The sequence below is a fragment of the Cucumis melo genome, chromosome 4, assembly GCF_025177605.1.
Source record: "Cucumis melo cultivar AY chromosome 4, USDA_Cmelo_AY_1.0, whole genome shotgun sequence".
NCBI lineage: Eukaryota > Viridiplantae > Streptophyta > Magnoliopsida > Cucurbitales > Cucurbitaceae > Cucumis > Cucumis melo.
In genome coordinates this window covers 12,506,429-12,578,517 of record NC_066860.1, presented here as the reverse complement: position 1 = coordinate 12,578,517, position 72,089 = coordinate 12,506,429, and the positions used below count along the sequence as shown (strand labels likewise).

General features: G+C 32.9%; 2 protein-coding genes across 5 annotated transcripts; one reads left to right on the top strand and one right to left on the bottom strand.

Moving 5' to 3' along the window:
• The first annotated feature begins 22,540 nt into the window (after positions 1 to 22,540).
• Positions 22,541 to 28,545, top strand: LOC103489819 (uncharacterized). 4 transcript variants are annotated; one of them, XM_051083119.1, is made up of 6 exons: positions 22,541 to 23,704; positions 24,533 to 24,609; positions 24,763 to 25,480; positions 25,562 to 26,616; positions 27,114 to 27,264; positions 27,746 to 28,545. In XM_051083119.1, exons 1-6 carry the CDS (start codon positions 23,566 to 23,568, stop codon positions 28,438 to 28,440), a joined length of 2,835 nt encoding a protein of 944 aa, XP_050939076.1. In that variant the 5' UTR covers positions 22,541 to 23,565; the 3' UTR covers positions 28,441 to 28,545. The 4 variants fall into 4 exon arrangements, with proteins under 4 accessions (XP_050939076.1, XP_008447348.2, XP_008447347.2 ...); XM_008449126.3 differs by having other exon boundaries at positions 22,542 to 23,410; positions 23,533 to 23,704; positions 24,763 to 26,616; XM_008449125.3 differs by having other exon boundaries at positions 22,542 to 23,410; positions 23,527 to 23,704; positions 24,763 to 26,616.
• A 1,422-nt stretch (positions 28,546 to 29,967) lies between these two features.
• LOC103489821 (tetraspanin-18) lies at positions 29,968 to 33,254 on the bottom strand. Its single transcript, XM_008449127.3, has 6 exons — positions 32,531 to 33,254; positions 31,866 to 31,965; positions 31,371 to 31,451; positions 31,186 to 31,290; positions 30,411 to 30,590; positions 29,968 to 30,315 (listed from the first exon to the last, which is right to left on the bottom strand). The coding sequence occupies exons 1-6, from the start codon at positions 32,854 to 32,856 to the stop codon at positions 30,265 to 30,267; spliced, it is 843 nt and encodes a 280-aa protein (XP_008447349.2). The 5' UTR covers positions 32,857 to 33,254; the 3' UTR covers positions 29,968 to 30,264.
• Between the last annotated feature and the right edge of the window lie 38,835 nt (positions 33,255 to 72,089).

The window sequence follows — 72,089 nt, the reverse complement described above, 5'->3', positions numbered from 1 at the left end:
TATAGAAAGTGACCTTTACAGAAAAAAACAATTTTAGATGTCGTCAGACATCGTCTTTGTGATTGCGAGAGAATGTTTACCGTTGCTAAATCTGATTGTTTATTAATTTATTTAAAATTGCTTGTATTTTCCAAAATTATAACTTTTAATTCAATTTTCTTACTAATCAGCATCTTACTAGTTTTTAGAAAATTACATATATTTTCTTCTTTTCTTATATATCTATTCCTTCTCAATTTCTAATAACAAATTCTTTCTTTAACTTTTATTAAATAATTTACATCAAAATAATAGGAACTTTTCTTTAAAAAAAAATATAATAAACCGATAAAACCTTTATATTGTATAGAACAATTTTGAAACTAAAAAAGCTCACAGACACACTATGAGAAATACCAAAAATGCTTCAGTGAAGATGCATGCAGTTATTATGCAACACGCGTGCTTGTAATTCTTCTTCTAAACAATCATGATATGCGATCGTGTAGGAAAAGATACACGATCATGTAGGTAGTATCAACACCAACCACACGTGTGCATGTAATTTTTCTTCTAAATGATCATAATACGTGATCGTTTAGGAAATGATATACGACCATGTAGTTTTTTTGCGATAGTAAAAATGCTTCGTGTAATTCTTATTCTAAACGATCATGATACACGATCGTATAAGAAATTATACTCAATTGTGTAGTTCTTCTTAACAATGAAAAAAATGTTTCATGTGATTCTTCCTCTAAACGATTATGATACACGATCGTGTAAGAAATTATACGCGATCGTGTAGTTCTTTTTAACGATAGAAAAAATGTTTCAAATCTAAACGATTAGATCATATCGAAGTGATATTTAAACAATCTTGATATTCTAGAGAAGAAGTTGTCAGAAAGAAAGAAATTAAAAATAAGATGAATAAAAATAGAAGAAAGAAAATCTTAATAGAAATCTATATTTTATTTAGCCAAAAAAAGATGGATGGAGAAGCCGAAGAAATCTAGAATAAAAATAAAAATAGAAGAAGAAAGAGCTCAAGAAATATGGAGGAGAAGATAAACATTAAATTACAATAAAAAAAATAAAAAAGAGAAGTGACGAATCGGCCGTAAGATCAAAAACAAATATGATATTTAAAAAAAAAAAATTCTACCGACCCCATAGCTTTCTTAATTTTGTTACGAGAGATAAAAAAAATTGATGTTTTATTATATCTATGAAAATTAACCAAAATAAAAGTTTGTTTGAAATTGTTGCAATAGATTTGATTTAAAATATCAATATATAATTGAAATCATATGTACAGTTTAGTCATATGTGGTGATTGATTGGATATTAAAAGAAAAAAACGATAATAATAGTAATGTAATGAAAAGAATTAGCAAGAAAATCTTTGATCTAGACTCTGTACCATAGGGTCAATCAAATAGGGCGCACATGGAAATGAAGGGACCCCTCTCCTTTTTTGTGGTCATTTCATTTTGAACACTATTGTACCAACTACTATATAATATAATTGGAAAATTATTTTATATATATATATATATATATATATATATATATATATATATATATAAAGAAAAAGAAATAAAAAAAATAAAAAGAAAAAATCAATTGACCAATTTCAAATTTTTGAGAATGTTTGAATGCCCATTGACAAGTTCAATTTTTGCTATAAACTATGTGTCACTATGATTTGCTGCATTATAGCTCCAAGTCTGTGTGTTCGTATTTATTGTAAATATGATTAAATATTTATATGATAAAAATGCTACAATTGAATCCGTACTTGGTTTGGTATATTAATTTATTAAAATATTTTTGTATATAGTAAAATAAATTAAAATATTTATAAAATATACTAAAATTTGAAATTATGTAAAAATCTATTCGAATCTATTGTTCATGTAAGAGTAATTAGAATGGATAGCAATTTTTAGAATAATTATTAACTATGTAGCAATATTTTAAAAAAATTGTAAATATAGCAAATTCTATCGGTGATAGATTTCTATCGTTGATAGACTTTTATGATTTATCAGTGATATACCAACATTTGCTACATGGTCTATCAATGATAGACTTTTATCATTGATAGATTTTGACAAATTTTGCTATATTTGCAATTTTTTTAAAATGTTGTTATATACTTGATTATTTTGAATATAATTATTACATTTGCAACTATTCCAGAGGTCCATGTTAGAAAATGTATCGTCTTTTAATGCCTTTGTTTTATATATATATTTATTCCAATCGTTACGGCATACAACTATCATTCAAGCATTCTGAAAATTATTTATACAATTTTCATGCCTCTGTTTCATAAATGGGAAGATTTATATTTTTAACATCCATTTTTTTATTTGATACTCATGGTCAGTCATATATGTTAAAGTTTATTAAGTAATTTGAAAGAATTATAATCAAATAACATTTCACTCTCTTTTAATTATTGTTTAAACTAATTTTAAATTTTCTCATAATTTTTTAAAATTGATCGATAGACATAAACACCAACGACTAGTAAGTACTTACTGTTTAGTGGAAAATCGGAGTTAAAATGTAAATTTTGAAACTCAATTAAATGCTAAATTAAAACAAAAGCTTAAAAATTAAGTGTGAAATTACAATATTTTGAGATATAATGACTATGTTAAAATTTAAGATACAAAAGACACAACCTTTTGACAATCTAATCACCGAATGGAATCTAGATTCAAAATTTATGGGCGTTTGGGGCAACAATCATATTTAGATGATAATATCCATCTTATTGCTATAGTAAATACTATTTTGTACTTTCCAATTAGTTACGGTCAACACTATTTCAAAACTTCAATTTACTACGGTATTTACTAATTGCTACTGTATTTACTATTTACATTCGTTATTATTTTATTCTTTACTATAGTAGTTGTTGACAATGACTTTGTTATTTTAGTGATTTATACAATGTTAATTTACCTATATCGTAACCCTTTGATGGTTAATGAATCTCATATTATGTTGTGAATATGAACTGTAATTAAATAGAGTAAGATTGCAACTAAGGTAGATTCAGAACAATGATAATGAAGAAGAAGAAGGGAGAGGATAGAGCACAATAATTTTACGTGGAAAACTCTTAAACAAGTTAGGGTAAAAACCACAAGCATAGATAGAAGAATTCATTATATAAAATAAGGGTTACAAACTTTTTTTGTTATTGAGGAATACAAAGATCTCTTATAAGAAGAAACTCTCTTTATTTATACCTCATTCAATTTGTTGGAGATTTTGGGATGGTTTGGCAATCATGGGTCTGAAAGGATAAAAGGCCTATACAGTAGAATAATTTAACAAAACCCTGTACTCAATTTAATTGAGAACTTAAAAATATGATTACATTGGAAAAAGAATTAGATAAACTAACTTACTATAACTTACATCGTTGACAACTCTGTATCGCTACTAAAACTCCAAAATTGGGGTACTACCACTTGGAAACCTTCATATTCTTTGAGTTTGAGATTTTGGTTTATGAGAACCAAAATTGAAAAACGGAATTTTGAGAGAAGATTTTTATTAAGAGAAAACGCAAAGTATCAAAGTCTTTTCAAAAGAATCTCATTCATTTTCTGTCATACGCTTACCTCCCTCACATAATTTCTTCTTCATCACTTTCAAATGATGTTTCACGTTCTTCATCTTTAGCTACTTCTTCTTGTCCATCTTTATCTTCATCTCTCCGAATGTAACGAAGAAAATGTTGTCGAAATGATTGTGCAAGAAAAATGTAAACCATCATAATATCAAATTTTAAAACCCCCAATTCAATTTGACATTAATCCAAAGGGAAAAACTAGAATTGAATTACCTTTTGATCGAAGACCAAGAGATAAGACTCAAGATTTAAACACTCTACAAACAAGATGATCAAACTTACTTGAATGCTCAAGCATGCAACCCTCTAGATCAAGAATTACAAAATTTGGTGATGAATCTTTGTCATGAACATAGAGGAAAATCTCATTGCAAGTTCAATATGTGAAAAAACTTTTTAAACAACCTAAAGACAAGACTTAAATAGTCTCCCAATAAAAACGATAAAATTAACCCCATTAGTAAAATGAAAAAAATAGAAAATATTATTATCACATCACAATTATTAAATACCTTGAAATTCAAAACTCCTTCTATGAAGAAACATGACTTTGAGGTAACTATTATGTTATAAATTTCAGCATCTTAAAACCTATAAAAATAAAGCAGCTTAACTGACCGGATTCCAATTTCTTTCACATCTCTAAAATTTCACCACACGCGACTTCTCTCTCTTTCTCTCGTTTTTATTTTGTTGTAACTCAAAACATTCGCGACAATCATTCTTTTATTTCAAATCACTTTTGAATCTCAACTTGTTTTATTTGAATTTTTTTTTATTCAATATGAAACTTCTTCTTCTTCTTTTTTTTTTTTTTTCAAATCTAACCTTCAAGTAGCACGATCAATTTTTTTTCAAGAAAGAAAACAAAACCTAATTAAAAACTAAACTCAATCTAGAAAGCAATTAAATATATACTCAATGTAAAATGATATGAAAACCCTAGGATTTGAAAATTAGGAACCCAATTGGTGAATCCCTAATATCATATGCTAAAAACCCTAGGTAATCAATTTGGCATCAATCCAAAGAAAATGACTAAAATTGAATTAGAAATAAAACTTAAGTTTTGAACACTCCACACGCAAGATGATCAAACTTACCTTAAATTTTTGAATACTCAAGTATGAAACCTATAGATCAATAATTGCAAAGGTTGGTGATGAATCTCCATCAACACATTCCAAATTCAATATGCCAAAAATCTTTTTAAACAACCTAAAGACAAGCCTTAAATAGTCTCCTAGTAAAAGCTCCAATGCATTGTAAAAGGACTAAATTAACCCTGATTAAATGTTATTAAAAAGATAAAAATAGAAAATATTAAAATTATATCATAATTATTAAATAAAATCTAATTGATAATTTGATTTTTGATCGATTCATATCACTAGCCAACTCCCATTTGTCCAAAACGAGTGAGATGTACGATATCAAAATACAATACAATATGTAGAAATGAGTGGGATGCAAAATATTAATATACATCTTAAAAAGTGTTGTCACACCTCCCACCCGAATTTCCCTTGCAAAACCAACGAAGGATGTGGTATGGGCTATATTAACATTCTGAAAATGAATATTAATAACACCCAGTAACTTAGCTTACTTAAACTTAGTATGTGACAAAACAAGAACCACGCGACAAAAAGAATAAGGTAGACAAAGCACATTAAACTTAAGCTTGCTTGAACATTAAAACATATTGTAACAATGCTCTTTGTAATATGATATTGTATTATGCGACGAGGATCATAGCAAGCAAAATTCAGCTTTAGTGCAGAACGCCATTACAAAATATACATGCTTTACAAGTGGACATTTAACAAACTTTAACATAACAATGTAACATAAAAACTTAAAGATGATACGCAAAAGAACAAGATCTTAAGGACACTACACGACAAGGGAACATCAGCTTGGTGGAACACCTGAAGAACCTCTTAGTATTGAGAAAGGGGAACACTTAAGACATAAGCCAAATGCTTAGTGAGTGATATACTTTTAGAAAAAAAAATTGGAAACACAATGTCAACGCATAGAATTAAAAATTTAATTTTTTCCGTAGGCACTCACTTGTTTATGACTCCTTACTAAGTGCTACATGCCAAAAGCCACATTAGCCTTGGCGAACTCATACTGTCACGCCCCACCCCAAAAGTCACTTTTTACAACCAAGTGGAGGCGTGTCGCCTAGAGCCTCAACGCATTCCACACCGCTTAGTAAACGTCGAACACCTAGTAAGTGGAACAACTTCTTTCTTTTACAATCCTCAATGCAGAGCTTAAACGTCAAGCCTTCTTAACATAGCATCGGAATACATAAACTTGAATTTTATTAACTTAGCCTTATCGTCGAGCCTTTAATACTTAGCTTAACAATACCTTTCAACTACTTATGCAACATACACAAGATAATGCAACGGAATGAGTACAAAACTTTTATTTATTAACTTAACACTTTTACAATATTCAAACAAGACTTAGACTTTTCCTTACAACAAGTCTTAGACATAATCTTTAGGCCTGATTTGCTCGCCTCATTGTTTAGCAATGTGCCTTATTCTCTCCTAGCTACCATGGTGCAGCTCTTTGTGCTACGGTGGAAGAGGCTTGGTGGAACTCTCTTGGTACTAGTACTCAACCTTCGTTCTAGTTACTACCCCTTTCTCTCATGTGCCTCTTCAATTGCCTCCTCGAGGTGTGAAGCTTCTCTTTCTCTTCCTTCCCTCATTCACCCCGTAACCTTGGACTAAACGATAATCACTAGGGCTTCCTTACCCTACCTCAACTATTTAGAATTCTCAAGCCTCTCTTCTCTATTTAACTGAGGTTTGGGCATTAAGGAGCGGCAACCTTACCAATCGGCTCCTTAGACGCGAGATAAGATGACACAGTTGTCATGTCACATAAGACTACAAAGTAACTCCTTCTTTCCTTCTTTACTAGGCTACAACACCTAAGATCCATTCTTTGCTTGACTTCAATGCTTAACAACCTAGGAAGGGAAAACTTAAAACATAAGTCAAACGGACTTTATGAGTGATGAGTTTGGAAAAATCTTTATGAGGAAAACAACAAGATTCAGTTAATAAATAATAACAATATCATATCTCTGATATATAATTCTTTTCATACCCAACCACAACAACCATCACCATAAGTACAAATAAGTTCCATGTGTTCAAGCCAATATGCGTTCTGACTCATCATTGGGACCTAGGATTCTCCCTTGGCCTGGACTTGGGATTCACATTCAACCAGTGTCATGCGAGTTACCTGGGATTTACACCAGTGCCTCGTCACATTCATTATTTCTCAATTTAGGATTTTCATTCAACTAAGGTCTCATTGCAACCTGCCTAGATTTGGGATTCTCCCCTCACCTAGACTTGGAATTCATAGGGTCTTTCTTCCATAGGTGGAAAATTCACAGATATTCTACTTATGAGAGATGCTAAAAAACAATCACTATTACAAAGGTACTCGTTTGTTTAGAACGAACTACTCGCAACGTTCATCCATAACTCGTAACCAACATAGAAAATAATCAGCAATAACAATTTAACAATCACGTTGAATCTAGGTTTATCAGTCACGAATATACAAATGTGACATTTTATCATTGTTCATGTACAAATCAACTCATTCTTTTTATTGATTACAATAGTAATGCCTCTCCTCATTGGTATGCACTAGACTAGATTGACCCATGAACTAGATTCACCCATGAGCTATTTGCAATAGAATAGATCATGCCAACATCGAATCATTTGACGATTTATTTTATGCACAACCTCTTTCATGTTGAGATTTAGAAGACGTTGATTCTCAATGGGTTCTTTGCATTTTTCTCTAAGTTAATGGGATGCAAATAGAAGGCAAAGTCGATGCCTATATTGTCGGCAATTGTCCATCCAATGGTCTTCTTTTGTTTTTTCAAAATTTGAAGAAATGACCATTCATGTTGCTTAGATAAATTTGTTGGGATAATTACTAGTAGAGTGTTATCTTGCCCAAGATGAGTGTACTTCAGATGTGAAGGCTAAAGGGATAAAAGCCCTAGCCTTCAGCGGAATAATTTAAACATAATCATTAACTCAAATTAATTAGAAATTTAAAAATACCATTACATTGAAAAAAGAATTCAAACCAAGGCTAAGCATGCTTTCTAAATTATATAGTAATTACAAAAAAGAGTAAAGGACACTTACTACGTTGTCGACTTTGTATATGCTAAAACATCAAATGGAGGCATCATCACTTAAAGACCTCCCTATTCTCTAAGCTTGAGATTTTGGTTTTTAGTAACCAAAATTAGAGTAGAAAAAATTGCAAAGAAATAATTTTTTTTTTTCTTTTAAGAGAATTGCGAGTATGCTTCTGTCTATTGTTGTACCCCTACCTCCAAAGTTGGAGAGATTTTGGGATACGCAGAAGAACCACCCACATTCCCTATTAATTTAATTTAAATTAAATTAAATATTTTATTTAAATCATATTTAAATGAATATCTCTCACATAACTTATAGTTTTTATTTAATTAATTTAATTAATTAAAATTAAACTAAACTATATTGAAAAATTAAAAAGGGACATTTTTAAACATAGTAAAATAAAATAAAAATAAAATATTTACAACTAGTTGTTTGTGTTGTGGTGTGTGCATTTGTTCATAGATATATCGCGTTAGGCTCTAATTGGTTGACTTAGTAGGCGATTAGGTTAGGAGTATGTGATAAAAGGGGCTTCCTATCCATGTGTTACTAATTTTGAAATATTAAACATGTCGTACAAATATTCCAATCGCTTGTCCAAGTGTAAACGAAATGATAGGTTTCCTGGGAAGAACTGGGTCGAACTCAAGGAATTTCTATCAAGTCTTAGTTATAAAGCTTACTTCTCATCTAAGCGGTATACAAATTCTATACAATATAGAATAGGTATGCATATGTACTAAATCTACTATCTACACTAGAGATTCTGTAAAGATGAAAAGAAGTGGGATAAGTGTAGAAAGTGAACTAACTTGTGTTAAGAAAGTATGGAGGAAGGTCTCTGTGTTATACGCAGTTAAGCTATGTGGTAGGCCTTGATGTGATAGCGAGCAGTTAACTATCTTTTAATTAAGGCGAACACCTTTCAGTGCCTTAAACGCGACACTTGCTCGCCTCTCAGGATGCAAATGATAAAGCTTAGTTAATCAATAACTATCTAGAAGTTGTTACTTATTAGGCTCATATTGCCTCTCTTTTAATGGTGGCAGTCTCTCGCTGCCAAGTGACCACATTTGTACTCTTTTCGAGACAAATGACAAAGGTCTAATCGCCAAGGTGGAGTTTGTCTTTAAACTCCCTCTTGTGCATGTTAGCTATGTCCTTGCTACTTACTCTCTTGAGTAGTTAGTGATAAACGTTGGCCAAGCGGTGGAGTATAGCTCACCTAACGCGATAAACCTTATAAGTTAAACTTCTTATCAAGAACTTATCACAAGCCTAAACTACTTATAACACTTTGACATATGAATAGTAAAGACATAATGGGTAGAAAAGGAATAAATTCGTAATGTATTAAAGAATGCAGTTCTTCGCTACTGAACAATATAAACTCACACATTACAATGAAATACAAAAGTGGAAAGTAAGAAAGGGGGATGACCCGAGCCGCAGAATGCCTAAGCATTCCTTGACCCTTTTATAAGTTAGAGGGAAGAAGATGTTGGAATCTCTTTCTAATCTATCTCTAAGCTTTCATTTATACGATTTTTCGAAGAAAATGATGAACTTTTTTACAGAAGGTGAAAAGGCTAGCCCTTTTTGCCAGCTCCAATGGAGCTCTGTAGGTTTTGGTCCATCAGACTAGACAAGGTTACTTGAGGTGGAAGAAGACTTTATATAAACTACTTTCAGCGAGAAACTTTTATTCTTCTGATCACGTCAGCGCCGATTGCAGCCTTTGTCAACTCACATCAACTCCAACTACCATTCTTATCTTATAATCAATCTTCATCGAGTGCTGATGTGGTTCCTCGCCAAGGGATGTTTAGTTGCCAGACAAGCTTCTTGTTGCGTAAAAGCCCTCCTATGGGATTCACTGTTTTTCTTCTTTTCTTTATAAATCAACACTGAAAATAGGGTAAAACAGACATGGAAACTAGCTTATACTAGTTGTATTCTCTTACATTTATGAAATTGCGATATAAGTACGTGTTTGGCACTTTTATTCTACGTTTTGGCTCATTGTTTCTATAATAACTTGTATTTCTACAAATTATCAGCAACATATAGAAAAATTTTGTATTTTATCAATGATAGACACTAATAGACTTCTATTATTGTTTATCAATATGACTAATAAAAGCATATCAATGTTTATCAATGTCTATCATTGATAGAATCTGAAATTCTATTTTGTAGATATTTTGTCAAATTTGCCATTTTTGACAATTCTCCAATTAAATATCTTATATTTAATTTAATCCAAATTTGAGTCATATTCAAATATAAATTTCTCATAACCTATAGTTTTAATGTGTATCTTATAGATATTAAATTTTAACCTATAGTTTTAATATAAATCTAATTCATATTAAATTAATATTTGAACTCATTCAAATATTTTATTCTTTTATAAATTAATTTTGAATCATATCCAAAATTAAATTTACATAATAAAATTTAAATAAACATAAACTTTATATTATAATGTATCACCATACATTATATTAATTCCCAAAGTAAGTTTGAACAGTTTAAATTACAACCAATATATATTAATCTCATTACCCTTTACGAGCTAGGAAGGGGACCTAATGGACCTACAGATCAGAAGCTACAACAATATGAGATTAATTGAACCTACAGATCACTAGCTGGGTCAAATTACCGTTTTACCCCTTGGTCATTTCTAGCCCTTAACTACTAGTGCTCCTCTCCTGAACAACTTGTTTATGGTCCAACCAATAAATAGTTCTTCTTGTGCCATAGAGAGGGTATAGTCCTCTGTGAAAATTCCGAAGACACCATTTAAAAGAACACTCATCTACTTACCCTAAAGTCGAGAAGGAGTAAATTTCATCCTATGTGATTATGTTTTCAACTCCCTACTTGATCTTGTCCCCAAAATGATAAGCGTATTGAATCGACAATCTAACTACTCTCACCCGTACAAATCAAAAGACAGTCCCTTGTGAACAAGAATTCATAATACACTCAGGATTAAGACTAAGTTACCTAGGTCATCCTAATGAAATTGAAACATAAATAGTTAACGGAGTTACATCTAGTGGTTACTATTTCATGGTCCAGTTTTATGCAAACTCATTGCATATGATACCCTCACTCGCATGTCACCTATCGAACGTGTTGGATCATTGTGTTTGTATCAAATACAAAGTGAGTTGTATCCATAGTTTTACTAGGATAATTAAGGTACCTATCCTTATCCCTATATGATAGACCAACCTTTAAGTTGTATCTCAAGCATTGATCCATGTATATCTCTACATATTGTTCAAGACTCATCAAACAACTTAGGATGTTAGTTTATTGGATTTAGTTTATTAAGACAAAACAAATAATATAATTAATAACACTTTATTGATATTGTAATAATAACACCTTATTAATAACAAGTAATAAATTACATTTACTATCTACTAGTTTTAGGACATAAAACCCAATAAAGGCAATGACGAATTAGAGCTCGAGTGGCTTCTCAAATGAAGACTTAAGTGGCTTTTCTTTCTCGAGTGTGGACTTGAGTTATTCTGTGACTTCTATTAAGGTAGATTTTTTTTAATTTCCTCTCTTTCCCTTCTCTTTTGAGAGTGTGATCAATTATAACAATGTAGTTTTTCAAATTTGTTTTGTAATTTCGTTAATTAATTTTAAGGTAACTTTAATTTTGCTAGGGTTAGGCCTAGGCTTATACCAATTGTGTTTACTGTGCTTTTATTGTTACTTCAAATTTAGGTCAATTGAATTTATTGTTTAGGTGAATTAAATTTATTGTTGCATCAAATTTAGCAGCCAATTAATTTCAATGTGCTTCGAATTTGTTAGATTTAGGTCATTTGAGCTTTTAATTTTGTTAGGTTTAGACCAATTGAATCTATGGTTGTTTCAAATTTAGCAGATTTAGGCCATTTTATTCTATATTCTTTAAATTTGTTATGTTTAAGCCAATTGATTTAATTTGGTTGTTGCTAATTTTTTGATTTACTAATTGATTAGACTTGCAAAACACATAATAGTTTGTTAGGTTTGATATTTATTTTACAAACCTGTATTATTTCCCAACTTGTATATTATATTTGATATATTATTTTATATTATATCCGATATATTATTTTATATTATTCTCAATATATTATTTTATATTATTTTATATTATTTTCAATATATTTATTCTCAATCTGTATATTATTTCCAATATAGTATTTCTCAACTTGTATATTATATTATTTCTCAACCTATATTATTTGTCAACTATATTGTTTATGTATTATTTGCCAAATCATTTGCCAACCTGTATTATTTCCCAACTTATATTTGTCATATTTCACATTGTTTTGCTATTATTATTATTATTATTTATTTTCAATTTCTATAATTGCAAAATGTATGAAAAATTCATTTGTTTTTTGCCATATGGATATAAAAAATTTGAGACGGAAAAGAATAATGTTCATTTATGGATTTTATGGTTCTTGGCTTGCAACTAGTATATTACATTTTCCAATTAGTAAAAAAAATTCATTTTTCCTCACTTAGATGACTTTTTTTGCTTTTTCGAACTTCTGCCAATCTATGAAGTATCATGCTGTGTAAGTTTCATTATCATCTAATTTTAACCTTTACAAATAGTGATAGACTAAATTAAAAACTATAAGAGGATAAGATATAAAACTAGGACTTCTCAATTTAATCCATTAAAGATTTGCTTATGTGTTGTATGTCAATGATGATGTTTTCTTGTGCTATGATTCCCAAGAAAAAACAAGGATTATTTAGATCAATATATTGCATACTCGATTTTTTGGGTTGAATTTGATAGAAGAGAAACTATAAGAGATCTTTGATAGCAACACTTCCCAATCTTCATGGTAAGAAAGTTTTGAAACTTACTTATTTTTGCAATTGGATTTTATATATTATTTGGATTTTTGGAGTATGTAAAATTTTAAAGTGTTTGTTATTTGTTACATTGTTTGTTGTTTTCTCATAACATTGGTTGCAACTTTTGTTCTTGGAATAATTTTGAGAATGATGTTAACTTAATTTATCATGAACTCCATTAAAGATCAAATAATGAGAGTTAATATATTGCATATGAAATAATAATTGTATAACTTATGTAGTTTGTTATTCATTATTAGGGCTTCCGAACTTGCAAGAAAGAAGAAGCCTCTGTGGAGGGTAATCAAGATATGAGGGTGGGGATTTAGTAAAAGAAAGAGGTAAGCGTGTAACGACCCAACTTTCTGGACTAAGCTGAGGTCACTACTCAGTACTAAAACTCGACCACAAAACACAAAAATTCATAACGGACTGGTTACGATTCATCAAAATGTTAGAAATATTACAAAAACAGTTTCGGGCCCTATTTTAAATCACAATCACGAAAGTTTCAAATAAAATACTCAAGTCATCAACTCAAAATCACAAAATCAAATATTCTAACAAAATACATCAGTGGAAGCATAAAGAAAATCAGACGCGTCCATATGGCCTTCACGCATCCTTCTTGCCCCTCGTCGGTCTGCCCCTCGCTGTACCCTTACCTGCAAAGTTAAAGAAGAAAAAGGGTGAGTATAAAATATACCCAGTAAGGGACCCACTACTGAGCTCGTTAGGGAACAACAGTTAACTTCCTATTCAGGGGTACCCTACATAGCAGTCTAGTGGTTCCGTAGAACGCACTTATCAGTCTCGTGATCCCGAAGGATGCACGTATCAGTCTAGTGATCCCGAAAGATACACCTATCAGTCTAGTGATCCCGAGGGATGCACATATTAGTCTGGTGCTCCCGAAGGATGCACGTATCAGTCTAGTGCTCCCGAAGGATACACATATCAGTCTAGTGCTCCCGAAGGATGCACATATCCGTAAGGTACACTACCCCAATAGACGAAGCTAACCGTTACCCCTCAGTTCATACCAAACCGTCTACAACAGTCATACCCCAACAACATTCATATTACAATTTCGCCATAGGCTTCGTCAGTCAGATAGTATAGGTTTAAACAACTACATCCTCAGTTACTGTATGCGTTTCCGCTCCACACACCATTGTGATATCCCTGGATCCGATCAACTAGTCAATCAAAATCGGACTCACCGTCCTTCCACGACCAAACTCCATGACCAATGTCCAGACAAAAGACTACCACGTACCTAACCGTAAAACTTTAAGGTCCATCGACATACCATTCCAATCCACAACGTAGCCCATTAACATAACTACAATATACCGAACATCTGGCATCAGTGCCTATCCGTAAACAACTCCTTACACCCGATGGCACACAGGCTACAACTAGCGATCGCGTTACCTTTACATCAGACAAGAGCATAGCGACGATACTTAAAAGTCAAACACACATACATTTATTCAGTACAGATACTAACGTGTAATCCCCTGTGGATTACTACGTTTCCAGCCTCGATCCGAGGTCCAGTAGTAGGAAAACCCTTACCTGATACTTGGTTATGCCCCCCGATCGAGTCCACGCGCAACGGATCCACCTAAACGAAAACACAAGGGTCTTAAACGAGGATACTAGTAGAAGTCATTTTAAATGGTCCTAAGCAACATCCGTTGACTTACCCGAGGAAAGGAAAGCTATCTTCAAATTAACTTGCCTTGGGACCGTGAACTTGAGCGTCAAACCCCTATTACCTTCAAGGAACGAAAGATGGGACTCAGTCTTACTCCAATATTCAAACTTGAAACGATTATAGCAACATTGGGTAAATTACCAAAATGATCCTTACCGAAGACTCACCATGACCCAAAGTGGAGGGAGAAAAATATGGCTTAGGTGGCTCGGCTCGGCTTGGCTCACCCTCGGCTCGGCTCGGCTTGGCCTTAGCTTGACTCAGCTCACGGCTCGGCTCAACTTGGCTCACGGCTCGGCTCGACTCGGCTCACGGCTCGGCTCGCGACTCGGCTCAACTCGGATTGCGCCTCGGCTCGCGGCTCGGCTCAACTCGGCTTGCGGCTCGGCTCAACTCGGCTTACGGCTTGGCTCGCGGTTCGCTCGATTCGGATTCGTGGCTCGAGTCGGCTTCACTTCGTGGCTCGATTCAACTCCTTTCTCCTTCCGACAACGGCGGCGGTAGAAGGCAGCTCCCCTCGGTGTTCTGTCTGCGTCGGGAACACGAGATGAGGAGGAAGAAGCCGCCAGTGGTGGCAGAGACGAAGAGAGAGAGAGAGACGTCGGCTGCAGATGGACGGACGCCGATTTGGGGATTCCGTCGGTGATGTGCGGCTACGATGACGGCAGACGACGCAAACGCGTGGATGATGGCTGCGTTCGTCGGGTGAAGAAGCTGAAGGGAAGAAGAAGAAGAACGGCGTGGCGTTGGCTTTGTGAAGGCAATCGAGGACGCGCGGACGGAGGGAGACACGAATGGAGGAGAAAGGATGGAGACGGCGGCTGTCGGACGATGTAGGAAGAAGAAGAGGATGGAGCGGCTGGGGGGGTGTCGCGCGCGGCTAGGGTTGATTTTTTAAAAAAATTCTTATTATATATATATATATATTAAATAAAAATAATAATATTAAATAATAATAATAAAATTAATAATACAATATTAATATTAATTAATTATAATAATATTAATATCAAATAATGAATATAATATTAAATAAACATAAATGTATTAATATTAAATTATAAAGATAATAATAAATGATAATAATAATATAAATAATATTATATTATTATTTTATCATTTACAAAATTTTAAAATCCCGACAGATTCATAAAAAATGCTAAAATTTTACCTCGAATATTCAGGGCGTTACAAAGCGTGTTTTATGTTTTGTAACATAACTTAACTATTTTATTTTAGGAATCATGTTAACATGTACTTAGGAATGTTGCTTTGACTATCTTGCAGTGGTAGCCATTGAAAATCTATTTTGTGCGATTCGCTTAGACATATGTTTTAGGAATCATGTTGACATGTATTTAGGAACTTGATACTTTATTGTGTTGACTATTTTGCAGTTATGGTAGTTATTGAAAAACTATTTTGTTCAATCCGCTTAGACATATGTTATAGGAATCATGTTGTTTTGTATTTACTTTGGAGGAGGGGGGCTAAGGGTAAGTTTATGCTAAGTTTCAACTTGATGCAAACTATAACATTGCTTGGTCTGTAAAGATCGAATCAAAACTTACATTTGTAACATTTATATACTATGCTTATGCCTATGCTTATGTAGTCGATTTTTTTTTTTTTAATCTTTTGCATTCCTTATAGGTCTTTTATTAAAAACCTTGGTTGTGTGAACTTTAGACGCTTATTTTGAAAAGTTATTGGTCTGCTTATTAAGAAGGTGATTTTTGTTTGGCATTCACTTAATGTTTATGCTTATGCATTTTTCGTAATGAATGTTGGCTAAGGTTCATTTTCTTCAAATTTGCAGGTAGTTGAAGAATCCATGGACCATGGTATCGATCAAGTTCTCATTTATGCGTCAGTTTGATTAGATTAGATCACACATACATGTAATATTACAGTAAATTTATCTTTTGGATTATTGTAAAATCTTTACCGATAATGTAAGTTATATTTTTTATTATCAATATAAATATCTTTCCAAACATATGCGGTAATGCTGAAATTTAGTATTTAATTTTTTTGAAAAAAGAAATATATGACAGAAAAATATGTGTTGCAAAAATGAAGAATAACGACACCAAACATGTGTAGACGTATAAATCTTTATTAAACAGAAACAGTGTTGTTAAAACACATTTCTTGACAACAATTTTGTGTAACGAAATATTTACAATGACAATATATTTGTGTCAAGGTATAGATAACGATGACATATTTAAAGCATCAATATAAGGTTATTAATGACAATAAATTCGTGTCGAATAATAGATAACGGTGACACATTTAAAACGTCAATCTAAGAGTATTAATGACAATATATTAGTGTCAAGGTATAGATAACGGTGACACATGATTTGCGTCAATATAAGCTAAGGGTATTGATGACAATATATTGGTGTCGAGTTATAGATAACGATGACATATTTATTGCGTCAAGGTAAAGGTATTAATGACACAATTTTGGTGTCATCTAAGCATATTTAATGACACATTTTTCAAAGTGTCGTTAAATAGCCTTTCTTGACATTGGCTTCAATGACGCAAAAATTGTGTCGTTGAAAGTTATTATGACGCAATCGTTAAAATTCAAATTTGTAGTAGTGTAAGATTTCATTAATCTACATGTCTTGTGGATTAGAAAGTAAACAATCAATAACTTTAATGAAAAATATTCTTTTAAATCACTTGTAAATCTAAGTGCATTCAAGATGTTGAACGTAATCTATTGATTATTGACTCACATTGTTAATTATCCTTTTTGTAAATCAGTGTGTGCCTTGTCACTAAGAATGGTTGTTTCAAATGATTGGTATCCTCTTATCTACTTCACAATTTAAGATTATAAAGTATGCATGGAGCACGTATTTGTTGACTTTTTTACCAACATCTCTTCAATTTTTCCTACTAGTTTGGTTATTGATCTGTCAACTAACTAAAGCGCCATAGTGGTTGGTTTTACTTTTTTGATTCTTAATTGAGTGAACATAGAATATGGCATCGAGTTGATGCTTGTCCCTAGGTTGAGCTCTACCATGATTTTGTTTGTCAATCGCACGTGCGATCGTAAATCTCCATAAATCTTTTAGTTTGAGGAGAACCTTGTTGTTGATCAACGTTTTGCAGCACTCAATTATAGCTACTTGTTTGTTTGTGTCTATGTCATGTTTTAGTTCTTTCGTAGATTTAACAATGAAGTTCTAAGTATGCAGTTAAGCTAGACAACAAGATTAAGGTCATGTAATAAAAGAGGTAGACTTAATCTTGATATATCATGTTGCATACAAAATTTTCTCTCTCTTGCTCAAGTGTAAGAAAAAAAGAAAGAAAGAGGTTTCCTAGGTAATTTTGGATCATAACGCCTATCGGGGACTTATGGGGTATTGATCCAGTAATTCATATACAATATCAAAATAATTACTATATTTATTATGTATACTAATGGTGTGCATTGAAAGGGGAATGGAAGTGAATGCTATGTAGGCTATTGAACTAACTTTGGTTAAAACTACGAATGTTGGAAGAATTTTATATTATTACGCGATACAAGGAGAATTTGTAATACCTTGAGGCAATACAACTAACCAATTCCAAATTAAAGGTGAGCAATATCTCGATGCTTTCGCCATACTTGCTTACCTCTCGGGATGCAAATACTGAAATCATTACATAATTCATATCTAAATCTTTTAGGTCATAATTTTTATGTTTCATCCTTTAATTAAGGCAAGCAACCTCTTGGTGTCTTGATACTAGACACTTGCATTTTTATGTATGTTAAGGAGAAATCCATAGATTTCTAAAACCCTTTATATGCTTGTTTAATAAGGTCTTAATTACTTGCTCTATTGAGTAGTTAACTCCCGATACATAATTTATTCTTTTGAATAGAATTAGACATTGAATTAAGCTCTAACAAAAAAAGATAAATTAATATTGTGAACTTTTGTATTTTTTAAGGAATTAACTAACTCTGTATCATCCATAAAATAGAGAACCAAGGTATGCGATAAGTAAAGGGATGAGAGAATGGAATTGAAATGATATTATATTAACAATAAAAGCTTTAGACCTTTCGACCATGGAGTTCATACTATCAATACAACGAAAATAAAAGTTACAAATGATAAAGAATAGAAACGCATCGAGTAGCAAATTGTAATCTCTTACATTCTTTAGCTTCATTGATGTCTATTACAGAGTCAGGGGAATGGTATGTGGCATTTCTTACAACTCCCACTCTAAGCTCTCACCTAAAGTATAGAAAAGAAAGATTAGGAATGAAGTCGAAGCTCTTTAACTCTACCACACGATGTATCACACACTTGAAAATGAGGGGGAAATCATCTATTTTATAGGCATGTTCTTGATGAGATTGCTCATGGTTCAAATGTGCCATTAATTCTTCTAACTTCTAAATATTCTAATTGTCGCAAACAATATGAACCATATTGTTCATGTGAAGACATGTGAGTTGGAGTATCCTATATAAAGAAGTTTATATATAGATCAAACCGCAAAATAATTGGTTTCTCTTTATAACACCATTACTTGAAGAAACTAGTAATCGGTTTTCAATTTTATAATATATTAGTCCCTAAACTTTAGTTTAAAACAATTTTACGACGAGAAGTAATTTTTTGTACTTAATTTAGTCTTATTTTGAAAATATATATTTTTTTAATAATAATACAAGCACCTTATTTGATATAAAAAAGAAGTAAGAATATTCGTAAAATTTCATGTAAAATAATGCATAAGACCCATAAAATTGCTAATTAATTTTTTTTAGAGCTTATTATGATCAAATAGAATTTGTCATATAATTTGGTAAAGCCACTTGACATGTGGGAGAGTGATGTAAATTTTGATAGATTGAAAATTTTCGGTTATTTCTTATCCATTGACTTGCCATCCCACATGTCATTTTTCTTACATAATTTTCTATTCAGGACAGATCAATACTATTCATGTCTCCTTCACATTCCTCAATAATTATCATTGCACACCTATTATATATACAACAAGGCAACTTTTATTATTTCTATTTATATCATTGTTCTAATTTTGGCATAAAAATAAATCACCTTCATTCTTCATTCTTGGACATAGGTTAGAAGTTCAAACTTCAAAGTTATTACGTTTTAGAGTTAGATTTAAATTTCATCTCCCAAATATGTATTATCCAATTTTACTCTTAAATTTGTTAAATTTTTGTCAGTTTTAATTTGAAATTTTTAATTTCATCCGATTGCATTTGAAATTTAAATATTTAGGATAATTTTGAGATAACAATTTGTTTTTGTTTAATCCAAAATAATTTTCTAATAACACATGCACACTATGAAATTGATAAATAAAACAAAATTAAAAAAAATGTTAATTTTCATAAATATAACAAAATACTATAATATTCGCGGTCCGTATAACAAAATCAAATAACCCATGAAGCCATCCAATTTAATATTTCAGGTTTGCTTTTGCTTTCCATCTTCTTTCTTTCTCTCATGCAATATTTCTTTCTTTTATATTGTTTTCAATCAATCATAAATCACCAAATATAAATTGGTACACTATTTGAATAAAAATATTTGGATATTGGTTTAGATTTGGTGTACCAAACCTAAAAAATATAAAAAATCTTGAAAAAAAATTGTTGGATATTTGTACATATTTGGGCGTATCAAGAATCTAAATCTAAACGATAGTGTACCAATAATATTCTAAAAACATTGTTTAGATTTGGACCTAAATCTAAACTATGATGTAGTTAAATCTAAACGTACCAAAGAATCTTTAAGAAAAAAATTCATGCATGAGTGTCTAATTAATCGAGTGGGACATTTTTTATATTTTTTATTGTGAGTCTGTGTATTTTTTCTATTTTCGAAATTGTTTTATACGATGTAAATATTTTGTCGCTTTGTTATATTTAAAAAAAACTCTTAAAAACAACATTGAAACTAATTTATTTTAGTTTAAAATTCAAGGATTAACCAAAATTATTCATAATTTATGTGTACATGTTCCAACTTTTTTCCCCTTAATTTTGTTTGAATTTATGACTTTACAACGTTTTGTGCACTATTTTATGTTAAAAGAAGTGGTCGAATTAATGGAAATTAATGAGTCGACGTTTGTTTTATTGTTTTTATTACTAAAATAAAATTAGAAGAAATTGAATGAGGGTAAAACTTACATCGTATTGTGTGTGTCCCTTGGTCGAGTCTTCTTTGGTTCATGAGTAATATTTTTAGTCACCCCTTTTGTGCTTGGTTGGTATACGAGATAGATTAGGAACAAAGAATTTACTCTATCTATTGATGGTGGTGGTGTGACTAATTATTTATTTTGTGATGGAGTTGGAGTCTTGAATTCATTTCTTCTTTGAGTATAGGTTCAGTCATCGAGTTAGGGGTACGATTTTGAGTCTGTTGGAGGTCTTACATCGTGTGGCTGGTTGGGAAGGTGAGTTGCAATGAGTTTGTCGAGTTGGGCTAGGCGTACTTTATGGTTTGAGACTATATATTTTCTTTGGCAGCTCAATCATCGACTCCAAGGGGACATCTCTCTTGATCATTTTGTGCTTGTGTGGCTTCTTATTGAGATTGCACGTTCTCGTGCCGCTTCCTGGCCTAAGGATACTATAGGTCTTATCTAATGTGTTTTTTTTTTCCTCTACACTCTTTTGGGTCTCGGTTGTTTCTTTGTTTGTTTTGTTGTCTTGTTGGCTATCGTGTTTAGAGTTGTTCTCTTGAACGTTTTATTGTTGTTTGGTGCCTTGGCCTCGAACTGTGAGATCCTCTTGCTGTTTAATATATATATTTTTAAAAGAAATACAACATTTATATGAATTTAATATCTTATGAAATTAAAAAGATTATCATTTGTTTATATGAACCACTATATTCTTATGATTTATTACACTTTGATCTTTCATAAACATTTTAAAAAAATATATACCTTATTAAGGAATAGATATTTTCTAAAAAGGAGAAAAAGAAATTTTCAAAAATATAACAAACGACTAAAATATTTACGGTCCGTGTAACAAAACTCATAAAGTTAGTCATTTTTTAAATATTCAAAGTTTGTCGTTCCGTCTTTCTTTCTTTCATTTTTTTCGCTCCGATTTCTTTCCATCGTCTTTCATCTTTTCTCTCTTCTTTTTAGGTTGTTTTTTTTAAGTAACCAAATCTGATTTTTTTCTATTGTCTTTTTTTTTCTTTTTTCTTTTTTTTTTTCGCTTCGATTTCTTTCTATCTTCTTTCTTTTTTTTCCTCTTCTTTTTTTACATCATTTAGATTAGGGTAACCAAATCTAAAGGATCATGTATAAAAAATATTGAAAAAGATCGTCTAGATTGAAGTAGTCAAATCTAAACGATCGTGTAAAAAAAAATAAACGATCGTTGTACCAAAAGAATTTAACAAAGAAAAATCATTTAGTCAAATCTAAACAATCATGTACCAAAGAATCTTGATAAAATAAACGATCGTGTAAACAAATCTAAACGATCGCGTACCAAAAAAATCTTGAAAAAATTCGTTTAGTCGAATCTAAATGATCCTATAATCAAATGTAAACGAGTAATCAAATTAAACGATTACATAACAAAATTAAAATATAAAATTGAAAAATAAATAGTTTAGATTTGACTATCCAAATCTAAACAGGGTTGTATACCAAATATATTTTGGCAAGCATTGCTGACCAAACATTTTCTTTTTTTGTATTTTACAGGTTTGTTATATTTTTAAAAAAATATTTTTTAGAACAAACATAACCTGCGGGCATTCTTACCATTTAACTGATAAATAAATCAACCTTCGAAAACGTAAAAATCATTAAGGAAAAAAAAAAAGGAAACGGACTTTTGAATGACTGTGGTTAATAATAGCATTGGGGGATAGGCTTCCTTGGATAATACCCGAAAAGGGTAATTTCAATAGGAAGACAGATAGGGGTCTTTTCGTCTTTATACATTTTCGTTTATTACTTTATTTATATTTATTTTTTTATCCGTAATCGAACGTTACGAATGAATTAGAATTGACAAATCAGTTCACATCCGACGAACGGAGGGTCGGTGGAGGGTATACAGAGTCCATCTTCCCACACCAAATTTCTCTCTCTACAACCTCACTCCTAATCAACATTTTCTTTCTCTAGCTCTAACGGCGGAGCTCCGGTGATTCCATGGTTGTTTAGCGGCGGGATGTTTTTGTCCGGCCATTTCCCCTGCTCCAGTTTGTTGTTTGTTCTACAACACTCTCTCTATCTCTAATTTACAATGCAGCTTCTTGTTCACAATGTCAGAATCTTGATTCTTTTACTTAGAAAAGCTGTGTGAAAATTGGCTCCATTTGCAGTTGTGTGTACTGTATTTTTTCTTTTTCTTTATCCTTGATCTCGCTCTTTCAAAGCTCGTTCTCCAATTTATCATTTGTCTTTCTTTGCTGCTACTTGAATCTGACTTCACTCTCTTTCTTTCTTACCTTTTTCTTTCCATTTTTTTTCTTTTGTTTGAGCTAACCTTTGAAGCTAGATTCTTCCCTTTTTATCACTTTCTTTCTTTTGCCCCTTTCCTCTTTGTCTCTGCTTAGACCCATTTTGAATCTGTAAAAAAGTTGCTTTATTAGCTTTTGGTCACCTATTGGGCTCCTCCTGTTCTAAAGATTAGGGATTCATTTCTTAATTTTAATTATCTTTTTGGGTTTTCTTTTAGAATGTTTATCTTGTCGTTACCAGCTAAATTCAATGTAGGTCCCCTGAGACTCTGATATTTTTTTTTATTCGGGCATTTTTTGCTCTTTGAACCCTCTATTCACGATGAAATTCCATAGCTGTTTGCCTCATTGAAGGTGATTTTAAACCTCAGAAACAGATCCTATATTTTGCAGCTAAATTATTCAGGTTGGGATATGCTTAAACTTGTGTCCCATTTTTATATGATAAGATGTCTTTGTCTGTGTAATTATTGCAGCTCCTTCACTTAGTCTTAGATGTTCTGTTTCTTGTTCCATTGAAAGTTTCAGCATTACTGCAACCAAGGGGTTAAAAGTATTGAGATGAATGGGATTCAGAGAAGAAAAGTTGGTAATGATGAAAAGCCTTTCCCTGGCTGTCTGGGAAGAATGGTGAACCTCTTTGATCTGAGTACGGGTATCTCTAGGAACAAGCTTCTTACTGATGCACCACATCGTGAAGGTGACCTCTATTCTCCCTAAAGACCATATTTTGTTCAAATTACTTTAGTTTATCTTGTTAAGCTTTCATTATTGTTTAATTATTGGTAGAGTTTAGTGAGTTCTCTTACGCTATGCCTAATTTCAAATCTCGTCTCATATGTTTTTTCTTCTTTTTCCCCCATGGTTTTCAGTTGTCTTTGGTAGGGTCGAACTCCATGATATTCAGGTGTAACATAAATATGGAAAAAGATGACTTTTCTTCCCGTTTGTATTTTTTTAATTAGTTGTTAGGTGACTTGACATGACCTGTGGCTGTTATCAATTGAAACTACAGCAATGCGATTCACATGATTGGGCTATTAATTTTACCGTTTGTTGTGGCCTTTAAGTAGCTGTAGCGGCTACCCAGTAGAGGGGAAGTGAAAGAAGAGAAAATGGTGGATTGAGGAGAGGAGAAAAATAAAATATTGTCTTGTTTGGGGGGCTGGGTACTCACATTACCACCTCTTTTTTCTGGATTACCACCTATATTATTACCTAAGAGGATTGACTAATTGGGCTCAGTTTTCAAGTAGGACATGTAGACTAATCTTATTCTCTCTATTACTAAATTAATCCCAAACGATTTCCTCTTCATGTAGGACATTGGCAATTGCCGCTTTGTAATCCCTTATTCCATTTCCTTAATTTTTCATTTGTTTGTTCGAAACTGCTTTAGTGAACTTAATGTTTTTTTTTGTGGGACCCACACATAAGGACACTACTTCTGCTGCTTATATTTGGGTTGTGCTCATTCTTTTTGTTGTTTGGTCGTGAACGGTATGAAAAAGATGTGGCTATTTGGCAGGTCCTACTCTCTCGAGGAATCAGGCAGATGTGGCAAGGATGTTTAATCACTCCACAAATCAGTCTGAAGATAATCTGGTAAATCATGTGCTCCACTTGTTCTAATAAAATTTTTCAAAATCTAATCATATGGAGCTGGAGATTCAGAACCATGCATCAATTTATTTCTGCTTTAGTTATGTTATTCACAACTCATTATCTTGATACTCTGCATTTGTGTGGATTGATCAGAGTCAGACAGTGCCTGAATTGCAGAGAGCATCAAATAAGAGAGCAAGCGGAACACCTGTGAAGATGCTTATAGATCAAGAGATGTCTGAAATGGAGAGTACGCATAATCCACCCAATGTGGTTGCAAAGCTAATGGGGCTTGAAACTCTCCCTCATCAGTTTTCTGGTTCATCTGTTCAAAGAAACAATGTAAGAACCTGCCCGAAGAGTAGAATTGAAAACCATGGAGTGCTATTAGGATGTAGGGAACATAGCGACTTCTTAGAAGAGGGAATGAAATATCAAGTCGATGAATGTTCAGAGCAGAAAGAATATAAAGATGTTTATGAAATATGGCAGCGATCTCCCCAAACAAACTATATTAAAGAAAAACTGCCAAAGGGAATGGAAAGTGAAGTTGTGAATGATAGAAAGATGGCTCTTGTTCGCCAGAAGTTTGTAGAAGCAAAACGCCTGGCCACAGATGAGAAACTGCGGCAATCCAAGGAATTTCAAGAGGCACTAGAAGTTTTAAGTTCCAACAAGGATTTGTTTGTCAAGTTTCTGCAGGAGCCAAATTCTTTATTTACTCAGCATCTGAATGAATTCCAGTCCATCCCTCCATCTCCCGAGACGAAGCGCATCACTGTTCTTAGACCTTCAAAGGTCTCTCGGAATGAAAAATTTACTGATCTTGAGAAAAAAACCTATAGACAATCAAGGCTACCAGCTCAGAGGGGTCAGTCGGCTACTTTGGATAAAAGTGATTCAAGACTTTCTCCTACTCCAGCTACTAATAGAACTAATGAATATGCTGTAGGTGTTCAACCAACAAGAATAGTGGTTTTGAAGCCGAGTCCTGGGAGGAATCTTGATAATAAGCCCATAGCCTCATCACCTGGTCCATTTCCTAGAGTGGTGCAGGATGGAAGCTTCAATGAAGGATTTGAAGATGATGATGTGAAGGAATCAAGAAAATTTGCAAGGAATATTACTCAGAAAATGTGTGACAATCTTTTGGGTCATCGAAGGGATGAAACTTTGATTTCTTCCGTGTTTTCAAATGGTTATACTGGTGATGAAAGTTCATTTGAAAAATCCGAGAATGATTATGCAGTAGAAAATCTGAGTGATTTGGAAGTCATATCTTCCTCTTCACGACATTCATGGGAATATGTTAACAGATATAGTAGCCCATATTCGTCATCCTCATTCAGTCGAATATCATGTTCTCCAGAGTCATCTGTGTGTAGAGAAGCCAAGAAGCGACTGTCGGAAAGATGGGCCATGATGACGACACATGGGAACTATCAAGAGCGTAGGCAGGTTAGGAGAAACTCAAGTACATTGGGTGAGATGCTTGCACTGTCAGATGCAAAGAAATCAACAGTAACAGATAATGAAGTTAATGAACATGAACAAAGTGATTTAGACCCCTGTCTTAATAGTGATGAAAATATAGAACGTCTGGATGATTCTCCCACAACACTTGAAATGTCGAAGTCTGTTTCAGGATCTTCTGCATTGTTTGGTGTGCTTAATCTTGAAGCTTCAGATCTTGATATCGTCAAAACTGATGATCCGAAGTGGCTAGGAAAGCCAAAGGGTGTCAAGTCATCATTTAATGAGAAAGTTTCAAGTTTATTTTTCTCTAGGAATAAGAAAACAGTTAAAGAAAAATATAGTGGATCTCAAACTAAAGATGAACCCCAATCTTGTAGTGCCGAGACACTCTCATCCTCAGCTTTCATTCATCATTCAAGAGGTTTGAGTAATGCTGCATTTCATTCTAATGATGGTGAAGGGTGCTCAGCCGGCACTTCTTTCCTACATTTAACTAATGTGGTTGGAAGAGGAGGTGCAGTTCATCATGAGGTAAATCTTTCCTTCTGTGGTTGTAATAGTTGCATGCTGATCTATCTGATGTTATATGTTAACGTCTATACATGATGCATAGCATAATCATATTTCTTATGCTGATTAAATATGCAATTATACGTTAGACTGGAATTTTAAAAATTAAATCTCAATAAGTTCTTGCACCTTTTGATCGTTTTCAAATTGTGGTGAAAATCCCAACAATTATAAGAAATATGCAATATCATTAGTAACTTGTTTATAAACTAACCCACCAAGTTCAACAATTTTTGGCCCAAATTTTGACAAAATTTGGTTTGACTTTTTCTATTAAGTTTTGTATGTTTTTCTTTTGCATACATAGGGAGTTGGAGTTGCATTAAATGCCTGGCGAATAACTCGAATGCAGTTGACTTGTGTCTGCTTCAGTAGTTGCATGAACATTTTTTTCTATATAAATCAAACCATTTGATTGTATCTAGTAATTGAATTGGGTCGTATTGTATGATCTGCAGGCAGGGTTGTCAGTGAGAAGGCCATTCGTGGCTGGAAATGTTGGTGAAAATCAGGAGCAGCCAAGTCCAATATCCGTTCTGGAACCACCATTTTCTGAAGATGACAACACACATTTAGAATTGTCCAGCTATTTGAAGCCAAGGAATCAGGGTAATCATCTCCCTCACCCCTCCTCTAAATAACAACAATATGTTAAGATCCCACCTAACAAGAATTATCTCAAGAACAAAGGATGAACTTTAGAACAGTTAAAGAACAATCAAAATGAAAATATACGAGATATATTCTAGAATACCTCAAGAACAAGCAACAAAGTAACCCTAGCCTTTCAAGAGGGTTAGAATCTCCCAAATTTCCTTACAAGGAAATCCTTCTACAAAATTCTTCCTCCCTTTGCTCTCAACCTCAAACCCTCTATTTATAACAGAAAATCCTATCGACCTTATTAGCTAATTACTAGTATGCCCCTTCTAATAACCATTACTAATATTCTCCTAAAAACTTTACTTTTTCTATTACTAGGGGCCTTGCATAATAATAATGCACACTTAGCCAATGCATAAGCTAGAACAAAAATTGTAACGATTTATCTATATCTATCAGCATCTCATACAAATTTTGAACTGAACAGAGTTCTGTATGCCATTGAAGAATAGCCTCATCGACAAATCACCACCTATAGAATCAATTGCTCGGAGTATATTTCGGGATGGTTCTTATTCAGGTTCATCTGCTCCTTGTGCACTCAAGTCTCCACCAGTTTCCACTTGTCTGAAGGAAGAACAAAACTGGCATTGCCTTGTTCAAGCCCTTCTTACCATGTCTGGTCTAAGTAATGAAATACAACAATGTAGCTTATTGTTTACCAAGTGGCATTCACTTGCCAATCCACTAGATCCATCTCTAAGAAACAAATATGCCAATCTAAGCAGCAAAGAGCCAATGCTCGAGGCTGAGCGAAGACAGCTACGATCAAGTAGGAAGCTAGTGTTCGACTGTGTCAATGCTGCCTTGATCAATATAACAAGTCAGGAACTCGATCACAGGCAAACCAAAATATTGGCCCACGACACATCACTAACATTATTGGACTATGTTATGGTCAAACTGAAAGATTGGATTTGTGGTGAATCTAGATGTCTTACAGGAGACATTGGGGACAGCAACAGCCTAGTAGTGGAAAGGGTAGTCAGAAAAGAGGTAGGAGGAAGAAACTGGGATGAGCATCTACTGATGGAAATGGATAATTTGGGGAAAGAAGTAGAAAGGAGATTATTGGAAGAGCTTTTGGAAGAGGCTGTTGTTGAATTGACAGGTAAAGTTTGATTAGAATTTGCTTTTCTTTCTGTTGTATTCTATAAATTAATTCATTACCTCTCTCACCTTTGTACCTGATATTCAATAATGATGGTCCACTGATTTATTTTGTGATGTTCTGCTAAGTCTCCCTACCTACCTCTAACATTCATTGTTGTGAAAATCCATAGTGTATAATATAGGAAGCAAAAGCTTTATTTTGATTATTGAATTTTTATTTGATTCATGCAAATTTCTTAGGGGATTAAATTATGAATTAAGGAAAATAGAAAGAACATATTGTCCTGTGACAGGCTGTGAGAGATTCATATTTGGATTCCAGGGCATTAAGAAAAAGGGATTCAACTTTATTTCATGGGGTCCATTGTTTGACAGTGGATTCATTCTTCACACTGAATTTACTAGGAGTGTCCCTATCCATTTTGGAAGTCGCCCTTGAACCCAGGTAGACATGTGATTTCCCAAACTATTAAGCTTTTCTTAAACCCTATCCCTCTAGAATGAAGAATGAAAGGTTATGCTAATACTCCATCTAAACTCACTTTGGCAAATTAATAAATTATTGAACTTGATAATACATATAATAATTGGGTTAAATTAACCACAGAAAAGGTTAAAATTCAACTTTTTATCTTCTTGTGTTGGGAGAGTAATTTAGTCTATTATAGCTTATAATTAGAGTTTATTAGTCCCATGATTCTCCGTTTATGGAGATTGTTATCAAGCTATAATTACGAGCGTTATTTATAAGGTTGAATCAAATCATGGAACTATTTATAGGTTCTCTTTTCTTATTGTTATTATTATTATTATTATTTTAATTTTATTTTAAGAAATAGGGGTTTTTATTAAATCACAACTCAACAACACCTTTCAAACATATACTTTCTAAACTAATCTAACTTAACACAACACTAACCTTTCAAACACATACCTCCTTTCTAAACTAATGTAACTAATGTAACTTAACTCTGCGCCTTACACAGACTGGACACAATCAATTGACACAGACAAATAGTACGAACTCAATTCAACTGTGTCAAATTTTAATTTCAATTCATTTATTCCAAAAATGCCTCCAACTTTGCCTTTAAACCTTCTACTTACCCAAATATTTAACAAATACCTTGATTGTCAAAAATTGTAATACTACCCACCATTTCGTCTATGTAACAAAAAAGAAACACAATATAGAGTGGATATTGAGACAATTGTGGATTACTGATCTAGAATCGACACGATTTCAAGTTTTTACTTTCATACAAGATTCTAAAGATTATATATATATATATATATATATGTAACCAAATCATTGAAGGGATCGTGTTTCAATTGCAGATTTTGACCATTAGTTTACTATTGAGCTGCAGTCTGCGACAGCCTTTCAAAATGTCTCTTTAGCATCAATAGTATTTGTTCCTCAGAAGAGTGTTTACATTTTATATTAAAAGAGCAGTCGTAGTTATGATTCCAAAAAAGAAAGTTTCCACAAACAAATCCATTGGATTAGACCTAAACTTCTCACAAGAATCAGAATGGAAAAATAGAACTCAATCAAATTCCTCAACTTCGATGATATTCACACCTCATCATACACACCACAACCTCCCATTCTTTCACAAAGCTGATTGAAATCTATCCTATCTGACCAACCAAAAATCAAAGCACACGACATAGTGGAACAGTAACTTACAGACACCAATGACCAGTTCTCCTTGAGACTTTCGATTGAAGTCCAAGGTTAAATAACAATGTAGCAAAGAGAGAATCTGGTAGTAAAGTCGTGGTTCCTCTGATCTGCGCAAGGAAGGCTTTCTGTTTCACCTGCCTGATTTACGTACTTTGGTTTGATGAATTGTATCTGTCACTGTTGTTAAATCCATACTGCAACGAAATTGAAACAACGTTCAGAAACAAATTATCTGGAATTTACCCTCCCCTTTTCTTAAAAGAGAAGAGTGCATGGCAGAGCACAATACCTTTTCTCTCATGCGGGCGCCCCAAAGGTCAAAATGAGCACCAGCAGCTTGATTTGCTGGTGGATTAAGCAATGGCTCCCGTGTTCTATCTCGAACACCAACCTCCTCCTCTGTGTCATACTCAGTTTTACGGGTTGAAACCATGGATCTCAGAATAATTGCTAGCAGCAAAGACAATGCCTGAGGGATTGCATTAAAGACTCGAGTAAATGGCGTTAACAAGTATAATCAAATAGTGGCCGAGAGATTGAACTATAAACTTCAAGTAAACTGCATAGACAACCATCCTAATAGATAAGAAGAGATCACACAGCCAGAGGGGAAGCCTATAAGAACTTTGCATGAATCAAATAGAAATCATTTAAAAATATTCATATTCAGATTCAGATTCCTTAAAATGTTGTAATATTACACTTGATCTTCCATAAATGTTTCAAAAAACTACTATTGGAGTAGAAATCCGTTAGAATGTTGGAAAAAAAATAAAAACCTAAAATGGTGCTCTAGTGACACCAAATGGAACTAAAAAACCTCCACACCATCCCAAATTTCCAAATCACCATCTTGCATCCTAGTTTCCATCTAAAATTCTATAAGATTTCTACCCCAATGGTAGTTTGAAACATTTATAAAAGGTTATTACAACTTCTCAAAGAATAGAGGTATGTTTAGAAAAGAATAGCAAAGATCAAGTGAGTTATCTAAAATTTAGTCTATTAATATTCAACCACAAAATGAAGCAAACGGGTAGATGATTAGTTGCCATCAATTCTACCTGGGTTGAAATCACAACGATACCAATCCACTTGGATAGATCAATGTTGTCTTCAATGAATTGCCTAAGTTCGTCTAGTTCACCAGTTGGGTCCAACGGAAGATCCTGCATCATCGTTTTCAGGTAAATATATATTGACAGAGGAATTGGCACACAAACATTTGCTTCCATGTGCAGACGTTTACCTTCTCCCACCGGCGATCAATTGCAATAAATGCCACCAGAGCCACTTCAACGATAATAAATAGCATTATAAGCATGTTATACTAGGATTGTTAGGTTAAGGGAAAGAGTGCTAAATAGAAATGTTTACTTATCAAGAAACAAAGTACTTCCCACTTCAAAAGAAAACAGTACAAAAGAGCTGGGAGGAGTAAATGTTCTCTTATTGAAAAAGACGGGATAATAGGATGAAGTGCACAATCGAAGAGAGTACATCCTCTTTCCTCCTCCATTTGTCCTGAATTAAACCACTGGAATACAATTCTTCAGTAAGTTCCGCACGATCACATGCGTCCCTTTAGCAAGTTTCTATCAGTTCTCATGAATTCTACAAGGTGTATGATTCAGTCGTCTTACTCAAGAGCAAATGCAAATTCAGTATCGAAGTATTTTAGATGCGTAAATGGCAATATCTAAAACTGAAAAACAAGCTGTAATAGGGTAAAATGGTAGGATACGAAACAGAGGCAGCAGCCACTTATTGCTTCAGCTGCAATACAGCCAACTAAAGTAATACAACACAACAAGACGCCAAATCCCATGAATGAGTAGATGAACCTGCCACCACCAACAAAAAGAAAAAAAATCAAACTAACAATCTTATTAGCCTATTGAACTCAACACTTAACGATATAATTACCAGTATGCAGCAATGATCGCAATAATAACTCAACATAAAATTGAGAGATGTAAATCTTGAAGTGCCAATTAATACAGAAAGAGAATCAACAGGAAGAAGACTTCAGCAAGATTCATGTTTAGGTTACTTCTCAAAGAAGAATCCCATCCATCCATGATCAATCATAAACATATCATGTCGTCAACAAGAATTAAGAGTAAAATTGATGCCACTGAAGTCATGTGGAAATAAATTTCAACAGTACAAATGATTGTTAGGGAATGAAGAAAAGAAAAAAGAAAAGAAAAGGCAAGTTGAATTAATTTAGAGTATAAAATCCCAACCCTAACGACTTAAATCCGCAGCCAAGAGATCATAGATTACGAAACTTTCCCAATTCATAAATGCGTTACATGGAGTCTCCCTAATTAAAAACTCACAAGAAATACAAGGAGTCGAGAAGCTCACAGAAATTTCCAATCTACAAATTCAAACAAATCTCACCAAGGGGCTGGAAGCTTAAAGGCGTTCAGTTCAAGCTTTAATTCTTCCATATTGAACTCAGGAATGAAATCGGCAGCTATATCCATAGCTGTGATGCGATCGGCAACGGTGACTGATTCAGAATTTAAATAAAACGAAACCGAACTAGCCGCCGGAGAAGGAGCCAAAGCCGGTACAGGAGGAGGCGGAGAAACAGGAACATGGTGGTTCCAGCGATCAAGCATCCATGCAGAATAGACTATAATCGAAACCCCAACAAAAGCTTGAAGAAAATTGAAGCATTTGAGGATGAAAGCGAGAGAAACATGACAACATGTGCGATCCATTACTTATTCTTCGTTCGGAATGAATTTGAAGGTCAAAGAATTCGAACCCTAATCCAAAATTTGAGGGTCCGTTTTTGATAGGGGAAAAATGGGAAAACTTTTGAGTGAATAATCAAAAGAGAGAAAAAGAAAAAGGTGGGAGAGAAAGGGTTAATCGCAACAAATCATATGGGTTTGGGTTCACTTTGGATTCGATTCTGTAATCGAATCGAAACGATCGATTGGGTCGAAGCAACGCTGTATTGTTATTAAGAAACTAAAGATTTATTCACAAAAAACACTGGATTTTCCCTCTCTCTGCATTTGAATAAGTTTGTTTTTACATTATTACAGCATTGCTCTCCCAAGAAAACGAAGAGCGACAACAAGAAACTATTTATATTTCTATTTAAGGAAAGGGTTAGAATTTTAGGTCATTGTAATGGAAATGAAAAGGCAATTTAGTATCTACGTTTTGTTTTTTATTTTTCTATTAAAAAAAGCAACCAAAATATAAAATATACTTGACTGATCGGAAAATCTTTATAAATATAACATTAAGATATTTACGTTATGTACGTTATGTGTAACAAAGTTAGTCATCTTTTAAATATTATATGTTTGTAATTTTCTTCTATTGTCCTTCTCCTTCTCCTATGCGATTTGATTTTTTTCTTTTCTTCGTCTTTCTTCTCTCTTTTTTCTTTTTATTGAACTGTTATTTGATTCGTGTATTAAAAATAAAAGATTTTTTTTTCAAACTGTCATTCGGTTGTTCAAGATCGTGTATTTGAAAAAAACGTCGTTTATATTTGGCAAAATCTAAACGATCGTGTATAAAAATAGCTAAATTTAAAAGATCGTGTACAAAAATTTTTGAAAAAATCATTTAAATTTGACTACTTAAATCTAAACAATCAAATCTAAATAATTGTATACAAAATCTATACGATTGAAACAATCGTGTACAGTGAATGTTGAAAAAAATGTTTAGATTTGACTTTCCAAATTTAAAGCATCGTGTATCAAATATATTATATTTGTCTTGATGAGACATTTTTTGTATTTTTTATTATGGACCTGTGGGTTTTTTCGTTTTCGAAATTGTTCTATACAGTGTGAATATTTTGTCGTTTTATTATATATTTTTTAAAAGACTCCTAATCTATAACATTTTTGTTTCTTCATTTCTAAAAGTTAGGCAAAAAACAATAATTTTATTTTAATATATGGTAAAATTTTCATTTGGCTACGCAATTATATTTATTTTTGGTATAGGTCCTTAATTTAATTCCCAATTTTGATGATTTATTTTCTTTCTTTCTTTCTTTTTTTAATGTCTTTATTTGTTTAATTTGTTTTCTACATTTATTAACTTTTTATATTTATATGTTAAATATATCTTAATTTATTTTTTTCTAATATTTATTAATATTTCATTGTTACATGATTGCTTAAATTTGATTGTTTAGATTTGGTTAGCAAGGAAGTTTTAGCCAACTAATGAGGTCCAATACAGTATCTTGATCAAGACAAGAATCAGTGGCTAGCATGGATAGGAGATCCTTATGTCATAATTGTGGAAAATTTCATATAGGTGAATGTTTGATTGAAGCAAATGTGTGTTATCATTGCAAACAACCAGAACGCTGAAGAAAAAATTTGTCTTGGTTAGAGATGGATGGACAAAAGGACTCTCAAGCTGAAACATAGACAATTAACCAACCAAGAGCAACCAAAGCTAGTGGAGAAGGAGCAAGTGAATGAAAATTTCAAGGTAGACCATGATAGCAAGGAAAGGCGTATGCTCTAGGTTATCAAGAAGTGGAACAGATATCAGACGTCATTACTAGTATGTTATTTAATTAAACTTTTTTATTTAATTTAAGTTAATAGAATGCTAGAGTTAGGGTTGTTCGAAATTTCGAGGACGAAATTTCTTAAGGGGGTGAGGAATATTGTAAAACCCTAAACTTTAAGGATCTTTAGAACTTATAAGAACTAAGTAAAGGAAAGAAAAATGTTAATGAAGAGATTGAAAGATTGAAAAGGGAAGACATAATAGAGTTGAGTAAAGAAATCTCGAGAAATATTAAGAGTTCTTGGGTCAAATCATGTAATCTCGAGGCTGATCTCGATGATGACTTGTGAGATCCTTATCGCTTTGTGAAATCTCATGTAGGAAAGATACCAACAAGGACAACCAGGCAATGAAAGTCTATGGAAAGAGAAATTTCTATGCGAAAAAAGGGGCGGGAGTACTGACACTCTGCGAACTGACCATATAATACAAAGAAGCTATGTGTTGAACTAAGAAGGCATTGAAAGTTTTTTCCCACGAAGGTAAGTGATGTATTTTATTATCCCCATGGAGTCGACGTTTGATTTGACTCTGCCACCCATTTAAGGTCAGGATAAGAAAGTGTTAGCACCACATGACATTTTGATATTTAAGAATTTCCACTATCGACTAGAAGTAATCATTCCGGCAAAGGAAGATCACCAGAAATAGGGCTATAAATAGACGATTTTTAGTCAGTTGTAGGAACTAATTCATTTAAGAAAAGTTAAAGAAGATTGAAGGAAGACCACTAATTCCTCATCAATTACACCTAGTGAAGATCGTAAGAAGTGTCCAGAAGATTTCGAAGTCAAGGGCTAAAGAAGACAATTTGACAGTTAGTGGTTTATTGAAAAATGTTTGCAAAAGTCCGGAGTTCTAGCTTGATTCTGGAGTTTCAAATGCACTTGTATTTCGAATCTTAAACTATGAATTTTCTATCAAAAAGTCTTGAGTCATGTGATGCATATGATTTCTCGTATATTCTTAACTCTTAAAATAAAACTCTTATGAATTATGATGATATGATAAGATGATTTTGTATCGTACACAATGGAAATACTTTATTCCTGTTGTGTGATCTGAGATAGAATGCCCTATTCTTATTGTGTGATCTGGAATAGGATGTTGCATACTGACTGTGTGACCTAATATGAGATGTCCTTTGCTTGCTGTGTGATGTGGAATTGGAGGACATACCAGGCATTATAAAATCTATTATAGAATATTGCCGCATTGAGACCACTCCGTATAACAGCAACCTAGCAAAAGAGTGTGGTGAACGCTTAAGTTGGGGAAAAAGGGGTACAAAGAAATAATTAAACGTGCAGAAGACTTCTACGAGATAAAATGTGCAAAATGAGTATCATGGATGATTTTCAAAAAAATGAATTTATTAATCTCCTAATAAGAGAAGAAATCAATTTTGGCTAGGAATCGCATGATTTGAATAATTATTTTCTTTTACTTTATCGTTTGAAGAATTTAGGCAAAAAGTACCCCATTCAGTAGACATTTTCATCTAACTTTTCAACTGCTTTGATTTATTCTCCCTACCCCTCAGGTAGCGAGGAATATCCGACCTTCGTCCTACCATCTTAATCGCCTGACGTGTCATCCTCAATCTGCATCATCTATTTTGGCAATGGCCACTATTCTCTCGCAATAATTTAGAAGCTAGGCAAGATAGTTTAAAGAGTTATAGGGGATAGTTAAAATAGTAAAGTCTCTTTTGTATTAACGAAGTACCTATACCCATGTATTCTACTTTTACTATCAATGGATGAATTGTATTCTGTTAGTCTTCACATTGGGTTAGCTTTCTTTTATCCCATTCTTTCGGTTATGTTTCGCTTACTAGACAATATGCATGATATCTCGTGGAGAGAATTATGTAGAAAGCTTAGGCGGTCACACCTTCACTTAATCGGGTTGGACAGATTTTATGACTGGATGTGACATGACTGGCAGAGATCAAGGGCAGGAAAGCTTAAGAAGATGGATCTCGGGGGATATCTCGGAGCTTTCTCAACCAAGAGGTAGAACAAGATGCTTTTGATGTAAGTATCTCGGGCAAACATGTGAGATCTCGAGCAAGATTGAATGCAGAAGTGAAATCTCGGGGCAATCTAAGTGTTCATTCAGTCAAGATTCGAAGAAAGGGAGAATCATAGGGAGTTTTGGAAAATCTCGGGGTAAAATTGTCACATACCCTCCCAGATCACCTACTCTCGACCTGAGAGACGACGTGAAGTCAAATGATATCATTCCCCTCCAAACAATATCAGCTTTCCCTTAACCCCGAACCCTTAAACATTTTGCAAGCTAAAGTCTTTAACAGTCATAAAGAATGAAACTGAGATGTAGCCCATTTAAAAAAAAATGATTTTATAACCTTAATATTCTTATAGGAAACATTTAATAATGAAAACCATAAGATTACCCTCGGTTCATTTTAAACTCTAACCTATTAGAACTTAACAACTTTTTTGACATCTAAAATAAAAGTGGTTTGGTAGTCGTAAGTATAGCACCCCAAGCTACATAATCTACATCTAAAAAGAGGGAAACATTTTGAAAGGGTAAGTCAAAAGACTTAGTAAGTGTGAGACTTGTGTTAGAACTGAAGGTTGATCTCGGGACTATGGCAAATCGAGATGAAGGACGGAAGGGTTATAGGTATAGCATCTCGGGCAATCAAGTGGAATCCCAGGCAAGATCTGGGACAGAAGGCTAATCCTAGGGCAATCTCAGTGTTGGTTCATGATAACTTGTAGAAATACAAGTCATTATGGTCTTTTATGTAAAATAATGAAGCTTTATCGCATAAGAACAGAAGGAAACATGGGAAAAAGTAGAGGATTTGATTAACTTATGTATCATATATTACAAAAGAACTTTATCCCTATTTTATCGCATTTTGTATGTCTTATCCCAGGATAATAGACAAAAAGAAGTAGAGCTTAGCCATAGAAAGCTAGGCGAGGAGACGTGTCTAACCAACACAACGAAAATCATAAAAGCACATGTTAGAAAAAAAGGACGAAAGGACATCTATATAGTGCCAGTTCAGCTTTAATCAGAAGAATTAATTAGGCGTGGAATGTCCGATCAACATCACTCTCTACCTATAAATAGAAGACTCTACTTCAGAACATGTTGTGCGAAATTGGACTAGAGAGCAAGTTCATTCATCTTCTATACTTTCTTTTTTAGTACTAGGTGAGAGCTTAAAACAAAAAAAGAGTTCTTCCCTTACCATTTTTTCCTCAGCAAAGAGGCAAAAATTAGAGCCGAGGAGTATGAGAAATCATATTTTGAGGAATATTCACTTCTAAGTCCATTTTATGTTTTCCTTGTATTAATTTATAACATGTACTCCATAGCCAAAGGTCTTAAAGTTATAGTTATAAAATTAATGCATTTCTTCTATCACTCTCCTATTTCCCTTTTAATATCCACTTTCAATCTATTTAACTAGTTTTTTAGTAATGCAATGTGTTATTGATATTAGAGAATCTGAATGTATATCTTGTAAGTTTTGTATATCTAAACGTAGACATCAAAGCATTGTTTATTTTAGAGAAAAGACAATCGCATTAATAGCGATCGCCTGACAAGTGAGCACATATTTAACTAAGCGAGCGGCAAAGAGAATGTAGCAATACATTCTCATCACTTAATTCATCTTTCGAATAAGTTGAAGAGATATTAACGTGTGCGCCAAAAGCGTCGAAAGATTGCTCACCTTAAATTAGGATAGATTACTTGCAATATATACAAATTGATTAGATATAAATAATGGCTTAACTTTAAGTATTTGGATCCTGAGAGGCGAGTAAGTATGGTGGAGGCGTCAAAAGGATGCTCGCCTTAATTCTAAAGTTAATAGATGCTTTGTATCTCCTCAAAATGTTAATGCACATTACATTGCAATTAGTTAATTAAATATTCCTTCATGCCACGCCTGTAACATGAGTTCATTATCCATCATGCGCCATCTCCACAATCACCTTGCACCAATTGCACCTTAGTGTACATAATTAGGATAAAATATACTATTCATAACCATATTGTATATATTATACCACATGAGTATGGTTGCGCGATAGATTTAATAGGAACATTGATTCCCTGAGTTCAACCCTGGATTTACCAGGAAATCTCTCTTCATTTACACTTGGGCAATAGAAAGGAAAACTTGTATTACAAGCACATCATGAGAAGAAAAGCAACGCATAGATAGGATTTGCCCCTTTTATCGCATCATCCTATTCTAGTTGCTTAAGAGGTCGCTCAACTAGAGCTTAATATGCATATCCAGGAACAAATGTTGCATTACATGAAACAAGCAGTTTAGTTGAGATTAGAAGAAGAGAAAGTAAATTAAGAAGATCTCGAGCAATCCCGGACACGAGTTATGAAATCCCAAATTTCTAAGACCTTTAAATATTGTTAAGTCTTGGGACAATAAGATTTTAGGGAAAATAAAAGTCTTCAAAGAAGATTTAATTTTGAGTTTAAGACAAAAAAAAAAAGGAAAATTGGAAAAAAATTGACTAAGTGTCAAAGAAGGAGAGCTAGGCGTTAAGGGCAAAGGTGTAGGTGTCCAAAGTAATCAAATAACCTCTGAAGATACAAGAGGTTGGTGTTTTGATAATGGGCTAGGCGGTCAAGTGAATGAAAATAACATCTAAACTAGCATGTTCTAGGAGGCTAGGTATGGTTAGCAAACCTCTAAAGCTAGGCGAGAAAGAAATGATTGGGCAGCCAAACATTAAAATAACCTTAAAAAAGAAAAGTCTTAGAGTTTAGAGGATGCTTAGTAAACAAGGAGTTGCTAGGCGAGATGAACTAAGAGATTAGCAAGCATAGAAGTGGGCAGCAAAGGCTACGCGAGGAAGAGCTTCTATGCCAGAAAGCTTATAGCCATGGAGGTTAGTAGGTAAGGAACTAGGCTTTTGAAAAGGCTAGGCACATGCAAGTGATCATACCAGTCACTTGTTTCGTCTGTTCCTCATCAATTATTTTTACTACGATCAACATTACAACCTCATAGACATAAGATCATCGTACCTTTGGAACTCAGTAGCTTTTTCGATCAACCTTGATTTAAGCGATCTTCTTCAACTTGTGTTTTTTCTAATTTTTCGTTGCACGCGTAACCACCACGTAACATCCTATTTATACACATATATATTATATGTATAAATCTTCTCTAAACCAGATTCCTAGAATAGTGGGAAATCTTATATTTCTTAAATATATCATCTTTTATTTAATTCATTAATCAAAGATATTTAGTCAAAGATATTCCATAAAATCTTTTAGACAAACACTCCAACAGGATTAAGTAAAGTTGTGGATTTTTAGTGTTGTTGAAGTTGAATTAAATTAAATAATTATGGATGTTATTTAATTAAATTGTGGGGTGGAAAGTTTGTTGGAGATTTGATAATTATATGTATATGTGGAAATATATATATAATTATTATGTTAAAGGAAAAGATAATTATATTTGTTGAAATATAATCATTTAAGAAAAAGATAACATGTATTTTGGAGAAAAGATATTTATTAAGGGAGAAAAAGGAAAATAATTATATTATGGGAAAATATAATTATTTGTAAAAGGATAATTATTTTAGAGAAAGATAAACAATAATTAATTATTGTGGAAGATAATTAATTATTTTGGAGAAAGATAAATGATAATTAATTATTGTGCAAGATAATTAATTACTTTGGAAAAAGATAAATGATAATTAATTATTGTGGAAGATAATTAATTATTTTGGAGAACAACAAATAATACTTAATTATTGTGGAAGATAATTAATTATTTTCGAGAAAGATAAATAATAATTAATTATTGTGAAAGATAATTAATTATTTTAAAGAAAAGATAAATAATAATTAATTATTGTGGAAGATAATTAATTATTTTGGAGAAAGATAAATAATAATTAACGATTGTGGAAGATAATTAATTAATCTGCAGAAGGTTAAATATTGATTATGGTGAGGATTTGTTATGATTGGATAAATAAAGAAAGAGAAGAAATTGGATTTATTTAAAAGAAAATTGATAATTATATATTGAAATATAATTATTGGAAAAAAATGTAATATCCGAAATCTTGAAGGAGTTTTTATTAATTAGGTTAAATTATTTGGGTGTTATATTAAGGATTGGAACTAGAATTTAATAGTTGGGTTAAGATAATTCATGTTGGAAGTGTAAACTTTAGTTTCATGATTATACAATAAAATCCTAACATTGTATATAACAATAATTGCCAAGATCTTTGAACTAGATAATTTTACAAATTGAATTTAGTTAAAAAACAACATACCTTGATTACCTTGATCCATAATAATCTTCTTAGGGATTGGTTCTCTCACTGTCTCATTAAGTAGTTTATTCTTCCTATCAAGAAAGCTAAATTAAGTCTAAAGGAAGGTAAGTGAGAGAAACACAATTCCTCAAGAAGATTATTATGGATCAAGGTGATCAAGGTATGTTGTTTTTTAACTAAATTTAATTTGTAAAATTATCTAGTTCAAAAATTTTGACAATTATTGTTATATACAATGTTAGGATTTTATTGTATAATCATGAAACTAAAGTTTACATGTGGTATCAAAGCCTTGATTGAGAACTTGTAATTTTACCTGGATGATTAATGATTTGTTTTAATGTTTCCCGCTGCATGTTTTTTCTTTTAAATTTAAATCAAGATTCTTCAATTATTGATTATCATTTGAATTAAATATTCTTTGATTAAAGATTATGAATTTGAAAATTTGTTTTTATGGAAAGCCGGAAGAAGAAAAGAAAATTATAAAAAATTTTAAATTCATCGTTTTTTCTTCAAGGGGTTAATTCATTCACCACCGGCAACCTTCTTTTCCTTTGATAAAATTCATTGAGCCACTTATTAATGATTAAAGTGTTACGAAAATTTGATAATTTTTTAAAGAATTAAGATATTGATTTTGATATAAATTTCAATTATCTATTTGAAAGGCCACGAATTAAGTTAATATTCTAATCCTTGATTAAAAGAATTAAAATGTAATAAAGATTACGATATTGTCGAAAATCTAATTCATCATAAATTTAATTAAATTTTAGATTTTAATGAAATATTGCATATATTTAGTTTATGTTGAAATTGAAGATTATGAATTAATTATAATTTATGTGTTATGCATATATTATGTTTTAAAGTATCAATATATCCTAGTCATTTTAAATTATGCATTAAATGAGAATTTTAATAAAATTATTTGCAATATTAATATTTTTGCAAATCTTGCGCTTAAAATCACTTGGAAATTATGTTATTCGATATCTATATGTTAGGAATAATTTGTTAGTCATCAAAGTGACCAAATTAGTATGTTATATAGATATCAAACTAAACTTAATTGGTTAAAAATAAAATAAATATTTTATTCTCTTATTATGAAAAAGAAAATATTTTATTTTTCTTATCATAGAAAATCTTTTATTTTCTTATTGTGAAAAAGAAAAAGAAAATAAAGAAGAAAGGATCTTCCATTTTTTTTATTATGAAAGATAAAAATCTTTTATTTTTTTTATCATGGAAAATATTTTATCTTCTTATTATAAAAAATATATATAAAGAAAAGGAAGATAAAGATATCATCCGGAGATAATTTATTCAAAATAATCATATTATCAAGATCAGAGTTTTCCAAGATTCAGTTTTTGTTTTTTTTGGATTTAAAGTTATCCCAAATTTACTTACGTTCTTAATTACCCATTAATGTTATCTATTTTTCATGATTGAGTTACTTAAATTTAAAATATAATAAATATGGTACAATAAATTATGTTTTATTGTCCCTTTTGTATTATGCTTAAGTCACAAATAATTTAAACCATGTATTTGTTTGTGATTATTTGATATCTATAGTATAAATAATTTGTTAGTCACCAAAGTGGCCAAATAAATTCAATCGATATCAAATTAAAGTTAAACTCAATTACTCATATTCATGTGATGCTGATGAATCATATTATATTATGAAATATAAAGATATTATTATGAGTATATTGATTTGCATTATTATAAAACATTTAAATTGCCCAAAGGTAATTAGTAATTTTATAATTTTGAATCTTATTGTGGTTAATTTGAATTGTTTTATTATGATGTCTATGTTATGAACAGTTTGTTAGTCACCAAAGTGGCCAAATTGGTAAATGTTTAGACATCAAATTAAAGTTGATTAAATTACTCATGTTCATCTGATGCTAGTGAATGAGATATTGTGAAACATTAATGATTTGTCGTGAGTGTATTGATTTTCGCTATTATAAAACATTTAATTTGCCCAAAGGTAATTAATAGTTTTACAATTTTGAATCTTATGCGGGTTAATTGAGGTGTTTGGTTAGATATTATTAGTATATTCAAAGATAACTAATGTATCTAATTTGAGCATTTAAATTACCAATTATATGGAACTAAATCTAGTATCAGTTAAGTGTAAATGTTGTACATCGTTGTGCCTTCCAAAGAAGAACTTCAATGTATAAGTTAATGATTATTTAATATTATCTGAATCAGTATTGTATCTTTATGTTTATTTCTCAAAGCAATAATGTATAAGCATATCTACTTTTGTAATTGCATCATCTACTCCTGTTTCTATTCATTCGCATGCTACATTTATAATCAAGTTTAATGGACTCAATTTTTTCTGATTGGTGCAAACAAATCCAATTCCATCTTGGAGTTTTGGATCTTGATTATTTGGCACTTTTAAGTGAGAAACCTGTTGCACTTACTTCAGCTACTAACAGTGACGAGGATAGATCTTTCTATAAAGCTTGAGAAAGATCCAATAGATTGAGCCTAATGTTTATGCGAATAATTGTAGTAAACAATATCAAGTTCGCAATTACAATATTGAAATACCAAGGATTTTATAAATTTATGGAAAATACGATGAGAAAGCACGTTGTTTTGACTTTCTAAATTCCTAGAAAGTCATGGTATAGGTGCTCAATACACAGTACCAGGAACACCACAACAAAATGGTGTTGCAAAAGGACGTAATATCATACATTAATGAATGTGGTTAGAAGCATGTTAATTAATTTATCTTTACCTGTGTCCTTGTGGATGTATGCATTAAGAACCGCTTAATATTTATTAAACATGTTCCTAGTAAGTCAGTTCTAAAGACATCTTTTGAATTGTGGACAGTAAGGAAACCTAGTTCAAGGCACCTACATGTTTAGGGTTGTTAAGCATAAGTAAGAATTTATAATCCACATGACAAGAAACTGGATTCAAGAACTACAACCAGTGGTTTCTTCATTGGTTATCTAGAAAACAAAAGGGTATAGATTTTATTGACCTAACCATAGTATTTGAATAGTTGAAACTGGAAATGTGAGGTTTATTGAGAATGCCGTAATTAGTGGGAGTTTGGTATCACATAAAGTGAAAATTCAAGAAGTTAGGGTGGAAATTCCTTCATCTATAACTTCTTCTCAAGTTGTTGTTTTTGTAGTTGTTGACCCTGTTAACAATCCACAAGAAGAACAAATTAATGGTCAAACACCACATAATGATGTTATAATAGATGAACCTCTAACTGAGTGACCACAAGAAATAGAGTTAAGAAGATCTATAAGACAAAGAATATCAGTTATTTCTGATGACTGTGGTTTTATCTACATGAATCAAAATTTTACTTAAGCATTGATAATGATTAAGTTTCGTTTTCACAAGCCATTAAAGGAGATAATAATGCCAAATGGTTAGATGTCATGAAAGAAGAGTTAAAATCAATTAATGATAATGAAGTCTAGGACTTTGTAGAATTGCCTAAAGAAAAGTAAAAGAGTTGGGTGTAAATGAGTCTTTAAGACCAAACTTGACTCAAATGGCAATATCGAACGACACAAGGCTTGACTTGTTACCAAAGGTTATTCTCAGAAAGATGACATTGACAATAATGAGACCTTTCTCTTATATCGAAAAAGTACTCATTAAGAAGTATTATGGTTTTAGTAGCTCATTATGATTTAGAGCTTCATCAAATTGATGTGAAAACTACTTCTCTAAATGGGAATTTAGATGAAAAAATGTTCATGGATCAACCAGAAGGTTTTATGCTTGAAGGAAAGGAACATATGATGTGATACCATCACATCTTTTGGTTTTAAAGAAAACATTGTTGATCAATGTATATACCAAAGAATAAGTCTAATTATTATCCTTGGTCTATATGCTTACTTACAAAAAATCCAATCATCTTCAGGTGATTGGATATTTAGATTCAAATTTTGTCGGATGTGTGGATACAAAAGATCCACTTTTGACTATATGTTCCTATTAGCTAAAGGAGCAATTTCATGAAAAAGTGCGAAGTAGTGTATTGTTGCTACATCCACTATGAAGATTGAATTTGTAGCATGCTTTGAGGCTACGATTTATGTTTTATGGCTGCAGAACATTATCTCAAGACTTGGAATTATCGACTGTATTGCCAAGCCACTGAGAATATATTGTGATAATTTTGCGGTAGTTTTCTTCTGAAAGAAAAAAAAAAAACGACAGGTATTCTAAAGGTGCTAAACGTATGAAATTAAAATACTTTGTTATTAAAGAAGAAAAGTTCAGAAACAAAGAGTGTCAATCAAACACATTAGCACTAAACTTATGATTGCATATCTACTAAATAAAGTATTGCTACCATAGACATTCAATGATCATGTCAAACATGTGGGCATAGTGTTGAATTAGGGTATTATCTTTTAACCTAATGAGACTAATAAATAATAAGCCAAAAATGGATAAATAATATATAATGCAATTGGGCCACATTAATGATAATATTATATTTAAGAATAAATTTAACAGGAAGTTATGAGTGATTCATTGGAAAAGATTTGATTGATTAAAAGAATTAAAGATTTAAGTTAAATTGAGATTTTGGAGGGAAAAGTTGATTTTGGTGGAATTGGATTTAATTGAGTATATATATATGGATATATATATTTAATTAATAATTTAGGATTCTTGTGGAATATGATATTAATTATTTGGTTTTGTATAAATAATTAATATGGAAAAGTGAAGTTAATTCTATAATAGAATATAATTATATTTGTTTGAAAAAGAAGACAATCCATGAGGAGAGAGATGGTTGATTTGATTGGACGAAAAAGATATATACTTATTTAGAAGAGAGAATGTGATTTAAATAAATATATATGTTTATTATAGATTTTGGTGAGAGAAAAATAATAATAATAATAAAGAAGTATTATTATTATTAATGGTTATAAATGTCTAAGATTTTGTGTATTTAAGGAATTTATTGAGGAAAGATAATGGGAAGAAAGATATATGTGTATTTTTTGTATTATATATATATATCTTAAAAGGAAAAGGAAATAATAATAATAAATATTATTGTTATTATTTGGGTCTATAAATAACTTTGGAATGCTTAAGTTAGAAAGAAAAGGAAAAAGAAAAGGAAAAAATTATTTATCTCCTTCACTAAGATAACCCTATGTTGTCGTCGTCTGACCAGTTTTAGTCGTGATTGGTCCCTTTGGCAAAGCTTGAAGTTTTAAAGTGATGAATTTTTCCAACAAGGATAAGAAAAATTTTCAACCTTCCATGGTAAGCTAAGGTAATTAAATTAATAATTTATTAATTTAATTTTAGACCTTTTTTGGGTCTCTTTAAAGGTTCAATTGGCTAATTCTTGAACAATTAATTTTGGATTTTTTCCCAATCAAGGTTGAATTGGTTTTAACCCCAATTTTTAGAAAATTATTTAATTGGGAGAATAATTGGATGATAGCCAATTGCTAATTTTATTAATTAAGATAATGAAATTTCCTTTTATGATTAATTAGGATCAAATTAATCGGAGAATTTTTACTGTCAGCTATGGAGTACTTTGTTTGGCTAAAATCTCCAAGTAAGAGATTATTTTACTAGACCTTCGAACTAAATTTAAGAGACCGCATATAATTATAGTTATTCATTGATGATAACTAAAATGCATAACTCGATGCTACTGATGATGACTGACATTATATTGATGATTGATGATGATGACTGATATTATTTTGATGACTGATTTACATTGATGATGATGTATGGTATATTTATCACATGATTAAGGACGTTAAAATTAATACTCATGTCATGTTATGATGTTATATTATGCTACATGCTATGGATTGGACGATCTGTTAACTTTGTCTATTAGAGTCGTACCCACATGAGTGTCCTCGGGATCACCACTTTTTTTTTTATGATTGTGTAGTCCGACGAGATCGCCACTGTAGTATGACATAGACATGATTACGAGTGATTCGACGGGGTCACTGACAACCCGATTGTCTTAGTGTTTCTTTCGAGATCACTAAAGACCAGTTTTGTCTAGGTGTTCCTTTGGGTTTACCGAAGATCAGATATGTTCCTACGGGATCACAGATTGCACGTGTTTAGGAACGTGCCAGTTTAGGGGTACCACTTTACAGGACTCTAATGGGAAGTTAACAGGCACCTAGCGAGACTAGTAGTAGGTCCCTTACTGAGTATATATTTATACTCACTCTTTCTATGTTTAATATTTCTGACAAAAGGTAAAGGTAGAGGAAAGATGGCGAGCGACAAGAGAAGGATCCATGACATGCCGTATGGGGACTCAGTTTTTCTTTTGCGTTTATGTATCAGTGTTTTAATATTCTGTTTTTAATGAAAATTTAGTCTTCCTCTTTTCAAGAAAGTGCCTATTGTTATTGTTTCTTTTTAGTAATGACCTCAGCTTAGTATAAAGAGTTAGGTCGTTACAATATGGCTACAATGTGATCGTTTAGATATGACTACAATTTATCTTTTCAATTCCATTGTTTAATTTTGTTACACGATCGTTTAGATTTGGAGACCCAAATCTAAATGATTTTTTTAAAAAAAAATTTGGTACACAATTCTTTTTAATTCTTTTAGTACACGATCATTTAGATTTTTTTACACGATCGTTTAAATTTATTTACACGATTGTTTACTTTTTTTGCACGATCGTTTATATTTGCTACTCAAATCCAAATGATTTTTTTTCAAGATTTTTTATATACGATATTTTATTTTTTTCACACGATGGTTTACATTTGACTACTCCAATCTAAATTTTTTTTTCAAGATTCTTTATACACAATCTTTTATTTTTTTTTCACGATCGTTTACATTTGGCTACTCCAATCTAAATGATTGTTTTTCAATATTCTTTATACACAATCTTATACATAGTTGTTTAGAATTGGTTATCCAAATGTAAACACGTAAAAAAAGAAAAAGAAAAGAAGAAAGATGATGGAAAAAAATCGAATCGAAAAAAGAAGAGGAAAAGTAGAAAGACGATGGAAAGAAATCAAAGCGAAAAAAAAAAAAACGAAGAGGAAAAGAAGAAAAGCGATGGAAATATTAAACGACATAAATAAAGAATTGAGAAATAAGAAAGGTGATGAAAAGAAATAACAGAAAAGAAAAAGAGAAAAGAAGAAAGACAAATCGCAGGGGAAGACGGGGAAGACGAAATAACACGAGGAAGACGAATCGCAAGGAAAAAAAGAAAGATGGAAGGGTAAACCTGGAATATTTAAAAAATGACTAACCTCATAGGTTTTGTTACACGGGCCATAAATAGTTTACAATTTTGTTACATTTATATAAGTTTCCTATATATAAATATAGACTTTTTTATAAATTTTTTATGTAAAATAATTTTTATTTGGAAAAAAATAGGTTTTTTTTCTTCCCCAAATTAATGAATCTAGTCTAGCACCAATGCATGTGAAAATATCATGCAACTAATATAATATGAGTAAAATATTGGACTAAAACACAAGAAATTATTCATATTTTGAAAAAAAAAACAAGATATTATTATTTAATAAACAACCCATGCATCCATTTGCTTAAAGTAATTGACCACATGAAAAGAAGAAAGAGGACGTTACAGAATTCAATATTTTAAATTGAATATATGACGCTTTATTAATTATAATTTTTATTCATAATGTTGTACCAAATTTAATAATATATAAAAATAATACAACATTTAAATTCCAAGGGTCGTTTGAGTAATCAAGTATTTTTAGATTAAAATAACATTTAAGGATAGTTTTTGTGATCTTAAATGTTTCCTGCTTTTGAAATAACTTTTAACGTTGAGTGAGAATTACCTAAAACTATAATAATTAGTAAATGTTATTTTAAAAATTTTAATTGGCTTCACTAAATATTATTATAAAACTCCTCATTTGATACCGTACTTACTATTTACTACAGTTTTTACTATTTGACATTCATCATTTCATTATGCTTTGCTATAGTGTTTAGTATTTCCTTCTTAAACTAAAATATTTTGTACGACAAACACATACTACTATCCAAGTTAAAATAATTTACAACCCAAACACAAACTATTATAACTCAACTATAATAGCCAAGGACTATAATAACTCATTCCTTACCACAAACACCTTCTAAGTCATTATAAATATAACACATTCATTTATACCAACTTTTAGTGATTTATAATTATTTTCACTTCATTCCATTTAGATTGAACTCAAGTCATTTTGATAAACAATTCTTTTCTCAATATCCTACCAAAAGAAAATTATTAAGGAATTCTTCATAAAATAGATAAATACGAAAATTCAAATGCTAAAGTTTCGTTTGGTAAATATTTATGGAGTGTAAAGATGATTATGATAGAGTATATTTATTATAATTTGTGGGAGTTCAATAGTTTTTGTTTGAAGGACAAAAAATAAGAAAGATTTATCAAGTGTGTTTTTCTAGAGGGGTGTAAAGGGGTTGAGTTGAGTTGGGAAACATTCTCAATCCAACACATATTTTTGGGTTGGTTGGGTTGGCAACCCGAATAATAAAAATTAATTTTCCAACTCAATCTAACCCATAAAATATGGATTGAGTTGGGTTGGGTTGTCGAGTTGTATTTTTTTTCATTCATAATGTTTGTAAAGCTTAAAATTGTTGTACCTGTTCAACGTTCATAAATTCAAAGTTTCAAATATATATAAATTCAAAGAACTACACGATCATGTGGATATAATCTAAACAATCGCTTACCAAGTCAACACGATCGATTAGCATGGTCAACACGATCATTTAGATTTAAAACCCTTTTTCCATCGTTTAAAAAGAGTTACACGATCATGTGGATATGATCTAAATGATCGCTTACCTAGTCAACACGATCATTTAGATTTGAAGTTCTTTTCTCATCGTTTAAAAATAACTATACTATCGCGTGAATATGATGTAAACGACCGTTTACCATAATCAACATGATAATTTAGCGTGGACAACACGATCGTTTAGATTTGAAGCATTTGTTTCCATCCTTAAAAAAAACTGCACGATGTGTTGATACTACCTACACAATCGTTTAAATTTGAAGCATTTGTTTCCATCCTTAAAAAGAACTGCACGATGTGTTGATATTACCTACACAATCGTGTATCATTTCCAACACGATCATGTACTTTCCCTAATATAAATATAAGTATATATGTATATATAAACTTGAGTTGGGTTGGGTTGGGTTGAATCGTAGTTTTCAACCCGCAACCCAAGACCCAATCCAACCCAAAAAAAGCCAAAATTTTCAACCCAATCCAACCCATATAATATAGGTTGGACAGTCTGAGTTGTCAGGTTATTTGGGTTATCAGGTTATTCTAGTTATTCAAGATACGTGTAAAGTGTTGAAGGTACCCTTGGATGTGGGAGGTCACTATAAAAAGGGCCAAAAGCCAAAAAGGAAAAATGAGAGAGTTCGTTTGAAAGAGTTCAACTTTTGAATGAAAATGAAATAGGAACATTCTGAATGCTAAACGACTGGTTAAGGGAATCACTAAGCGAGAAGAAGAATCCAAATGCATAGAAGGAAGGAGTTGAGACTAAGTATACTCGTGAGTGATAAAACAAGATTCAAAATGAATGCTAAGCTATTTATTATTGATTCTTTTCTGTATTTGTTTATGAGTTATGAATAATGAATGTTGCGAATGGTTCGTCTTAAAAAAATGAGTATCTTTGTAACAATATTTGTTTTCTAGTAACTTTCATAAGTAGATTATCTGTTAATATTCCATCAATGGAAGAAAAGACCTTATGAATGACTTCTATAAATAATTAATATTGCATTTGTAAATTCGATACATGAAAAATGTATTCTATTGACCATCATCTGAAAGTATTCTTTCGTCAATGCTTATTGTATGATATTACTACTACTGTGTTATCATGTGAGGAAAGTAAGTTAGGGAGCTAACCTTTCTGGTTGTTATTTGTAATGGGTGCGTATCGATAAAAGACAAGACATATTGCGAGACGGTGGTCGAGTGAAAAATCTTAGGTCTGGGCGAGGAATGATGTACGAGACATTGGTTGAAGGTGAATCCCAGGTTTGAGAAAAGACTGAATATGACAGGACGCTTGTGGAAATCTCAGGTAACTCGTATGACGCTGGTTGAATATGAATCTAAGGTCTAAGCCAAGGGAGAATCTTAGGTCCCGATGATGAGTTGGAATGCGTGTTGGCTTAAACGCGTGGACCTTACCTATGCTTGTAGTGATGGTTTTTGTGGTTTGATGCGATGAGAATTGTTTGTTTATAGTCTAGTCTAGTTATTTATTATTATCTGAATCTTGTTGTTTTCCCCATAAAGGTTTTCTTAAAATCATCACTCACTAAGTTCGTTTGAATTATGTTTTAAGTTTTCTTTCCTGAGGTTGTTAGGCTTGAGGCCATGCTAAGGTTAGCACTAAGGCTATATAGCCAAGCTAAGGAATAAAGACAGAGTGTCTTTGTAGTCTTACATGACGTGCTAGTCGTGGCATCTCGTCATGCATTCAAGAAGGGAGTTGGTAAGGTTACTGCCCCTTAATGCCCAAACCTCAGGTAAGCAGGGAAGAGAGGCGTAAGAAACCTGAATAGCTGAGGCATGGTAAACGACTGTCGTCCAGTTCGAGGTTGAGAAGCAAACGAGGTAAGGAAGAGAAAGAGAAGCTTCACATCTATAAGCGCGTCTACCTCAAGGAGGCAATTGAAGAGGCAAAGGAGAGAAAGAGATAGTAATTAAAGCAGAGGCTGGGTACTGGTACCAAGAGAGTTTTGCCAAGTCTCTCCCACGTGGCGCGAAGAGCTACACCTTGGTGGCAAAGAGAGAACAAGGCGCATTGCTATATGATAAGGCAAGCAAAACAAACGTCAAGTTGGAAAAGTTGTGGTAGGCGAAGGGATGCCTAAAGATTATGTTTAAGTCTTGTAGTAAGGAACAGTCTAAGTTTTGTTTGAACTTTGTAAATGTGTTAAGTTAATAAAGAAAAGTTTTACACTCATTCCACTGTATTATTTTGTGTCTGCCGCATAGGTACTTGAAAGGTATTGTTAAGCTAAGTATCAAATGCTCGGCTATAAGGCTAAGCTACTGAAATTTAAGTTGTATTTTGTTGTTGTGTTAAGAAAGCTTGGCATTTAAGCCTTGCGTTGAGGGTGTAAAAGAGAAGTTGGTCAGCTTACTAGGTATTCAATGTTTACTACGCGGTGTGGTAAGCGTCGAAGGTCTAAGAGGCATGCCTCCACTTGGTTGCGAAAAGTGACTTTTAGGGCAGGGCGTGACAAGTTGGATCAATTTAATTTAACCCTACATTTTGAACATTAAACTTAGCACATCATATCAATTTTAACCTTAAAATTTCATTAGGATCAACTTAAAAATCAAATGAGTTAAATTTCAAAAAGTAGTTCTTTCATTCTAGTTAGAAATGCCACACATCAAAGAGATAATAGCAAATCAACCGAGAGAGAAATAACATTAACACACATGAGTTGGTAATCTAGTTTGTTAATACAACATCTACGTCTAGAAGACATTATGCTTAGGAAAGATAATTTACTATTATAATTGAGTCAAATAATTACAATGTTGTACGTAAATGTATACATAATTTAGATTATAGTCACAACCGTAGATTGTAACTCAGTGAACACCTAGGCTCCCCCGGATGAAAGACTCACTCTCTTTAGAACTTAGGGTCTCCTAAGTATGTTGTTGAGTTTTATGTCCTAAAACTTGTGGTTTGTAAATGCTAAACATTTTCTATTATTCAACAAAGTTGTTATTGAGGCATTGTTCAATAAAGAGTTATTGAATATGTTAACCTTAGTTGTCTTTGGATTGTCTAAGTAGTGACTAAGTTGAGTTTAAAGTTTGAAAGTGAGAAGATGATTGGAAATTTATTTAAGTATTGGAACATGAGAATCCATAATAAGTGGCTAAAGGAAATGAAAGAGGGAAAAGAAGTTCAAAAAGTTGGCTAAGTTTTGGTTAGGCGACTGACAGGGGTAAAGAATATGTATGACGAAAATAAATGGAAGTTTCTATTGGAACAAGGGTAGATGACTTACCAAATGTCAACAAGTAATTTGTAAAACCCTTGGTAGTATATCGACAAGTTGGGGTGTCGAACCCATGAAAGGGAGGAATTAATCTTGAATTCACTTGAAAAAAATTGTTAGAAACATTCAAGAATGCATTAAAAGAATTTTGCAAGGAAATCAAAGGAATTGGATTAAAGCAAGAAAGAGGAAGGGGAATTTGTACTAGTTTCCAATTCAAAGTGAAGAATGCGTAAATGTTCGCTCAAGTGATTAAAGAGAGGTAAGAGAGATTGAAAATTTAGGGATTTCTTTATCACAGAAAAAAATAAATGAAAATTGCAAAGCAAAGATTGAGATTCAAGCAAGGATTGAGAAGATTTAAATTCTCTTGATCTATTTAATTTTGAGATTTAAATTGCTTAATCAACAAAATTAAATTGATCAAGATTCCTGCCAAAAAAAATTGATGCTTAGAATTGGAATGTAGATCAATTAGCAATTGCATTCAAGAGAATTAATTTGTCCAAGAAACAAAATGTAATTAAATACAAATTGTAGAGAAATCAAAGTAAATCAAGCAATCTCAATCCAGATTTAAAGTAGATCAAGAACTATGAAGAAATATTCAATTCTTTATTTATTGAAATTTGTACATTGCAAGGAAGACAAAATTACTAAAATTGATCAAGAATTAATATCAAGAAAGATTGAGATCAAGATTTAATCAAGAGATCAAGATATAAATTCTTGGAGAAAGAAAGAAGATTATATGTAATTCTTGTAAAAAAATTCATCCCTCAAAAGAAATTCTAAGCCCAAATCTCTTACCTCAATCGATGATCACTCCTCCATGATATTTTAAGAACAATTCTAAATTAATTAGTGAGAAAATATGGCAGAAAAGAGAGGGAAAATTCTGGAAATAACGATTCGGAGAAAGTTTTTGGTGAAAAATTCAAACCGATTTGGATAATTGATGAGAAATTAAGGGAAAATGGGTATGTATAGAAAAGATTTGGGAATAACCGTCATCAAGGTTCGAAGCCAAAACCTTAAAGATGCATGCGCTTCAATTTGACAGAAATGGCAGTTATTTTTCAAAATTTTGCTAAATATTTACTAAAATGCCACTGAAAATGAATTGCAAACTGGGAGATTAAAACATGGGTCGCTGAGGACAAAGTGCATCAGAAAGATGAAATGTGGCAGCCAATGATTGGCTGAGGCGGACGTACATGGATTGCTTCAAATAACACGAAATTAATTCTACGTTCCGGGAAGCTTGAAAATTTGACGTCTAAGGTGTGCTCTGATGGGTCAAAACGATGACATTTTCACTTTAAAAATCCAAAAATTAATGTTGCAGCCTGATTCGTGTAACGTCCCAAAAATTTTGAGGTTGAATTTAATTTATTGGATGATAAGTTATTTAAATTTGGAAAGGAAAAGAAAGATGAGGAAATAATTTTTTCTAAAATAACATAATATAATATAAATTATATTATTGTTATTATTTATTTTCTTTTTAAAAACCTAAATTTTTTTCCCATCTTCTTCCTCCAACCGCGCACCCCCCCTCCCGAGTTCAACTTCTTCTTCTGCTTCACCTTCTTCTCCATTCCTGCACTGTTGCCATCGAGTCCTCGCAAAAGCCCGAATCGTTCCTCCTTGTTGTTCCTCCATACGCGACGTCAGGTCTGAAGCCGTGCTGTTGTTCGTCGTGCGTCTCTTCGTCCACGTGAAGCCCACTTCGTCGCCCGCCTCAGCCACGCGTTCTTCTTCCGCCCAATTCTGCCACCGCGAGTTGCTCCCACTTTCATCTGCCGTTGTGTTCCTCTCGAACCCAGCCACATTATGTCCACCCCTCTCCGTTCTCGCGTCCAGAATCATCGCCACCTACAAATCTGCCAACCGTCGTGGTTTGTGTTAGAGGTGAAACTTGTAGATGGATGTCCGTTTTCGTAGCCATTGTCTTTGCTTTGATGTCGTATTAATTAGTTTGACTGTGGTTTAAATTCTTGAAGGTGCAATTGGAGTAGTGACATTAAATTATTGAATTTCACAACGAGATTGGAGTGGAGTTTAAGTCTCCCTAGATTGGGTAAGTTTGTGGAGGTCATGTTTAAGTGAATGGACAAATGTGTTTGCAGAAGTGATTGAATTCTTGTTTATGTTTAGGTTGGTTTGTTGGATCTTAGTGGATTAAGGATCGTAGCTAAATCTCGAGGTAAGGGACTTCTACTACTGAACTCAACTTTAGGTTGGCTCGTGATGACTGAAATAAGAGTTATAATATAATGACTGTACTGTTTGACTGTTTGAATATTTAAAAAGTATGGCTAAGTTATGCTTTCGACTGATATAGAAATCATAACTGTTTTGTGTAGTTTAGTTATATTGATGGATTATGCTATTGATAGAGTATAGAAGACTTAACTGTTATATGTAATTTATACATACTGATGGGTTGTGCTGTTAATGGGTAGTGATGTTTGAGCTGCTATCTGTAGCTTGTGCATACGGTTGGGCTATGTTGTCGATGAAGTATGGGTTCTGGACTGTAATGTGTAGTTTGTATATACTGATGAATTGTGTTGCAGACTAAACATAGGCGTTAAGCATAGTTTAGATTCACTTGTGGTTTGTGCTACTGGTTGGGTGTAGATGGTGTCACTGTCAGGTGTAGTTACGTACCGATGGTTTGATCTTGATTGGATTTAGATGGTGGGACTGTATAGTGTGGATTGGATATATGCTTAGTGACGAACAATACTGTTGACGGACCTAGACGGTCTGCCGATTATGCTTAGAACCAAGACTGTTGATTGAGTTATATTGTGATGTGACTGTTGTAGACTGTTGGGACTGAAATTAGGAAATAACTGTTAGCTTTATCTATAGGATAGTGTACTCTGCAGGCAAAGTGTCCTAAGGGATCACCCCATGTTGTGTATCCTTCGGGAGCACTAGACTGATATGTGGATCCGACAGGGCCACTAGACTGATATATGAATTCCACGAGATCACGAGATTGTTATGTTGCAGGGTATCCCTTAATAGAAAGCTAACCGTTGTTTTCCTTAGCAGGACCAGTAGTGGGTCCCTTACTGGGTATATTTTTTTATACTCACCCCTTTTTTGCTTAACTTTTTCAGGTAAGGGTATCGTACGAGGCAGACCGACAAAGGGCAAGAAGGATACGTGAAGGCCATACGGGAATGTCGAGTTTTATTGCTTCTGCTAAATGTCGTTATTTTCGTTTTGAGGATTTTAAATTTAAGTTTTGGTTAGAACAATCATTCATTTGTTTTGTTTGAAATTTCGTAGAATATGTTTTGAAACTTTTGAAATTGATTTGAAATAGGTCCGACGACAATTTTATTATATCTTGAATTTTAATGAATTTTAAACAGGATCGTTATTGAGTTTTTATGATTGGATGTCGTGTTTTAGTAGTAAGTAATGACCTCAGCTTAGACTGAAAATTTGGGTCATTACAATTCGAACTTGTGACCTCGAAGTGGATCACGCGCGTAAATTTATTTGAATCTTTTTTAATATTTACCAAATTGCCCCTAAACTTCAAATTTCTCGTTCTTCTTCGTTCGAACTCTGCTTTAGGTGATTTTCATTGCGTTAGGTTGGTAATGAAGTCTACTGTCACATTCTACACACAAATATCAAATTAATGAATATATGTATGTTATTGGTTGAGAATATAACTATTATAAAAGAGTCAAGAATTGCCCTAACAGCGGCTAAGGGGTGTCAAGAACCTTCAAAGGACAAGTTTTAGGCATCCATGAGTGCTAGTCTTTAAGTGTGGTTGGACAACCAAACATGCCAAGAAACACATCTAAAGGACAAGCTTGATGCAACCATCTAGTGTGTCACGAGTTAAGCAAAGAAAGGGCTAACCGACCAAATCTTGTTATGAACTAGGCGGCATGGATGATGTGAAAAGAACCTATGCACAGCATGAGGCATGATTAAAGCAAAGCCATGTAGCCAAGGTAAGGCATGATATGTAGCTTGGTGTGTGTCATGCTTGGCAACGTGGTTTAGTTGAAGGGCATGCGAGTTGAGGTTGATGCCATGCGGCCAAGGAAGCTTTGGACATTTTGGTAGTGCTAGTGGAGTGGATTCTAGATATTTAGGCATGCATGAGTTTAAAAAAATGGCAAGTAGGAGGTGTCCTAAGGCAGCCTTGCATAGACCAACATATAAGGCAACTTTGAGGAGAAAGTTCTTCTATTTCACTCGTGCATTTTGGGTGATTTTAATTGCAAAAGCTCTCTAAATGAGTCTAATTCAAAGGGTTAGGCTTTCGGAATAAGAGGACATGAGGAAGACATTCAATCTTTTAAAGAAAGCCTTGAAGATCATTTCTCATGTAAAGTGGAGTAGTGTTGATTCTTCAGAAGCTACATAGTTCATTACTTCAAATTTCGAGCTAAAATTTTGAGGTATTATAATTAAGAGGATAAGGAACAAGTTTATAGATGAAATTTTCTGGATTTGAGTTATGTATTTTAAATTATGAATTTTTAAAGTCAAGTATGGCTTTTTGAAGGAAAATCTAAAGCTTGAAGCCATGAGTGCCAAGGCTGAGCATTGAGGCTAGGTGGTAAGCTAGGCGAGTTGGGCCTGAGACACAGCCATTTGAGAGGTTAGTGGCACCTGGTAAGGTGTTTGTTTGTGTTGGGTGTTATGACAAGGAAGGGCAAGGCCTTAAGCTCAAGGTTGGTACCTGAGGCATGCTGTTGTGAGGTTGACCAGCATGCCTATGGCTATGCTATGCCCTACCTATCTACACACATGTCTATGACAGTGTCATGGAATGTGCGATGGCCTAGTGTTAAAAAGTGATTTTTTGATTTTTTTTTATTTTTGGATTTTTTCTTGATATTTTTTTTAGTATGTGAAGGTTTATTTGGAATATTAATTCCTTTGTTTTAGCCCAAGAAGAGGAAAGAGGAATTTCTTAAGCTAAGGAGGTTGGCTTCAAGTTGTGAGTAATAAAATGGATTTCAATGTTTATTTCTAAACGTGAGTTTAAAGCTAAATATTTCTAAGCATGTTTTCAGAATTTTAAGTGATATTTCTTTACTAATTTAGTAAATGGTTGCATAGCATGAGTTTAAGTATAAGTTCAAAAGCATGAGTTTATGTGAAGGATGTTTTATAAGCTATTTCCAAGTATGTTTATAAACATAAGATTTGAAACCTAGATTCTAAAATGTTTAAGGCAAGCATGTTTTTTTAAGCTATTGAATGATTTGAGTAAAGCAAGAAAGACATGAATCCATACTCGATTGTTACTCTCTATTTTTACGTAAGTTGTGCACACATGATATTCATACTAGTGTGAAGGCTATAGACCTTACAAGGTGATAACTTGTAGAAATAAAAGTTATTATGGCCTTTTAGGTAGAACAATGGAGCCAAGCATGATAAATATGTCAAAACGTGTAGCTTCTATCACAAATTCATAACTATTAGAGAATGCAGCTGACATAAGTCTCCATGCTTGTTTTATCCTATTTTATTGCAAGATTTTAAACAAAAGAAGACATAGTGAATCGTAGAGGAGTGTGTGAAAAGGCTACACGAAAGGAACCTTGTCTGGCGAAACATCAGCAGGCGAGGAACGACGTAATCATGCGAAGAAGGTTCGATAGAAGACAAGAATGGTAGTTGGAGTTAATGTGACTTGACAAAAGCTACAATCGACACTGACATGATTAGGAGAATAGAAGTTTTCTACCGAAAGTTGTCTATAAAAGGACTTCATCTCTACCAAGCAAGGAGTGCCTGAATATGCCAAACCCTAGAGAGATTGGCGAAAAGGACTAGTCTTTCTGTCGTCTGTAAAAGCTTTCTTCTTCTTCTTCTTCTTCTTCTTCGGTCAGCCTGTAAGTGAAAGCTTAGAGAGAGACTAAAGAAGATTCCACCACTCTCCTTTCCCCTAACTTGTAATGTTTCTCACCGTCTTTACTTTCCTGTTGTGATATTTCATTATAATGTATATTTTCACATTGTATAATGGCCTAAGGCCTATTTTCTTTAATACATTGCACATTTATCCACTTTCAATCCAACATTCCTTTACTGTTCATCTGTCAATGTGTTATAAGTAACTTAGGTTTGTGATAAGTTCTTGATAAATAGTCTAACTTATAATTCTTATCACGTTAGCTGAGTTATATTCCATCGCATGGCCTGCGCTTATCATCAACTGTTCAAGAGAGTAAGTAGCAAAGACATGGTTAACTCGCGCAAGGAGGAGTTTTAGATAAACTCCACCATGGCGAGATAACTTCCATCACTTTTTTCTCAAAAGAAGAACAAGTGTGGGTACTTGGTGCCGAGGGGTTGTCACCCTTAGAAGAGAAGTACTATAAGCCTTATAAGCAATAACTCCTAGATATATATCACTTAATGAAGCTTAGTCATTTTCATCCTCAGAGGTGAGCAAGTGTGGCATTTAAGGCACTGTAGAGAGGTGCTCACCATAATTAAAGGCTCATTAATTGATCTTTATTACATCATGGCTCATCGCATAATTTAATCACTAACAATGTGTAGACAATAGTTCATTATTTCTTAATACAAGTTAGTTCACATTTCCCTCTCACCATCATTCTTACCACCTTTTGCAGAATCTCTAGTGTAGATACTAGATTTAGCTTAGACATACATTTACTTTATACTGTATAGCTATTTTATACCGCCTAGATGAAAGAGTAAGCCTTAGAACTAATGTTTGATATCAATTTCTTGTGTTCGATCCTGGATTACCTAGGAAAACCTGTTGTTTCTCTTACACTTGGGCAAGCAATAGGAAAACTTGTACTCTATGAGGATTTATAGCTACGCAAGGACCAAAAACATAGTGGGCATCTTACATGCAATGACTATTACTCGTCGCGTAAAGAATATAGATATATTAGAACATATACCGAATCCATAACACTAAGTTTGAATCTATCAAGCATAAGGCAATAAGACCTATGTTTCTAGTACATCAGTGAAGGTACAAGTTTATTGTGCCTAAGAGAGAAGGTCTCAGTTTTAACTACGCCTATGGTTTGAGAGTGATGAGATGAGATGTCACCCATGTTACGTTATTGACGAGTTATAGAGTAAAATACAAGTTAAAGGTTATGAAATGTTATTCAATCTGTTTGCATGTTTCAAAAAGTTAAAGCTTTGAGCATAACTATTTAGACAAGCATGTTTTATAAAATTGTCATTAACTGAGTTTTCAACTCATCCTTTCCAAAATGTTTTCTCACTTTCCTGATAGTGATCATCGTGCCAAAGCTGCTCTACAGTTGCTATTGGTGAACTGAGGTTACTCTCCTTATAGTTAGCATATGTATGCATTTAACATAACTAAGAAGTCATGGACTTCGATAGTAAGGTTTTTATTTTTGTTGTGTGTTTATGATGATTAGTTTATTTTAAATGTTTGAGCATAACTATTTAGACAAACAATGTTAGTTCAAAGGTTTTTATACTATTAGTTTAGTTGGTTGGTGAATGTTGTTAAAGTATGGCAATGCTTGCCAGCCTTCGCACCCTCTTTTGGGGTCAAGAAAATGAGGTGGCATCGAAAGGGGTTGTGAAAGAGTATGCGATGATTTACACTTTATAAATCTGAATCCAATAAACTAAGGTCTCTAGACTCTAGTACAAACACTTGAATTTTATGTAATCATATAAAAGTGGATCGAGTTCAAGTATAGATGGTCTGAAGTATAGAAATAAGACTGGATGCCTTATTCTGGAGACACTATGGATGCGGCCTACTTTGTATTTAATCCAAACAATGTGATCCTAAATCATTCATATAAAGACATACTATAAACCCTTATTTTCCTCTCTTTTATTCACAGTAATGTTTCTTAAGTGGTGAAAAGCAAGATTGAAACTTTTTTAAATCCCTTGAAGGTTAAAACATTTTGATGAGAAGTTTTAGAACAAATTTAGTTTGGTATAAGACTATAAAATTTTGATTAGTGTTGAAAAGATTTAAGCCAAGGGCAATAAGGGAAATTGGTTAGGAATTGAGGGCATTTAGGTCATTTTTCGCTATTTTTTTTAAATAAAATAAAAGAAGAATCATAAATCTTCTTCTTCCTTCTTCATGGAACACAAACAACCCCTCATCCCTTCAAAATCTCTCTCATCTCATTGCATGCCCTCTCTCTTTCGTTTGTTAGCCTCCTTGTGTCACCTGACCATAGACGATGACTAGCATATCGTCATATGTTGTTCATGCCAGATCTGTAGTCGTCAACCTCAAGTGTCATTTTGTTTGAGTTTAACTATCGAGTTTTTCGTATTTATTCATGAGTCATGAGAACGAGCTTGATGTCCACGTCCAACATAAGTGTTAGGACAAAAATCACCTCAAATAGAGTAGATTTTTATGTAGAATGCATATATTCACTTTTCTTATATTTTTATGTAGAATTAGAAACTAGACTCCGATATGAACTAACACAACGAAAATCACTACAAACAGAATATGGACGAAGAAAAATAAGGCAATTTCAAGATCAAGGGCATTTTGGTAAATTTTATGAACTTTCACCAACACGTGTCGTCTTCCCATTCACGCACGCAATCCACTTCAAGATCACATGTTTGAATTCCACCAGCACAATTAATTTCAATATTTTTTACCCCTAGGTCAATAGTTTAAATCTTCACGGTCGTAGAATTTTTCTTCAGCATTAATTAGATGGCAATTTGGTAATTAAATCGAACATCGCCAGCCACATGTCGTCGTCTGATTCATGCGCACCACTCCCCATCCCACATTTGAACCTTACTAAACGCAAAAGTAAATTCAAATTATTTGTTCCTCAAACACTCGTTTCTTTTCGCTTTCACCTTCTTTCGCTACTACGTGTCAACTTCCTGTGCTTCGCACCTCCTCCAGGTCACAAGTTCGAGTCCTACTTACGTCCCTTTTTTTTCTTGTGAAAACCCTAATCTAAACAATTCTAGCCCCATTTATTCATCATCTTCACCCATTTTAGTCGATTTCCTTCTATTTTTTTTATCAAAAGTTACACTCTCAATGGCCCTAAATCCTTAAAAATATCTTCCCTCACTCCCATTCATAACCCTCTCAAATTCCATACCAAATCCATTTCGAACCCAAATTTCTTGTTCCATTTTCGTGAATCCATGTTGGATTTTCTTTGGAGGATTTTCATTATTTTACAAGAATCTTGTATAAATTCCTTTATTTCTTTGAAGAACTTTGCTTCAATTTTGTATAAAAAATTTTGTAATTCAATTCTTTGTTGAAGTAATGTTCTGAAATTTAAGTTTAGCAAAGATTTGCTTATATGCAATGTATCCTTTTTGGAGAAATAAAGATTTGAATTGTGAAATTTCTTTATAATTCTTGTTCTTGTTTGAAGATTCTTGTTCTTAGGATTGAGAATGCTAAAATCACTTTAGATTCTGTACAAATTTTGTTCAAAGAAATATTTTTTTTTTTTGCCAATTTGATTTTCTGAAACTAAATGTATCTTTAAATTTCAAAGTATGCAATATACTCTTGTTAAGGATTTGAAGTGAACACTATTAAATAATGATTTTTTCCTCTCTAGCACCTTTTTTTTAAGCATAATGATTGGCAACCTCTCATTTTATATTTCTTGGAAAGATGCATGCCTAATACTTTTTCTTCTACAAATGTTGTGTGATTGAAGCAAACTCTATTATGCATATTTGTTTACCTTTTGCTATTCAATAGGTATGGATCTTGAGCAAATCAATTTTGGTGTTCAAGCAAATTGATCCCCAAATGGATTTGACCAAAAACTCTTTTTGCTCTCGATTCTTTCTTGCATTTTCTTTTCCAATTATGAAGGAAACCCTCAATGCGCTTTACACTTGCCTCTCTTTAATCATTTGAGTGGTTCTTTACATATTCATTACGTTGAGTTGAAAACAACTACAATTTGCTTTGTCTCCTTCTTGCCACAATACAATTGCTTAATTTTCTTGCACATTCTTTTAATGCTTTCTTAAGTTTTCTAAAAATTTCTTTTAAGTGGAAATTCAAGATCAATTCTTCCTCCCTCCATTCCCTTGGGTTCGACACTAACTTGTCGGTACACTACCATATTAGTAAGTAAGGGTTTTACAAATTACTTTTGTCAAGGTAAAATCTGGTACGCCTTCTACCCTTATTCCTATTCTTTTCAATAGCAACTATCATTCCATTTCTAATACCATTTCACACATATTATTGAATATTTAGATATTAAGCGACCTTACCAATACAATTTGTTACACATTTTCTTTAACTCTTGTAAAAAATGGCATCGTTACTGGGGAGTGACACAGCTTAGAAAATCTTGAATACTTGCTTACATATCTTTTTTGTTAGATATCTTTAGAAAGCATTCTACTTTTGTAGTTTCTTTAAGAAAAATAGAAATCATATAAAAATTTTGCATGTTATCTTCTTTTCTTCGCTTTCCTTAGTGCATGCCTAGGTTGTCAAAAGCATTTAGTCTTCAAATATTTCGGTGATATTACTTTGTATGAAAGGAAATGAAGAAAAGAAAAGAAAAAGGCTAGTAGCTCATATAACTTTGAATATCACATACTCTTTAAAGAAAAACCAACTTTACACATACCTTTAGAGCAAAACTTTTAAAACCCTTTTAACTTTAGAATGAGAGAAGAAGCACCTGAGAAAACCGTTAGGGAACTTTAGGAGCCGGATGTGCATCAAAGGTCAATAGGTATAGTGATTCCACCTACCACAACTAATTCCCACCATAGGTCGGACCTAATCCCGAATTTATCCATCTTTAGAGGATCCAATGGGGAGGACCCACATAAGCATCTTAAAGACTTCTCTTGTGTGTGTGATCTTTTTAGACTTCACGGGGTAATCGAGGAACACTTAAACCTTAGGGCATTTCCCTTTTTCCTTGCCGATAGTGCCAAAAAATGGCTTATAAACCTAGAGCCCCAAATCATGACTACATGGGAACAACTTAAGAAAAAGATTTTATAAACTTTTTTTCCAGTTTCTAGAGCTCAAGCGGTTTTAAAAGAAATCTATGGTGTTAGGAAATCTCATAATGAAACATTATTTGAATATTGGAAAAGGTATAACAAACTTTGTGCTAGGCCACGACAATGATCAATGCCCTAAGGTAATAGATGTAAGTGCCATGGGAGGTTTTAGAAGAAATGAGAGCAACACTTACAATTTCGGATAGAAAGACCATCCAAATCTTAGGTGGGATCCTCAAGAACCAAAACCTACCAACACTTCTTCTTCCTCATCATCATCAAAAGGTACGTACTTAGAAGAGATCATTTCTAAGCTAGCTCTTAGTTCTAATAGTTTCAAAATAGATTTTGAGAAAAACGTAGCTAAGTTGAGTGAACAAACTGTTAATTCAACTGGACCCATAAAAAGTGACATAGAAATCATAAAAGCATCTATTTCTGAGTTAGGAGACAAATTTAATCAATTAGCTACTCATGTTCTTAAAACGAAAGGAAAGGATAAACTTCCCGCCCAACCCGACCATGCAAATGTAAGTGCAATTACTTTAAGAAGTGGCAAAATTTTAAATGAGAATGATGAAACTTCTATGACTCAAAATGATCCTAACTTAAAGAATGTTGATTCTAATGCCAAAGAAAAAAACAAGGTATAAACTAACTCCTCTTTTCTAATGTTTCTTCTTATAATAATGACTCAAGAAACATGATTGCTAATCCTCCACCTCCATTTACGTCTATGTTAGCTCAATCAAGGAAGGAATTCAAGAATGATGAATAACTCCTTGAAGTCTTCAAGAAATTAGAAGTGAACCTATCCCTCTTGACGGCAATCAAGAGCATACCAAGATACGTAAAGTTTCTTAAAGAGCTATGAACTCACAAGAGAATCAGTAGGAGCCAAGAAAAAGTAATGGTTAATAAAAATGTATCTTCTCATTTAAAGAAGAATCTTTCAGAAAAATATGTTGACCTAGGTATTTTTTTTTTCGTTCCCTTACACAATAGGAAATAGAGACATATCTATTGCAATGCTTGATCTAGGTGCATCCATTAAGGTCATGCCTTTTAGTGTTCATCAAAGATGTTTATCAAAGACTTAGGACTAAATGGACTTGAAAAGACTAACATGTATGCAATTAGCCAAGATGTCCTTCATTTCACAATTAAGGGTTGTAGAAGATGTCCTAGTCAAGGTAGAAAATCTAATATTCCCCACTGATTTTTACATAATAGAAATAAACAATGAATATGTATGTACCTCACCTTCCATACTTTTAAGGAGACCATTCTTGAAAACCGCTAAAGCCTTAATCAACATAGATAAAGGTCTTCTTAATGTAGAGTTTGACTGTGACATAGTGTCTTTCAACGTTTTTTATGATGTAAATTAGTCTTCTAATGATCATGTGTCTTTGTGTGCACTTAATACTTTAGAACCATTAGAGTTATTAGAGACACTACAAGAGCATGAAAAATTTAATAAGCTTACTGATCAAGCAACTTTAAAATATGTTGATAATGTATTTGCTAAGAATGAACCTAGTGATGATGATTTTTCTATCTTTCTTAACTTTGTTGGATGTGTAAATGAAGACCATGCTTTAGTTAATGAATTTGCACCTAATGGACAACATCTATCTAATAATGATTTTGCATACACCAATGAGCTTGATTTAGGAAAAAACCTCGATAAAGATGATGAGTATATTTTAGAATTCAATGACATTGATGATAGGCAAGATATAGACATCCACATTAAAGTTTGTGAAAAGGAGCATGATTTGAATATCCATTAGAAACTTGTAATAGCAAGCATGTTTTAGGAAATAACATTGTTAATTCTTGTGATAAACATGACTTGAATAAAAAAGTTAATAGCTCTTGTAATATTTCTTTGTAAGAAGAATGTGAGATTTCAATATCTAATGAATCTACTTTTCCTTCACAAGAAAAAGAGTTAGAACTAAGGTTCTACCTTCTCACCTCAAATATGTGTTTCTAGGAGAAAATAACATGTTTCCTGTTATTATCTGAAAGGAATTGACCAAGGACCAAGAAGCAAGGTTGCTTGAAACCTTGAGAAGACATAGGCAAGCCATCTGTTGGAGTCTTGAAGACTTGAAGGGAATCGATCCATCCTTTTGCACACACCATATCCATCTTGAGGAAGGGGCAAAGAACAAGGTTCAACCTTAAAGGCGCTTCAATCCTACCTATCCTACCTTGAATGAAGTAGTAAAAAAGGAGGTCTTAAAGCTGAAAGACACCGAGTTCATCTATCCGATACAGCCTAACACCTGGGTGAGTCGAATTCACGTGGTACCTAAGAAGTTTGGCATGACTATCATAGAAAATAGCCAAGGTGAGTTCGTTCCTACAAGAGTTTCTAATAGTTGGCGCATGTTCATAAATTACAGAAAGCTCAACGAGGTAACCCTTAAAGACCACTTTCCTTTTCTATTTATTGATCAAATGTTATAACAACTAGGAGGTAAATCTCTTTTTCTTTTTCTTTTTTTTTTCTTTCTTTCTAAACGGGTTCTCCAATTTTTACCAAATTCCAATTGCATGTGTTGACCAATATAAGACTACTTTTACTTGTGAATTCAGTACTTATGCTTTCAATAGAATGTCATTTGGTTTATGTAATGCACCAGCTACTTTCCAAAGATGCATGTTAAGCATATTCACTGATTTCATAGGTAAATGCATAGAGGTCTTTATGGATGATTTCACTGTTTATGGGAATAACTTTGTTTCTTGCTTGCATAGTTTAGAGCAAATTTTAAAGATATGTATCGATAGAAGCTTAATACTTAACTTTGAAAATTGTCATTTTATGGCTTCTCGCGGTATAGTACTAGGTCACTTAGTGTCACAAAAAGGATTAGAGGTTGACAAAGTTAAGACAAATGTCATTCCAAATTTGCGTTACTCCACTTGTTTAAAGGATGTTAGATCATTTTTGGGTAATGCTGAATTTTATAGAAGATTTATTAAAGACTTCTCTAAATTAGCTTTACCCTTGACAAATTTGCTTAAAAAATATGGACAAAGAGTAGATAACAAATTTCATGCTATATATTATGCATCTTGGACTTTAAATTCTGTTCAAGTTAATTACTCCACAACTGAAAGAGTTTTTGTCTATAATCTTTCCTTTTGATAAAGCTATATTTTTTGACCAAAAATAATGGTGTTTACTGATGATGAAGCTATATCTCAAACAAAAAGGACAGCAAGGTAAGGATTATAAGATGGATACTCTTCCTTCAAGAGTTCGATTTGACAATCATAGATATGAAAAGTATGGATAATCTCGTTGTTGGTCACCTAAGTAGAATCGTTCAGAAACAAGAGAAACGACTAGTAAGGGAGCATTTCTTTGATGAATACCTCTTCAAGTTAGATTTGCATACACCATGATATGTCGATATTGTTAATTTTCTTGTTACCGGTAAACTTCCTTTTCACTTTGCTATAGTCAAAAGTGTAAGCTTAAGAGTGAGTTTAAACATTATGTAAGGGAGTCTCCTTACTTTTGAAAAATAGGAATAGATAAAGTCATTGGAAGATGTGTAGGAAAGAACGAACATGAATCTATTTTATCATTTTTCCATGAAAGAGCATGCAAAGGTCATTTTGGACTAAAATGAACTGCTAGAAAAGTCTTAGCTACAGGTTTCTATTGGAAAACTTTATTTGCTGATTCATATAAGTTTTGCAAAGCATGTGATAAATGTTAAAAATTTGGGTTGATTTCAAAAAGAAATGAAATGCCTTTGAAATTGATTCTACCATGTGAACTCTTCAACATATGGGGAATCGACTTCATGGGACCGTTTCCTCCCTCCTTTGGAAATCTCTATATCCTCTTAGTAGTTGATTATGTGTCGAAGTGAGTTGAGGCAATCCTCACTAGAACTAACTCTTCCTTTGTTGTTTTCTTTTTATTAGTAGCAAACATTTTTTCTAGGTTCGGTACTCCCAAAGTCGTAATAAGTGACCAAGGAACCCACCTTTGCAACCGTACCATAGAGGCATTAATGGAGAAATACGAAGTGCAACACCGAATCTCAACTCCGTATCACCCTCAAATAAATGGGCAAGTTAAAATTTCTAATAGAGAGGTAAAGTCCATTCTCCAAAAAACTATTAATCCCAATAGGAAAGGTTGGAGTATTAGATTGAATGGTGCACTTTGGGCTTATAGAACAACTTACAAAACACCCATAGGCATAACACCTTCTAAATTAGTGTTTGGTAAAGCATGTCATCTCCCCGTAGAATTAGAACATAAGACTTTTAAGGCAATTAGAAAGTGTAACTTATCTCTCCAAGAGGCCGGTAAGAATAGATTGTTTTTGAAATCAACCCAAATTTTTAATAATAATTTTCATAGGAGTGAGTTAGAAGAACATAGACTAGACTCCTATGAGAATTCTAAGATTTATAAAGAAAAAACCAAACTTTACCATGATAGGAAAGTTATTAGAAAAGAGTTCAAAATAGGGGGAAAGTACTTATTTATAACTCATCTCTATCTTTTATGCTAGGCAAACTAAAAATCCAAGTGGATTGATCCATTTGTTGTTACTAATGTGTTTGACTAAGGTGCTGTTGAAATTAAAAGTGAGAAAATAGAAAAGATTCTTATGGTGAATGGGCATAGGCTTAAAACTTTCATTGAAGGGGAACCTACATCTCAAGTGTGCAAGATCACACTCCGTCATCCCACCTACACTTGAGATCACAAGAATAGATGGTCGAGCAACTGACTTTAAAAATTTGCACTTCCTGGAGGCAGCCAGATGTCAAGTTTACATGCTTTCTTAAATTTTCGTCTTTCAATTCCTTCTTTATTACTTTCTAGTTTTTAGCTTCAATTTAGCTTTCTAATTAAACTAATAAAAGTTCACTCTTTCTTTTTTTTTTACAGGAAAATTCTTAACACAAAAAAAAAAAATGAATGAATGATCACAAATGAGGAATCAATAGTGATTTCTCTATGCAAGCTTCCTACCAAGCAAAGAGCTCGATATGGATATCCAGGGAGTAACATTGTTCCCCTCTCTTTTATATCTCTCTCCTTTACTTTGCTATCCAAAAACTTTAAGGACAAAGCATTTTTCAAAGTGAGGGATATTACACCAACCCAATAGGGAAAAGATATGAAACCAAACAAAGAACCAGAAGTGGGGGGATTTAGAAGTTGGGAAGTTGGGTTAAGTTGGGAAGTTGGGTTGGAATCTTGGTAAGGTTTGGTTGAGAAGTCGAGTCAAGTTGGGAAGTGGGGTTAAACCAGACAAACATTGAACCAGAAGTGGGGCAATCAAAGGCAGAGAGATGAGCCATACCTTTTCTCCTATCTCTCCGGTTAAACCCTGGGTTTTCAAGCCCACCGATCAATTCATTTTAAATCCTTATCTTCTACAATTAGTAATGGACGTTGTAATTAGTACATCTGTATTCTAAAAGTTGCCTAAATTTCTTCCACTTTTTCTCAGGATCAGGTTCTTGATTATCGCACACAGTATCTACATAGTTGTGATAACGGATCATAAAGTCTGATACTTTCTTCTTCCATTTATTTTTATCTTTTTGGGGGGAAAGATTAATCAATAAATTTTAAATTTTAGCATATGGAATAGGATCATGTTTGTTTAGATGAATATTTATATTAGGGTATTATAGACTAATCTGATTCTGAATGATAAAATCATTAATGATTCTAAGTAGGGGACACATATCCATAAATACCTTAATATAAATATCCTGAACTATTTCTACATAAGGTGAAGTAGTGATAAAGTTATTGTATACAGTATAGATAGGAGCACGTTGGCTCAATAATGCTTTTACAACTTTCAAGACAATGTACGCATCTTTTGTGTGAATAAAGTTAACACATGTGGAGGTTTGACTTTTTCATTTTTTGGAAAACTTGATCTTCCTTCCTTAAATTTACTTAGATTCTGAATAGATATAGCATATAAATTGCATGTTTATTCAACCCTTAAGCTGACATTTAATGAATATGCATGTTGTCTTTTGAGAATAAGCTACTGTCTTTTTTTTTTCTTTTAAGCCCTTTTTTAACCATACCGTATTGAGATGTGAATGCTTGATTGAGAAAATGGTATGTATATTGTGAATGTTTGATTGCCTATATAATAAATAAGTGCATGGATGCTTTTCTAGCTTTGTCTTCCTTTGTTGCTTAGTCGTGACTTGCCTATGATACACTTAGTTTAAACCTAGAATAGATAAAGTTCAAAAAGGATAGGAGGTACTCTTTAGAAGTTGAGATGGTTTTAACACTTTTGTTTTGGCAAACATGATTTAGGAGCCTCTTGTCTAGTCACATTGAACTAGATCCCTTTAGAAAAGGGAAAACATTAACAAAGCTTATTCTCACTTCAAAGGAAGTTGTCAAACTTAGAAACTGAATGTAGAACCATAGAAAGGTTAGTCTACCAGTTTTAGCAATCCTAGTTAGCATTGCCTAGTTAGGTCAAGTAGAATGTGCTGTGTTCCCTAACTATCGAGCCTTTTGGGGTGGAAACTTCACTTTTGGCCTAAGCAAAACCAGACCACCTACTTTTAGCGTTCTAAACATAACATCGAGTTTAATTGAGGGATTTAAAAAGAGGAGGAACCCTCCCCGATCCATAGTAAGGGGAAAACAACTCTAAGGTGCTTTTTCAAAACATATCTAGCGTCGAAGTAGCAAAACTTGAGTGTCTATCTAGGCGTGCTTGTTCCAAATGAACTTAGTTAAACCCTAACCTCAGTCGATAGTTTGTAGTCTCTTTGATAGTTTGAATAAAGTCTACTGTAGGATTCGTTAGACTGTGAAGGCATCGAGCAACTGAACTAGGAAGACTTGGTTGAAAAGCATCATCTACATACGTATAACTGTTTCTTTTTCACTTAAGTTGATGTTCGCTCCCCGTGCATCTAGCATGATTGATTGCTTTTAATAAATTTACTTTGCTTGAGATAAACAAAATTTAAGTGGGGGGTGTTTTTGTTGGGACAAAACTTTGTCCAACATTATATGCTTAATTTCTCTACCATACCATACATAGATTAGTTTTCTTATTTTTTTTATGCAGAATTAGAAACTAGACTACGTTAGAATCTAACACAACGAAAATCACCTCAAATGGAGTCTGAACAAAGAAAAATAGGGCAATTTGAAGAACAAAGGCATTTTCGTAAATATCACAAATGTCCACTGACACGTGTCATCTTCCCATTCATGTACGCAATCCACTTCAAGGTCACATGTTCAAATCCCACTAGCATAATTAATTTTAGTATTTTTGACCCCCACGTCAACAATTTAAATCTTCACAGCCGCAGAATTTTTCTTCAGCATAATTGGATGGCAATTTGGTTATTAACTCGAACTTTGCCCGCCACATGTCTCCATCTGATTTGTGTGCACCACTCCCACGTCCCATGTTCGAGCCATACTAGATGCAAAAATAAATTTGAATTATTTGATCCTCAAATGCTCGTTTAAGGCGTCAGACGACGCGGCACAAACCCCTATTGTGTTGCCAAGCAAAGATGGATAAGGTAGTTGATGACCCACTCCAAAAGGGAAAAGACATCACCTTTAAAGTAGCTGACAAGACAAGCCTCCCTTCGCCACCTAAGAAAACTCCAACGTCCACAACGCGTAATGCTGAGCAAAAGGAGGTGACAAGAGACGACGAAGATGATAAGGATTATTTCTTTAAATTCATCGATGATCACATTTGTAAACCATTAGGAAGCGGATTTGAAGATGTATTCCAAGGCTAATCCAACTTACAAAAGATGCAATTGCGACATAAAAAGCAGTTGAAAA

Bases quoted from the DNA above. Each gene is read 5' to 3' on its own strand.
- LOC103489819 (XM_008449126.3), top strand. From the start codon at position 23,566: ATGAATGGGATTCAGAGAAGAAAAGTTGGTAATGATGAAAAGCCTTTC. The intron at 23,705-24,532 runs GTGACCTCTATT...GCTATTTGGCAG, and splicing joins TGATGCACCACATCGTGAAG to GTCCTACTCTCTCGAGGAAT. The intron at 24,610-24,762 runs GTAAATCATGTG...TGGATTGATCAG, and splicing joins ATCAGTCTGAAGATAATCTG to AGTCAGACAGTGCCTGAATT.
- LOC103489821 (XM_008449127.3), bottom strand. From the start codon at position 32,856: ATGGATCGCACATGTTGTCATGTTTCTCTCGCTTTCATCCTCAAATGC. The intron at 31,452-31,865 runs GTATCCTACCAT...TAACAATCCTAG, and splicing joins GTGGCTGCTGCCTCTGTTTC to TATAACATGCTTATAATGCT. The intron at 30,316-30,410 runs GTATTGTGCTCT...ATTTCGTTGCAG, and splicing joins GCGCCCGCATGAGAGAAAAG to TATGGATTTAACAACAGTGA.